The 69,595-nt window shown below is 44.0% G+C and overlaps 1 gene segment (V, D, J or C); it reads left to right on the forward strand.

Annotated features, from left to right (window-relative positions):
• The first annotated feature begins 3,752 nt into the window (after positions 1-3,752).
• On the forward strand, positions 3,753-60,737 carry LOC144249801 (Ig kappa chain C region, A allele-like). The segment is given in 2 exon segments: positions 3,753-3,814; positions 60,265-60,737. Coding segments are annotated over 2 exon segments (372 nt in total).
• Positions 60,738-69,595: the final 8,858 nt, after the last annotated feature.

Here is a 69,595-nt window from a genome sequence, read left to right on the forward strand (position 1 = left end):
AATAATCATAAAGAAATGATTAATGCAAAGAAAATCAAGAAATCAGGGAAATACTCCACTCTACTTTCAAGACATTATATTTTACTTTAATTGTCTGAGGTTCAGTCTTGCAAGTGGTCTCTGTGTTAGTGGTGCCTTCTTTTGAATCTAACATTTGATTTATTGATTCCTTCATTTTCAGTTTTATTTTATTTTATTTATTTATTTTTTATTTTTTGTAAAATATACCATATCTATAAAGCTCAATAAAGCTAAGTGCAATAAAATGGAGCATGCATACATATTATAACTTTTGATCAGATTCATTATGTTTACAGAAAGTTCAGTGAATAGAAGAATCTGTAAATCAGTAATGACACCAGAGAGATGTTTTCTTCTTTTTTTAATTAAATTTTTTTATTGATTTCATTTTTTAAATACATGACAGCATAATGTATTACAATTCTTATTACACATATAGAGCACAATTTTTCATGTGTCTGTTTGTATATAAAGTAGGTTGACAACCAATTCTGGTCTTCATACATGGACTTTGGATAATGATGTCCATCACATTCCACCATCATTGCTGGTTCCCTGCCTCATCCTTTCCCCTCCCTTCCCTCTTCCCTATCTAGAATTCATTTATTCATCCATTTGTTTTTAACATGAATCTGTCTGATATTTAACGTGGGTCTTCTTACAGACACCATATAGTTGGCTTTCACTCTTTATCCACTCTGAGTGCTCTATCTCTCTCTCCCTTAGCTGACAATTTCACCATTCACAATATTAATATGATATTGCTGTATTTAATATAATAGTAATTAAGGTAGCTGTGTTTAATCACCTATGAGAATCAACAATAAACAGTAGTAATTTTGGAGACCCTTTTCTAACAAAGAAAGAAAGGTCTTGCATCAGAGTGCTGTATTACACAGGTAATGGAAGAAAACAGAAGCCCTTAATCTCTTCTGAATCTGGCAAATCTTCTCATACTAAGTCAAGACACAGGGCACCTGGGCAGAGAGGGGAAGTGGGCAGCTGCTATTCACCCACTGACAGGTGGACCTGGTGAGGAGTTTTGGGCTGGACGCTGAATTCCTGTGGGTGGAGCACTGATTCAATGCTGAGAGTAATAATCAGCCACGTCCTCAGCCTGCAGGCTGCTGATGGCGAGAGATAAATCTGTCCCTGACCCACTGCCACTGGATCTCCATGGGACCCCAGCTGCCCTTGTGGATGCCCAGTAGATGAGCAGCTTAGGAGCCTGTCCTGGCTTCTGCTGGTACCAGGCCAAGTAGTCCTTATTATCAGAATCCCATAAAAGACTGTGGCTGGACTAACCTTTCCCCTAACCCCCATGACCAGGACAGACCTGAGCTGTGGCCACCTTGGCCCTGAGGCTGTGACAGCACTGTCCACACCATGGCTCAGGACCTAGCTCTGCAGCCACAGCCAAAAGGCAGCCCAGAACCCACTCCTGGAAGCCCTTCAGGGCCCCATTCAAGCCAGGGGTTGGGGCTCTCACCTAGGGTCAGTGTGACCAGGACCCTGGACACCATCCTCCCAGGACTGCAGGGATTGCAGCAGACTCTGAGTAAGCAGGGAGGGGAGGGAGAAGCAGGATCCCCTGGGAAGTGGGGCTGCCCCCACCCTGCCAAGGCTGCTATTCCAAGGTGCATGTTGGAGAGGGGAAGCGCCAACAGCCTGACTCAGTTACAGCCTCACTGCTGAGCAGCCACGTGGAGCCTCTGAGGAGGCACGGCAACCCAAGTCCTCTTGAATCCTCACACATGATCCTGTAAGGCCCAAGACCAGAAAGTAGGAGATTTCTGCATCCAAATTCAGAAGGACAACTTGAGTAGGAGTGAAAATAATAGAAATAATTTAGTAAAAGAGTTTTCTGCCCAGATGTCAGATTTGGAGCTGTGAAAGCATATTGAAAAAACAAATCATAAAAATGACATGATGGGCCAGGACATGGACTAAAAAACTTAAAACACATGAATAAACTTAATATTATTGACACCTGAGGGTATTTCATATTCAAGCAAATTATACAATTTACCATGAAATTTTAGCTTTACAGCAGAAAGATTATTAACATCCAAATAATTATTAATGTTTTCACTTAGTCAATGTGATCTTCCATTTTTTATCTCATAGAAATAATATGGTAACATCAATTCATCAGTTATAAAACATTAATAAACATTCCTGTATTCAGATTCACACTTCACCTGGGGCTGCTGGTACTGCAAGGTGAGAACAAAAAACCCAGGCTTGGGGAGGTCCTCAATTCCTCAGGGAAAGACCTTGAAAGATCAGCAAGTCACCCCCACCCACCTCCTACCAAGTTGTCCTGCCCTGGGACCCTTTCAAACTCAACATTTGCTTCATTTTCCCTCCAATCACCTCCAACTCATTTTCTTTCATTTCACATACTTGTGCTCATTCAGAAAAGGCACATGGAGACCCAGGTCTCAAGAATCCAGGAATGCCAGCCTGCAATCACACCTGGTCCCCACAGTGTTCACAGGGAAGCTGCACATTCAGGACAAGAGGACAACCACAGAGGTTTATTGGTACCAAGAGAAGCCATGACTGTGTCCTTCAATCCTTGGGGCCCAACACCAAGCCTTCACACTATGGAGAGGATGTGTCTGATGACCTGGGCTCTCTGAAAGCAGCTCAGCCTTCTTGCCCAAAAGAACACAGGCTCTCTCTCTCCCAGCTAAGCAGGAGGAAGTCTGATACTAATGTACCTGAGCAATGGACCCAGACTACCTTCAAAGTGACACCCTTGGCCCAACACATGGAATGACCCTGAGGGACATGGAGAGCCTGGACTCAGACCTGTTCTAACACAGAAAATCTCCTTTAGAAGTTTAGGCTGGGGTGCTGCTTCTCAGGGTCCCTGAAAAGGAGGAGCAGATGGAGAAGGATTTCTTTATCATTCAAAAAGAACAAACATGGAATCCTTCCTTGTCCACTCTGTCCAGTGGCCTCAAGGGGTTCTTCTCATTGGGAGTGCAATGTTCCTGAGGGTCCCCCACATAGAGATCATTAGGACAGGATGTCCACCAGTTTCCAGACCTAGCTCTGAGGAATTTCACACCCACTGCCTCAGGTGGACATGTCCCTTCTCCTCTTGCTTTGTGCAGGGCTATTGGCTCTGCAACTGCAAAAGGATTTTCCTTTCTCACCAACTTCTCTTCACTGCTGTGTTCTTATGCACTAGGCCAGGAAAACATGACATCTAACACTGTCCCTGACACTTTTGTAATTCTCTAGGTAACAGAAGACACTAGAAAATCCTGAACTATCTCCACTGCATGCTGTCACTGAAAAAAAATTCAAAGATCAATACCTGTGAGATGGGAATTCTAATATTTCTCCTAAGCTGGGAGGGAGGCAGCAGGGTAGCCATACCCACTCAGAGTCTGAGGTGAAGGTCACCTCCATGTCCTTGGGTCTGTGCTGTCTTAGGAGGGCAGGCCCTGGGCACCATGACCCCTCACAGAGCCAGGGTTCCATGATGAGGCCTTCTGCCCAGGCCACAGGCACCCAGGGCTATTTCTCTACTGTATTTCCACCAACTACAGAAGCATCTAATGTCACTGGGCTCCAAGGAGGCCCCTCCCACCCTCACTCTCCCCACCCAACACCCACCAGGGCATTTGCATGCTGATCCCTGGGGAGGACCTTCCTGCAAGGCTGACATAAAAACTCAGCTCTAACCTGCCCTTGACTCACCAGGACTCCTCAGCTCAGCTTCTCAAAATGAGGCTCCCTGCTCAGCTCCTGGGGCTGCTGCTGCTCTGGATCCCTGGTGAGGACAGAGGGGATGAGGAGGGAGAAGGGGGAGGGAGGTGATCCCTGGGCCCCCATTCTGCCCACCTATGATACATCCACATGAAAGATGTGTAGGTCTGTCCTCCTGGATGACACATGTGAGGTTGATCAATGGGACACAGAAGACCCAAAAGAGGCAAGGATTGGGCCCTGTTATATTGCCATAAAGAAACAGGAGGAGGATGTAGGTGAATTCCAGAGAGGCTGCTGTAGCTTAGAAAGTTTGTGTCCTTTTTAAAAATTGAATACTTTTGTTGAATAAATTAAAAAATAATTTATTTGAAATAAAGAAAGAAAAATATACATATATCTCTTATTACTTCGACTTAACCCTGCATTTTTGTCATTATTTCAGGATCAACTGGGGATATTGTGCTGACTCAGACTCCTCTCTCCGAGTCCATCACCCCTGGACAGTCAGCCTCCATCTCCTGCAGGTCCAGTCAGAGCCTCCTACACAGTGATGGAAAGACATATTTGCACTGGGTTGTGCACAAGCCAGGCCAGGCTCCACAGGGCCTAATATATCGGGTTTCCAACCGGTTCACTGGAGTCCCAGACAGGTTCAGTGGCAGTGGGTCAGCGACAGATTTCACACTGACAATCAGCAGGGTGGAGCCTGAGGATGTTGGGGTGTATTACTGCTGGCAAGGTACACAAGCTCCTCCCACAGTGGTGCAGCCCTGAACAAAAACCTCCCTGCCTGGGTGGCAAAGCTGCCACATGAGCTGCTGGTCTGGGCAGCAGCTCAGCAGATTCTCTGCCTGTGAGAGGAAGGTGCTGGGAACTCAGGGAACAGGTGCAGCTGAGGGCTGTGGACCATGACTGCCTGGGCCACAGCTCACCACACCCATGAGTGGCCCTGTCAGCTGCAGCAGCCTGGCCTGGCATGTAGAGGACAAGCACAGAGGTGTCCAGGGACCTTCTGAATGAGCAGACAGGATGAGAGTGGACCCTGCAGGAGGAGGAGGACCTGGGCCCTGGGCAAGACCACAGGTAGTGGGAACATGTAGAAAAATGATAGAAGTCCTTTGTGTTTCCAAAAGCTGTTCCTTATGAAATTGGGATTCAATCCTAATCACATAACCCATAAATGACTTAGCCTACAATAATTAATAAAAGGAAAACCACAGATATGGCTTATTAAATTGACACTCCATCTTGCCTTTCCCTTGTTATTCCAGAATCCAGCAGAGACACAGGGATGATACAGACTCAGTCACTCTGCCTGTCCCCTCTAGATTGACTTTGTCCATCTTGGGAAGGATCAGAATTGGAAAAGTCACTCATTAGTCTCCCAGAGGGTGGAAGGTTGTCCCTGAGGCCCTGCAGACTCTGGGTCTCTACTGCCTCCATGACTCCTAAAGGTCCTGGCTAGATGCCCCTCAGGTCATCTCACATGATCACAGTCAGAGCAGCAGGACAGAGATGACCTTCAAAAGCAGGTCCTGCTCTCCTCAGATGCCTGTGGATGAAGTAACAAAGATGGTCACTCAGAAGGGCCTTTTGGTCAATGGAAAAAATGATATTGACCTAAAAGCAGAGCTGGGGGGAAGGTCAGCAGGAGATGCAGTGGGAGCCCATTTGCAAACCACTGGGCACAGAAACCACAAGCAGATAGCATCTTGGGCAGAGTCCCAGGGGAATGGTGGAGGTCCCCTCTGCTTTGTGACCTACCGTCTTTCTCCTCCCTGACCACAGCACATGTCCAGGGAAAATCCCAGGCTGGTTTGAGGGCACAGCTCCTGTTCCATTTGTTAAGCAGGCTCCACACTACTACCCAGGTCACACTTTTCCATATGCTTCACCATTAGTCTACTCCTGCAACACACACTTGCCATATTTTTTAAAGAAATGTGAGGTAACAGTCCCTGCAAGAGTTCAAATGCCTGTATAAATAACAAGGTATCATGAGGAAAAACAATAATTAGGAAACTGATTAAGTCAACAAAATCAAGAAGGTAGGGAAATGGACCATAAGACAGATGGGCAAATAGAATCAATAAATGAAAAGATGGCACATTTAGACCCAGCATTTCCCATAATTTCCTCACATTTTAAGTATAATTTTAGAAATATGAACATCACTGGAATCAGAGCTGCATGGTAGATATACAATATGCACTTCAGGTAAGAGTGCGAGGTGACTGTCAATAAAGACCAAAGCTCACACCATACTTAGACCCGCTAAGGACATGGGCTTGGACCTCAAGCAGGATGCAACAGGAACACCTCATGACAGCAGAAGGTCAGGGCAAAAGGAATCTCTTCCAGTGCTGAGCCTAGATGGACCCAGATGGACCCCTATGCTGGCCAGATAGAGCAGAGCATTCCAGCCAGCAGGTAGGAGCCACCTCCAGCAAAGCCTGAGCCAATGAAAACTCAACACCTCCTCTGGAGCCCACCAGGGAAGCGAGGTCCCAAGGCCAGCAACTGCCCAAGACTGGGGAGAAAGAAGACAGATGCAGAGAATCACACTCAATAGGACAGGAGCCTCTAAGAAACAGGGACAGAGGCAGGAAACCTGAACTGTAATTGACAAGTGGCTGGAGGCTCAACCTGGACACTGGGAGAGTTACAAACCCCAGGTCACCCCATCAGGGGACAGCCCCAAACTCCCGTACGCTATAACTCAAAGAGCCCAGAAGCAAATCACAGAAACAGTTCCATGATTCACCAGGGGAGAGGGAAAGCGCCAATTCTGAAATGTGCCAGAGCATGTTGCTCTTCTTCAAAAGGATCAGGAAAAGACTAGCCCAGGGATGGAGCTCAGAGGAGCAGCACTGCCCAGTATGTGGGAGACCTGAGCTCAATCCAAGAACCACAGAAAAGGACAGAGACCAAGTCACAGGACCAGGGAGCATTTCCTCTCTTTAAGACCACAGGATCAGAGGCCTGTTCCCAGGAGCCCCTCTGACCCAGTGGGTCATGTTCTGCTGTCAGGAAAACAGTGTGAGGTCCTGAAAGTCCAAGGAGCCCTGTAAAGAGACTGAGCAGCATCAGAACCACAACCAGACCCAGCAGGAATGATGGACCCTCACACAGAGGAGTCAAGACTCTTTGCTAAGAGCCGCTATGAGTGAGAAAAACTCTTCACCCGACATCGTCCTCAGCATGCCTAATTCTGAGCTTCACCATAAAGCTGTCCTTGGTCACCATGCTCAAAACTTCTACTCAGTTGTTTCAGGCTTCCCCATTCAAGGTGCTACTCCATGGTGCCACTGAAACTCCTGCTCATTATCACCTGAGACATCCACACTGCCCAGTCCAGTGTCCACACCAATCCTCATCCTAGTAGACCCACCAATGTCACTTAGCACCTAACAACACCCTCCTCCTCCAGGCACTTTCTTCCTGAGCCTCAGGACATCACTCTCTCCTGCTGCTCCCCCTCTCTCTGCCCCTTCTCAATCACCTTCCTGGTCCTCCCTCTTCACCTGTCCCAGAACTCAGATCCTGGGCCTCTGCTCTGTGCAGCCCTCACTGCAGTGGTCATCAGAGCTCGGTCCCCAGGGCAGACCTCACCCCTGAACCCCAGCCTCAATCACTCTGTGGGCTACTTGGCAACACACTGCCAGTCTAATGCACATGGCCAGCCCCAACATCCAGAGCCACATGCCACATCTCATCCCCAAGGTCACTCTCCCCACAGTCCTCTCTCTCCAGACAAATGGCATCTCCACCCTTCAGGCTTCTCAAAGCAAGATCTCAGGATCATCTTGAGACTCCTTCTCTCACATCCCTTGACCTAACCACAGCAGGTTGTTCACCTCCATCTCCAAAATGCACCCCTCACTACTCCCTCCACTTTAATCACCCTGCACCAAGGAACCCTCCAGGCCCACCTGGGTGCTGGCAATGGCCTCCTAACTGTGCCCTCTCCTGTCTTTGACCTGCAGAAATGGCCTATTCCTTTTTCCAATTACCATTAATGGAGACTTGGCTGTTTCCCCATAGGCACTGTGAACGCTTTTACAGGAATCATGGGAGTGCACCATCTTTTCAGTTGGTGACACCATTACCTTTGAGCATAGATCCAGCAGAGGGCCTGCTGGGTCATACAGTAGTTCTATTTTTAGTTGCCTTGAGGTTCTCCACATTGGTTTCCAAGGTGGCTGCACCAATTCCATTCCCACAAAAGTCTACACACACTCCTTCCCCCACGGCCCTGCCAGCATGTGTCATCATATGTCTTTCTCATGTCACCTTCCTAACAGATGGAAGCTGGGATTTCACCGTGTGTTTAACGTACATTCTCTGATGATTAGAATTATTGTAGACATTTTCACATACCCATTGGCCACTCGTAAACTTTCTTTGGAGAATTGAATATCCAGGTTCTTTCTGCATTTTTAATCAGATATTTGTCTTTGTGCTGTTGAATTATATGAGTTTTTTACTTATTTTGAACAGTAACCACTTATCAGATATATGCTTTTCAAATACCTTCTCCTAATCTGTAGGCCACCTTTCAATCTTGTTTCCTTTGCTATGTAGAAAGTATTTTAGTTTGGTGTAATCGCATTTATTTATATTTGATTTTACAGTCTGAGATTTTACTGTAATATCTAAAACACCATTGCAAAGACCAATGTCAAGAAGATTTTTTCCAGTGTTTTATTCTAGAACTTTTATGATTTGGGGGTCTCACATTTAAGTCTTTTTTCTGTTTTGTGCATGATAAGGATTCAATTTCACTCTTTTACATCTGAATATTGACTTTTCCCAACTTTTCCCATTTATTGAAAAGACTAACCTTTCCCCAATATGTCTTCTTCATGCCCTCATCAAAAATTAGTTGACCATAAATGTGAGTGTTTTCTTCTGGACTCTTCTCTGATCCATTGGTCTATGTGTCTGTTTGTATGACAGTACCAATCCTCTTAGATTACTAAATATTTGCAAATTTAGTTAAAACTAAGAAACGTGATGTATCCAACTATCTCTTTATCACTATTTGTTGGACTTCTGAAAGCCATTTGTAGTTCCATATGTATTCTAGAAGTATTTTTCTATTTCGGTGAAGAATACCACTGGTGCTTTGATTTGCACTACATTGAATATGTATATTCTGATCGGAAGCATAGAAATTTAGCAGTGTTAAGTCTTCTGATCTCTGATCAAGCATTGTTTTTCTATTTATTTCTGACTTCTTCGATTTCTTTCATTAGAGTTTTATAGTTTCCATTGTACAGGACTTCCACCTAATTCTTTAAATTGAATCCTAACATTTCATTCCTTCTAATGCTATTGTAAGTATAAATATTTCTTATATTTTGGATAGGTATTATTCTTGTACAAAAATACAACTATTTGGGCTGGGGATGTGGCTCAAGCGGTAGTGCGCTCGCCTGGCATGCATACGGCCCGGGTTCGATCCTCAGCACCACATACAAACAAAGATGTTGTGTCCACCAAAAACTAAAAAAGAAATATTAAAATATTCTCTCTCTCTCTCTCTCTCTCTCTCTCTCTCTCTCTCTCTCTGTCTCAAAAAAAAATACAACTAGTTTTTGTGTGTGGTTTTGTAGGTAATATCATTTAAATCCAGACTTTTCAAAAAATGTGACCTCTCAGGCAGAAGGAGGCAGGGAAGTTCAGGGCTCCTCGAGGACAAAGCAGCTGGGGCAGCAAAGACTCCCTGACCCCTGGCCAGGGCAGGGGGTTTGTGCTCAAGCCTGAAGCTATAGTGCTGCTCACAGTAAGAGCTGGCTGTATCCTCAGTCTGGATCCAGCTCATGATGACAGTGAAATCTGTCCCTGACCCACTGCTTCTGAACCTCCATGGGACCCGGCTGCCCACGTGGAAGCTCAGGAGGGGAGCAGAATGGAAGCCTGTCCTGGCTTCTGCTGGGGCCAGGCCCAGTCCTCCTCTGGTTGGATAAGAGACTCTGGCTGGACTTGCAGTGATGGTGACCATGTCTCCTGCAGACTGAGCCAGGGAGCCTGGTGAATGGGTCATTACCTTGTCCCCACAGGCGACAATCAGGAATGGACCATGACCCCACCCCCCACTCCACACACACACAGATGTATACACACAAAGGCAAAGCCATTAGCAAATAGTGAAGAAATCACCTGGACTGGGTTCTGAACATTGCCTTTAAAACTAAGAAGGCCTGAGTGATAGTGAAAGACATGTGTGCCTTGTACATTTCCTGTAATGCTGCTGTCTCACCATAAAATTTAACATAAAATTAAATTTGTGCTTATCAAATAGATCAGCCTTTCCTGGGATGAGACTATAATGAGTTTATTTGCAGGTTCCTGTTGCCCTCTTGTGGGCAAGCAGTGGAACATCCTAGCACGGAATTAAGCGGGAGGAACCTGGGGATGAGCCACCTCTGTGTCCATAGGGTCCTGTGCCCTCTGCTCTCCACACTGATGATCTAAAGCTTCAAGAAGACAGCTCAGCCACCTGTCCACCTCATGACACAGACACTCACACCCAGAGAGAAGCCCAGAAACCAGCTGCCACTCCTGGGAAGAAAGGAAGACTCCAGAACAGAAATGTGTGCCCAGGCCACTCACTGAGTTCAGGCAGAGCTGAAACCAAAACCAGGAGTCAAGGGCTAATCTTGGGTCCATCCTCCTGCTCTAGTCCAGAGTCCAGCAAACAGCTGGATAAAGGAGTTCCAACATGAATGAACTATTACAAATACTCAATTTATTTCACTAGATGTTTTAACTTGGGGCTTCTTCTTCCTCATCTGCACTCCCTGGGAAGTGAATAAATAAATACTTTCCTCTTCCCACTGCTATTGGTGCAGACTGAAGCTTAGCAAATAACACATTCTGCCTGTTACCCTGTGTGTGGGTGTGTGTGTGTGTGTGGGTGTGTGTGTGTGTGTGTGTGTGTGTGTGAACTTAAACACAACACTTCTTCCATGAGACTTCCAAGTACGAGGTCACTCCAGAGAGACGCTCCCTGAGGTCGGGTGGCTTCACGGTGCCCAGCTCACACAACCTAGTGAGCTACAGCTTTGCCCACCCTTACATGAGAAGAGACATAATGAAACCTCACCCTAATGGCAGCATCATCACCAAGACCAGAATCTACAGTAGCACCCGAGTCCACCTATTCCCAGTGTCCTCTGCACGCTCCAGCTCACCAGCATGGTTCAGGCATGGGGCAGACACCTTTTCACAGGGGTCATAGAGCCTCCTGTGCAGCTGTTGGATCTGAAGGTGCTGCTGAAACAGCTGTTGAAACAGAGGCGCTCAATGCTGCCCTCTTCCTGTCAGGCTCGCACACTGCACACGCCCAGGAAGTCCCTGAGAGACTGTCTTCTTTTTGAGGACTTCCTATGACCCTGCACTTTGCTTGGTGACAGAAATGGGGAAAATTCCCAGACCAAAGGAACTTTCAAATACAGGATTGCATACCACAAACTAATCCCTATTGACATATCTTTATTCACAAGCTAGATCCTGTATTTTTCTAATTTTGAATTTTTTCACATTGCAATGCCTTTGCATAAATTTTAATTTTTTAAATATTGTGTTAATATATATTTCATGGAAATACCCACATCAAGGACCTCCTTAAGCATGGCCCTCAAGGCAAATGCCTCCCTGTCTCTGCCTTATCTGTGGCATGTATCAGGATGCCAGGTGCATAGGTCTCCACTGAGGAGGAGACTGGCCTGGGAACAGCACCCTCCACATGGAAGGGCCAGGGCTTCGGGCTCCCCCAGGGGAGAGACTCTAGTGGTTGAAGCCCCACAACCTAGACTCCTCAGGAAAGAGCTCCAGGGCTCTGAGCTGGGACAGACCACAGGGAATACAGAATGAAGGAGAAGTAGCACCTGGCTCTGCAGGATGAGGCTGAGGTCTTGAGAGGGGAAAGGACTCAGCACACTAGAAGGTAAGAGGGGAGGAGCAGGAAGAGGCTCTTGAGACAGGGAGCCTGCTAAGGAACACCATCAGGCAGCAGCAGGGGTCAGGGCTGATCACTGCAGCCACCTGCAGAGCTCACCAACATCCCAATTCTCAGGCTGAGGTTATGGTGAGACCTGCTTAGCATGTGGGAGACTCTGAGTTTTATTCCCAGATCTGCAAAAAAAAGGAAAAGAAAAAAATCCTCCGGCCATCTTCGCCCAGCAGTCTTGTCTCACCTGCTGGCACAGATCCAGGCAGCAGGAGTTTTCAGAACTCTCCACCAGATTCTGAACCCAGAGGCCAAGGGCAGGAACCCCAGTTGTGAACCTAGGAACAGGACAACGGAAACCGTCAAAGAGTTTACACAGGGGAATGATAAAATTTGCTTTGGGGGTTTTGCTGTATGGTTGGTTGGTTGTTTGTAGTACTGGGGATTGAATCCTGGGGCACTCTACCACTGAGCTACATTCCCAGCCCTTTCTTACTAACTTATTGATTGATTGATATTTTGAGACAGGATCTCACTTGGTTACCTGGCTGGTCTTGAACCTGTGATCCTTCCATCTCAGCCTCCTGAGCAGCTGGGATTATAGGCATGCACAACAGACCCTGGCTAATTTTGTGGTTGTTGTTGTTGTTTCTGTGTTTTTAAAGTGACTCAGGTTACTTTGTGAAGACTAACATGGAAAATCCATTGCTCATCAACCACTGTCAGTTTGTTTCCCATGAAACTGGATATAACCAACAAAAATTAGTGCCTCCTAAGAACGTGTTACATGCCCAGCTACATAATTCACATATGCCACTTTAGTTATTCCTCAGGCATCCCATAATTCAGATGAGAAACTGAGGCATGGGGAAAGTTACCTAATGTCACAAACAATTATTTTTTTGTTTTGTTTTTTTAAAAAAAATTAATTTGGGGGGGGTGGCGGTCACACACAGTTCTTAAGATGCAGAGTCAAGATTCTAATTCTCTCTGGGAGGATTATACCATCGACCACGGGATACCTCCTCAAGCTGGGAAGAAACCTGGGGGCTAGAGGAGGTCACCAGCCTGCCTCCAGGAAGACTAGGTGACAGTGTCCATGAAGACATCAGCATGTGGCATCAGAATGAAACCACTGGGATCTGAAATAGCACCAAGGAGCTATGAGCCTGCAGGTCTCAGGTGGGAATCCATAGGTGATTTTCCAAGGCTGATGCCTGGGAGCCCAGCCTGAGAGGCCATGGTACAGCTTGTCCATCACATTCCCAGGCTGCACACCCACCTCTCTACCTGATGCTCTATGGGCACACTCTGCATTTATCCCGGAAGGGTCACATAAACTGTGTTCTTATATCTGCTCTGAAGTTGCCATTTATAATGTTACCCAACTCACACCTACCAGCTGCTCTACAATGCCCAGGAGAGAGGTTATTCAACTTTTGTACCCTGAAAAACCTTCACTGGGGAACTGGAATTTTCCCCCTAGGGATAGGTATATAAGTAACACAATATTTTGTTGTTGTTGTTCTTGTTGTTGTTGTTGTTTTTCTTCTGAGAAGCTCAGATGAACATTCTATATTGCATTCCAAAGCTTTTTAAAAATTTAAATAAGGTTTACTGAAGTACAAGTTATATTCTGAAAGGATCATGATTTTTAGTAAATATTTCTATGAGTTTTGCCAAATGCACAGCCAAGTATCCACAGCCAGAGTCCAGATACAGGAGAGAGCCAGCTCCCTAGGAAGCTTCTTGGGGCCCTTTGAAGTCAACAGTGCCTCACCCCACCCCCTAGCAACCACTCCTTTGTTTCCTGACCCTGTAGCTTGCCCCCTCCAGGATGCCCTACAATGGAGGGCATCTGCGTGTGGCTTTGAGAACCTCTGTTCCCTTAGCTGGATGCACTGAGAGCCCTCTGTGTTGTTGTATCAGGAGTTCACTTTCTATTGCTGATTAGGCTCCATGCTTACATCAGTTTTCTTTGCTAGTTACTGGCACCAAAATTTTCATCCTTGTTCCTGAAGTCCAATAATGAGGACAAAGTTTTAAGAGAAAGAAAAGAGAAGTTTTATTGCTTTGCTAGCAAAAGAGAAACACAGGGACTCCTGTCCCAGAGGCTGGATTCTCATCCTCAGGGGAACAGAGAGCTTTTAAAGAGGGCCTTCAAAGGCCACACTCCAGCTGTGACCTGTCAGAGATTAAAATTCACTTGTAGCCTTGATAATACCCATATGTTAGGTCTCCGGCACATGCCAAAGTCTAAGTTACTTCATGGCTCAGGTGTGTGTGCTCAAGGTCAGATAACCCAGCCTGGAATGGGAAGGAGGCCATCCTGCTACCCTAGGATTAGTGAGGAGGAGAGGGAAAAATAGACCATGACAACTTCAAAATAAACCTCAGTAGCAGAGCAGCAAGTGCCATGTTCAAAGCATAAAGCGGACTCCTGTGGGTTACCAGTGCCTAGTCTTTCACTGTCTCCAATTAGGATTTTATATTTCTTTTTTTCCCCATTTTTTCCATATATCTTTCATGGTGCATTATATTTGCACACAATGCTGGAATATGTTGTTAAATATTTGTCCATGCACACAGTATGACAATTTAATTTAGCCAACATTATTCCTCCTCAGTATTTCCCCTTTCTCTTTCCTCCTCCTTCCCCCGGTATCTTTCCTCTATTCTACTGATCTCTCTCAATTTTCATGAGACCCCCCCTCCACCTTTCTTTTCCTTTTCTCTCTCTAGCTTCCACATGTGAGAGAAAACATAGAATCCTTGCATTTCATCAAGTAGGTGCTGGCTCCAACTTTTTATATAAAACCCTGATGCTCCAGCAATAAAACCAAGAATCAATAAGTGGGATGCCCTCAAATTAAAAAGCTTCAGCACAGCAAAGGAAACAAGTGTGAAGAAAGAGCCTACAAAATGGCAGGAGATCTTTGCCAGCTGCTCCTCTGACAGGGGATCAACTTCCAGAACATATTAAGAACTCAAAAAACTTTGACATCAGAAAAAAAATCAATAAATGGGCAAAAGAACTAAACAGACATTTCTCAAAAGATGCAACAACCAAAGAACACATGAAATAATGTTCAACATTCCTAACAATAAGGGAAATGCAAACCAAAAGTACACTAAGATTTCATCTCACTTCAGAGGATGGAATTATCAAGAATATAAATAATAATAAATGCTGGTGAGATGTGGGGGGAAAGATACGCTCACACATTGTTGGTGGGACTGCAAATTGGTGTAACTACTCTAGAAAGCAGGATAGATTCCTCAAGAAACTAGGAATGGAACCACCATATGACCCAGCTGTCCCACATGCTGGTATTGATCCAAAAGAACTAACATCAGCATACGATTGTAATGTACCACATCAATGTTCATAGCAGCACAATTCACAATAGCCAAGTTATGAAACGAGCCCTGGTATCTGTCAATACATAAATGGATCAAGAAAATGTATATATACACAACAGAATTTTACCTAGCCATAAATAAGAATGAAATTATGGCATTTGCTAGTAAATGGATGAAATTAGAGAACATGATAATAAGTGTTTTATTTTCTTTTTTATGGGGTATGAATTCTTTTTTTCTCTTTTTTTAAATTGGTTGTTCAAAACATTAAAAAGCTCATGATATATCATCTTTCATACATTTGACTCAATTGGGTTATGTACTCCCATTTTTACCCGAAATACAAATTGCAGAATCACATCGGTTACACACTCACATTTTTACATAATGGCATATTAGTGACTGTTGTATTCTGCTACCTTTCCTATCCCCTACTATCCCCCCTCCCCTCCCTTCCCATCTTCCCTCTCTACCTCATCTGCTGTTGTTCAATTCTCTCCCTTGTTTTCCCGCCCCTTTCCCCTCACAACTTCTTATATGTAATTTTGTGTAACATTGAGGGTCTCCTACCATTTCCATATGCTTTCCCTTCTCTCTCCCTTTCTCTCCCCCTACTCATCTCTGTTTAATGTTAATCTTTTCCTCATGCTCTTCCTCCCTGTTCTGTTCTTAGTTGCTCTCTTTATATCAAAGAAGACATTTGGCATTTGTTTTTTAAGGATTGGCTAGCTTCACTTAGTATAATCTGCTCTAATGCCATCCATTTCCCTGCAAATTCTATGATTTTGTCATTTTTAGTGCTGCATAATACTCCATTGTGTATAGATGCCATATTTTTTAATCCATTCATCTATTGAAGGGCATCTAGGTTGGTTCCACAGTCTAGCTATTGTGAATTGTGCCGCTATGATCATTGATGTGTCAGTATCCCTATAGTATGCTCTTTTAAGATCCTCAGGGATTAGTCCGAAAAGAGCGATAGCTGGGTCAAATGGTGGCTCCATTCCCAGATTTCCCAGGAATCTCCATACTGCTTTCCAAATTGGCCTCATCAATTTGCAGTCCCACCAGCAGTGTACAAGTGTACCCTTTTCCCCACATCCTCGCCAACACTTATTGTTGTTTGACTTCATAATGGCTGCCAATCTTACTGGAGTGAGATGGTATCTTAGGGTGGTTTTGATTTGCATTTCTCTGACTGCTAGAGATGGTGAGCATTTTTTCATGTACTTGTTGATTGATTGTATGTCCTCCTCTGAGAAGTGTCTGTTCAAGTCTTTGGCCCCTTTGTTGACTGGGTTATTTTGTTATCTTATTATTTAATTTTTTGAGTTCTTTGTATATTCTGGATATTAGGGCTCTATCTGAAGTGTGAGGGGTAAAAATTTGTTCCCAGGATGTCGGCTCCCTATTTACCTCTCTTATTGTTTCTCTTGCTGAGAAAAAACTTTTTAGTTTAAGTAAGTCCCATTTGTTTATTCTTGTTATTAACTCTTGGGCTATGGGTGTCCTATTAAGGAATTTGGAGCCCAACCCCACAGTATGTAGATAAGAGACAACTTTTTCTTCTATCAGACGCAGTGTCTCTGATTTGATATCTAGCTCCTTGATCCATTTTGAGTTAACTTTTGTGCATGGCGAGAGAAAGGGATTCAGTTTCATTTTGTTGCATATGGATTTCCAGTTTTCCCAGCACCATTTGTTAAAGATGCTATCCTTCCTCCATTGCATGCTTTTAGCCCCTTTATCAAATATAAGAAAGTTGTAATTTTGTGGATTGGTTACTGTGTCCTCTATTCTGTACCATTGGTCCACCTGCCTGTTTGGTACCAGTACCACCCTGTTTTTGTTACTATTGCTTTGTAGTATAGTTTGAACTCTGGTATTGCTATACCTCCAGAGGGTATGAATTCTTATTATTCCCCCGTGTACAGATTGCAGAATCATGTTGATTATACAGCCACATTTATACATACTGCCAAACAAGTGTCTATTGTATTCTGCTGCCCTTCCTATCCCCTTCCTATCTACCCTCCCCTCCCCTCCCCTCCTTCTACCCCAACTACCACAACTCAATTCTCTCACTCTCTCTTATTTTTTTATTTATTTTTTTCCTCCCCTTCGCCTCACATCCTCTTATATGTATTTTTTTTTATAATTGCGGGTCTCCTTCCCTCTTCCATGCAATTCACCCTCTCTCCCATTCCCTCCCACCTCTCGTCCCTATTGATGGTAATCTTCTTCTCATGCTCTTCCTCCCTGCTCTGTTTTGAGTTGCCTCCCTTATATCAAAGTAGACATTCAGCATTTGTTTTTAAGGGATTGTCTGACTTCACTTAGCATAATCTGCTCTAATGCCATCCATTTGCCTGCAAATGTCATGATTTTGTTGTTTTTATTGCTGAGTAATATTCCATTGTGTATATATGCCACATTTTTTTAATCCATTCATCTGTTGAAGGGCATATAGGTTGGTTCCATAGTCTAGCTATTGTGAATTGTGCTGCTATGAACATTGATGATGCTGTGTCCCTGTAGTATACTCTTTTTAGGTCTTTTGGGAATAGTCCGAGAAGGGGAATAGCTGGGTCAAATGGTGGTTCCATTCCCAACTTTCTGAGGAATCTCCATACTGCTTTCCAAATTGGTCTCACCAGTTTGCAGTCCCACCAGATATGCACCAGTGTACCTTTTCCCCACATCCTCGCCAGAACTTGATGTTGTTTGACTTCATAATTGCTGCCTTTCTTACTGGGGTGAGATGGTACCTTAGGGTGGTTTTAATTTGCATTTCTCTGATTGCTAGAGATGGTGAGCATCTTTTCATGTATTTGTTGATTGATTGTATATCCTCCTCTGAGAAGTGTCTGTTCAAATCTTTGGCCCAAATGGGTTGATTGGGTTGCTTATTTTCTTATTGTTCAATTTTTTGAATTCTTTGTATACTCTGGAGATTAGGGCTCTATCTGAGGTGTGAGGGGTAAAAATTTTTTCCCAGGATATAGGCTCCCTATTTACCTCTCTTATTGTTTCTCTTGCTGAGAAAAAACTCTTTAGTTTGAGTAAGTCCCATTTGTTGATTCTTGATTTTAATTCTTGAGCTACAGGTGTCCTATTAAGGAATTTGGAGCCCGACCCCACAGTATGTAGATCAGAGACAACTTTTTCTTCTATCAGACGCAATGTCTCTGATTTGATATCTAGCTCCTTGATCCATTTTGATTTAAGTTTTGTGCATGGTGAGAGACAGGGATTCAATTTCATTTAGTTGCATATGGCTTTCCAGTTCTCCCAGAACCATTTGTTGAAGATGCTATCCTTTCTCCATTGCATGCTTTTATCACCTTTGTCTAATATAAGATAGTTGTAATTTTGTGGATTGGTTTCTGTGTCCTCTATTCTGTACCATTGGTCTACCCGCCTATTTTGGTACCAGTACCACCCTGTTTTTGTTACTATTGCTCTGTAGTATAGTTTAAAATCTGGTATCGCTATACCGCCTGATTCACTCTTCCTGCTTAGGATTGCTTTTGCTGTTCTGGGTCTCCTATTTTTGCAGATGAATTTCATGATTGCTTTATCTATTTCTGCGAGAAATACTGTTGGGATTTTGATTGGCATTGCATTAAACCTCTAGAGAACTTTGGGTAATATCGCCATTTTGATGTTGTTAGTTCTGCCTATCCAGGGTATATTTTTCCATCTTCTAAGGTCTTCTTCTATTTCTCTCTTTAGGGTTCTGTTGTTTTCATTGTATAGGTCCTTCACCTCTTTTGTTAGGTTGATTCCCAAGTATTTCATTTTTTTTTTGAGGATATTGTGAATGGGGTGGTTGTCCTCATTTCCATTTCAGTGGATATGTCACTCATATACAGGAATGCCTTTGATTTATGCATGTTGATTTTATATCCTGCCACTTTGCTGAATTAATTTACTAGCTCTAGAAGTTTCTGGGTAGAACTTTTTGGGTCTGCTAGGTATAGGATCATGTCATCTGCAAACAGTGCTAATTTAAGTTCCTCTTTTCCTATCTTTATGCCTTTAATTTCTTTCATCTGTCTAATTGCTCCAGCCAGTGTTTCAAGAACTATGTTGAATAGAAGTGGTGAGAGAGGGCATCCCTGTCTTGTTCCAGATTTTAGAAGAAATGCCTTCAATTTTTATCCATTTAGAATGATGTTTGGATCCAACATGGCAGCGGGCAGGGAGGCAGCACTTTCAGTACCTCCTCAATAATGGGGTCAGAGAGATGCATTGATACTCTTAGATTCTACCTGCTGAGAAACGTCCAGCAAAATTCCACTGAAGAGAGACCAGCCGGGAATTGGTAGGATTTTTGGAGGTGACAGTTTGCCCCAGACGAGTGAATCTCTGCCACGCTGCGCGGAGATCCAGACCCGTCAGCCGCCACTCGCGCGACTCAGCAACCAGCCTCCAAGGAGCAGCTCAGCAGAAGCGGCGCAAGGACTCTAGGAAGAGGTCTCTAGCCAAGCCTTCATGAAATAGCAAACCGGGAACTAAAACCAACCGAGATTGGGTCAGACCAGAGACAGACCAGTCCCACCCCTCCTTTCAGACACTCCAGCAAGGAGCCTGGGGCCCCCCATAGCAGACAGGTGACATCACTGGAGTTCGGCAGACGGAATTCCTTCCTAGCGGAATTCACTTTAGCAGGTGTATGACTCCCACCCCCACCAGATACAAGCAGCCAGGAAACCTCGGGAATCTTTCCAGGGGCATGACATACATGTCATGCTAACATCATTCTGAATGGAGAAAAATTGAAGGAATTCCCTCTAAAATCTGGAACAAGACAGGGATGCCCTCTCTCACCACTTCTATTCAATTTAGTTCTCGAAATACTAGCCAGAGCAATTAGACAGACAAAACAAATTAAAGGAATAAAAATAGGAAAAGAAGAACTTAAATTATCACTATTTGTGTATGATATGATACTATATCTAACAGACCCAAAAGGGTCTACAAAGAAACTACTAGAGCTAATAAATGAATTCAGCAAAGTGGCAGGATATAAAATCAACATGCATAAATCAAAGGCATTCCTGTATATCAGTGACAAATCTTCTGAAATGGAAATGAGGACAACCACCCCATTCACAATATCCTCAAAAAACATAAAATACTTGGGAATCAACCTAACAAAAGAGGTGAAAGATTTATATAATGAAAACTACAGAACCCTAAAGAGAGAAATAGAAGAAGACCCTAGAAGATGGAAAAATATACCCTGTTCATGGATAGGAAGAACTAACAACATCAAAATGGCGAAATTACCCAAAGTTCTCTATAGGTTTAATCCAATGCCAATCAAAATCCCAATGGCATTTCTTGTAGAAATAGATAAAGCAATCATGAAATTCATATGGAAAAACAAAAGACCCAGAATAGCAAAAGAAATTCTAAGCAGGAAGTGTGAATCAGGCGGTATACCAGATTTCAAACTACATTACAGAGCAATAGTAACAAAAACAGCGTGGTACTGGTACCAAAACAGGTGGGTGGACCAAGGGTACAGAATAGAGGACACAGAGACCAATCCACAAAATTACAACTTTCTTATATTTGATAAAGGGGCTAAAAGCATGCAATGGAGGAAGGATAGCATCTTCAACAAATGGTGCTAGGAAAACTGGAAATCCATATGCAACAAAATGAAACTGAATCCCTTTCTCTCACCATGCACAAAAGTTAACTCAAAATGGGTCAAAGAGCTTAATATCAAATCAGAGACTCTGTGCCTAATAAAAGAAAAAGTTGGCTCCGATCTACATATTGTGGGGTCAAGCTCCAGATTCCTTAATAGGACACTCATAGCACAAGAGTTAATAACTAGAATCAACAAATGGGACTTACTCAAACTAAAGAGTTTTTTTTTTTTTTCTCAGCAAGAGAAACAATAAGAGAGGTAAATAGGGAGCCTACATCCTGGGAAAAAATTTTTACTCCTCACACTTCAGATAGAGCCCTAATATCCAGAGTATACAAAGAACTCAAAAATTTAAACAATAAGATAACAAATAACCCAATCAACAAATGGGCCAAAGACCTGAACAGACACTTCTCAGAGGAGGACATACAATCAATCAACAAGTACATGAAAAAATGCTCACCATCTCTAGCAGTCAGAGAAATGCAAATCAAAACCACCCTAAAATACCATCTCACTCCAGTAAGATTAGCAGCCATTAGGAAGTCAAACAACAAGGAGTGCTGGCCAGAATGTGGGGAAAGGGGTACTCTTGTACATTGCTGGTGGGACTGCCAATTGGTACGGCCAATATGGAAAGCAGTATGGAGATTCCTGGGAAAGCTGGGAATGGAACCACCATTTGACCCAGCTAGCGCCCTTCTCAAACTATTCCCTGAAGACCTTAAAAGAGCGTACTACAGGGATACTGCCACATCGATGTTCATAGCAGCACAATTCATAATAGCTAGACTGTGGAACCAACCCAGATGCCCTTCAACAGATGAATGGATAAAAAAATGTGGCATTTATACACAATGGAGTATTACACAGCACTAAAAATGACAAAATCATGGAATTTGCAGGGAAATGGATGCCATAGAGCAGATTATGCTAAGTGAAGCTAGCCAATCCCTAAAAAACAAATGCCAAATATCTTCTTTGATATAATGAGAGCAACTAAGAACAGAGCAGGTAGGAAGAGCAAGAGGAAAAGATTAACATTAAACAGAGACATGAGGTCGGAGGGAAAGGAAGAGAAAAGGGAAATTGCATGGAAATGGAAGGAGACACTCAATGTTATACAAAATTACATATAAGAGGATGTGAGGGGAAAGGGAAAAAAAGGGAGAGAATTAAATTACAGTAGATGGGATAGAGAGAGAAGATGGGAGGGGAGGGGAGGGGAGGGAGAATAGTACAGGATAGGAAAGGTAGCAGAATACAACAGTCACTAATATGCCATTATGTAAAAATGTGGATGTGTAACCGATGTGATTCTGCAATCTTTGTAATGTTTTGAATAACCAATAAAAAAAAAGAAATCCTGGAAATGCAGGAAACAATAAACCAAATTAAAAACTCAAATGAAAGTATTACCAGCAGAGTAAACACTTAGAAGATAGAACTTCAGACAACGAAGACAAAGTTTTTCAACTTGAAAAGAACATACACAGCTCAGTGAGAATGTTAAGAAATCATGAGCAGAACATACAAGAATTATGGGATAACATCAAGAAACCAAACCTAAGAGTTATTGGGATACAAGAGGGTACAGAGGTCCAAACCAAGGGAATGAGCAATCTATTCAATGAAATAATACTAGAAAACTTCCCAGACTTAAATAATGAAAAAGAAATCCAAATACTAGAAGCCTACAGGACACCGAATGTACAAAATCATAAGAGATCCACACCAAGACACATAATAATGAAGATGCCCAACATACAGAATAAGGAGAGAATCTTAAAAGCCACAAGAGAGAGGAAGCAGATTACATTTAGGGGTAAACCAATCAGGATATCTGCTGATCTTTCAACAAAGACTCTGAAAGCTAGAGGATCCTGGAACAACATATTTCAAATGCTGAAAGAAAAAGGGTTCCAACCAAGAATCATGTATCCAGTGAAATTAAGCTTCAGGATTGAAGATGAAATAAAAATCTTCCACAATAAACAAAAGTTAAAAGAATTTGCAGCTAGAAAACCAGCTCTTCAAAACATCCTTGGCAAAACATTACAGGAAGAGGAAATGAAAAATAACAATGAAAACCAACAGCGGGAGGTTGTACAGTAAAGGAAAAACTAAGCATAGAGGAAAAACAAATCATGTTAAGTATCATACATAAACAAATAAGGATGGAAATACAAACCATATCTCAATAGTAACCCTAAATGTTAATGGCTTAAATGCACCAATCAAAAGACATAGGCTAGTAGAATGGATTAAAAAAGATCCAACAATATGCTGCCTACAGGAGACTCATCTGATAGGAAAAGACATACACAGATTGAAGGTGAAAGGTTGGGAAAAATCATATCACTCATACAGACCCCGGAAGCAAGCAAGGGTGTCCATACTTGTATCAAATAAAATAGACTTCAAGCCAAAGTTAATCAAAAGGGATAAACAAGGACACTACATACTGCTCAAGGGAACCATACACCAACAAGACTTGACGATCATTAATATATATGCCCCAAACAGTGGTGCAGCTACGTTCATCAAACAAACTCTTCTCAAGTTCAAGAGTCTAATAAACCACAACACAATAATCATGGGAGATTTTAACACACCTCTCTCACCAATGGACAAATCTTCCTAACAAAAGTTGAATAAAGAAACCATAGAGCACAATAATACAATTAATAATTTAGACTTAATTGATATATACAGAATATACCACCCAACATCAACACTTTCTTCTCAGCAGCACATGGATCCTTCTCAAAAATAGACCATATATTATGTCACAGGGCAAATCTTAGCAATTACAAAGGAGTTGAGATAGTACCATGCATTTTATCTGATCATAATGGAATGAAATTGGAAATCAATAATAAAATGAGAAAGGAAAAATCCTACATCACATGGAGATTAAACAATATGCTACTGAATGAACAAAGGGTTACAGAAGACATCAAAGGGGAAATTAAAAATTTCTTAGAGGAAAACGAAAACTCAGACACAACATATCGAAATCTCTGGGACACTATGAAAGCAGTACTAAGAGGAAAATTCATTTCATGGAGTTCATTCCTTAAAAGAAAGAAAAGCCAACAAATAAATGACCTCACACTAAACCTCGAAGCCTTAGAAAAAGAACAAATCAGCAGCAAATATAGTAGAAGGCAAGAAATAATTAAAATTAGAGCTGAAATCAATGAAATAGAAACAAAAGAAGCAATCGAAAAAATTGACAAAACTAAAAGTTGGTTCTTTGAAAAAATAAATAAGATTGATAGACCACTAGCCACGCTAACAAAGAGAAGAAGAGAGAGAACCCAAATTACTAGCTTACGGGATGAAAAAGGCAACATCACAACAGACAATTCAGAAATACAGAAGATAATTAGAAATTATTTTGAAACCCTATACTCTAATAAAATAGAAGATAGTGAAGGCATCGATAAATTCCTTAAGACATATGAACTACCCAGATTAAGTCAGGAAGATATAAACAACCTAAACAGACCAATATCAAGTGAGGAAATAGAAGAAGCCATCAAAAGACTACCAACCAAGAAAAGCCCAGGACCAGAAGGATATACAGCAGAGTTTTACAAGACCTTTAAAGAAGAACTAATACCAATACTCCACAATCTATTTCAGGAGATAGAAAAAGAGGGAGAACTTCCAAATTCATTCTATGAGGCCAATATCACCCTGATTCCCAAACCAGATAAAGACACCTCAAAGAAAGAAAACTACAGACCAATATCCCTAATGAATTTAGATGCAAAAATCCTCAATAAAATTCTGGCAAATCGTATACAAAAACATATCAAAAAGATAGTGCACCATGATCAAGTAGGATTCATCCCTGGGATGCAAGGCTGGTTCAATATACGGAAGTCAATAAATGTTATTCACCACATCAATAGACTTAAAGATAAAAACCATATGATCATCTCGATAGACGCAGAAAAAGCATTCGACAAAGTACAGCATCCCTTTATGTTCAAAACATTAGAAAAACTAGGGATAACAGGAACTTACCTCAACATTGTAAAAGCTATATATGCTAAGCCTCAGGCTAGCATCATTCTAAATGGAAAAAAACTAAAGGCATTCCCTCTAAAATCTGGAACAAGACAGGGATGCCCTCTCTCACCACTTCTATTCAATATAGTTCTCAAAATACTTGCCAGAGCAATTAGACAGACAAAACAAATTAAAGGCATTAAGATAGGAAAAGAAGAACTTAAATTATTACTATTTGCGGATGATATGATTTTATACCTAGAAGACCCAAAAGGGTCTACAAAGAAACTACTAGAGCTAATAAATGAATTCAGCAAAGTGGCAGGATATAAAATCAACACGCATAAATCAAAGGCATTCCTGTATATCAGCGACAAATCTTCTGAAATGGAAATGAGGAAAACAACCCCATTCACAATATCCTCAAAAAAATAAAATAAAATACTTGGGAATCAACCTAACAAAAGAGGTGAAAGATTTATATAATGAAAACTACAGAACCCTAAAGAGAGAAATAGAAGAAGACCTTAGAAGATGGAAAAATATACCTTGTTCATGGATAGGCAGAACTAACATCATCAAAATGGCGATATTTCCCAAAGTTCTCTATAGGTTCAATGCAATGCCAATCAAAATCCCAATGGCATTTCTTGTAGAAATAGATAAAGCAATCATGAAATTCATATGGAAAAAAAAAAGACACAGAATAGCAAAAGCAATTCTAAGCAGGAAGCGTGAATCAGGAGGTGTAGCGATACCAGATTTCAAACTGTACTACAGAGCAATAGTAACAAAAAACAGCATGGTACTGGTACCAAAACAGGCAGGTGGACCAATGTAACAAAATAGAGGACACAGAGACTAATCCACAAAGTTACAACTATCTTATATTCGATAAAGGGGCTAAAAGCATGCAATGGAGGAAGGATAGCATCTTCAACAAATGGTGCTAGGAAAACTGGAAATCCATATGCAACAAAATGAAACTGAATCCCCTTCTCTTGCCATGCACAAAAGTTAACTCAAAATGGATCAAGGACCTTGATATCAAATCAGAGACTATGGGTCTGATAGAAGAAAAGGTTGACTCCGATCTACATATTGTGGGGTCGGGCTCCAAATTCCTTAGTAGGACACCCAAAGCATAAGAGTTAATAACTAGAATCAACAAATGGAACTTACTTAAACTAAAAAGTTTTTTCTCAGCAAGAGAAACAATAAGAGAGGTAAATAGAGAGCCTACATCCTGGGAACAAATGTTTACTCCTCACACTTCAGATAGAGCCCTAATATCCAGAGTATACAAAGAACTCAAAAAATTAAACAATAAGTAAACAAATAACCCAATCAACAAATGGGCCAAAGACCTGAACAGACACTTCTCAGAGGAGGACATACAATCAATCAACAAGTACATGAAAAAATGCTCACCATCTCTAGCAGTCAGAGAAATGCAAATCAAAACCACCCTAAGATACCATCTCACTCCAGTAAGATTGGCAGCCATTATGAAGTCAAACAACAACAAGTGCTGGCCAGGATTGCTGGTGGGACTGACAATTGGTGCGGCCAATATGGAAAGCAGTATGGAGATTCCTGGGAAAGCTGGGAATGGAACCACCATTTGACCCAGCTATTGCCCTTCTAGGACTATCCCCTGAAGACCTTAAAAGAACGTACTACAGGGATACTGCCACATTGATGTTCATAGCAGCACAATTCACAATAGCTAGACTGTGGAACCAACCCCGATGCCCCTCAATAGATGAATGGATTAAAAAATGTGGCATTTATTATATACAATGGAGTACTACGCAGCACTAAAAAATGACAAAATCATGGAATTTGCAGGGAAATGGATGGCATTAGAGCAGATTATGCTAAGTGAAGCTAGCCAATCCCTAAAAAACAAATGCCAAATGTCTTCTTTGATATAATGAGACCAACCAAGAACAGAGCAGGGAGGAAGAGCAGGAGGAAAGATTAACATTAAATAGAGTCATGAGGTGGGAGGGAAAGGGAGAGAAAAGGGAAATTTCATGGAAATGGAAGGAGACCCTCATTGTTATACAAAATTACATATAAGAGGTTGTGAGGGGAATGGGAAAAAAATAAGGAGAGAAATGAATTACAGTAGATGGGGTAGAGAGAGAAAATGGGAGGGGAGGGGAGGGGGGATAGTAGAGGATAGGAAAGGTAGCAGAATACAATAGTTACTATTATGGCATTATGTAAAAATGTGGATGTGTAACCGATGTGATTCTGCAATCTATGTAATGTTTTGAATAACCAATAAAAATGTATTAATTTAAAAAAAAAGAAATACCTTGTTCCAGGATCTTCTCGCTTTCAGCATTTGTGATGAAAAATCAGCCGTTAACCTAATTGGTTTACCCCTGAATGTAATGTGCCTCCTTTCTCTTGTAGCTTTTAATATTCTCTCCTCTTTTGTATGTTGGATAACTTCATAATAATGTGTCTTGGAGTTGGTCTCTTACAGTTTTGTATGTTTGGGGTCCTGTGGGCTTCCATGATTTGGCAATCTGTTCCATTTTTCATATCTGGAAAGTTTTCTAAAATTATTTCATTCAATAAATTGCTCATTCCTTTGGTTTGGACCTCTATGCCTTCCTCTATCCCAATGACTCTTAAGTTTGGTTTTTTTTATGATGTCCTATATCTCTTGGATATTTTGCTCGTGGTTTCTTACCATCCTTTCTGTGTTGACTAGATTCTTTTCAAATTGATATATTTTGTCTTCATTATCTGATGTTCTGACTTCTATTTGATGTAGTCTACTTGTCATACTCTCATTAGAGTTTTTTATTTGGTTTATGGTTTCCTGCATTTCTAGGATTACTGTTTGATTTTTCTTTTAAATCTCTATCTCCTGTTAGAGTTCATTGATTTTTTGCTTCTTGAATCTGTTTATATAATTCATTTTAAAAGTATTCTTTCATTTTTTGGATTTGCTGTCTGAATACTTCTTTAAGATTCCATTCCATCTGTGTCAGGTATGCCTTGAGTTCTTTATCTGACCATTTTTCTGATGCCTCTAGGTTCTCCTGTAAATTTAAGCTATCCTGCATTGTTTGTAATCCTGTTTTTCCCTTGTTTTTTCATGGTGTTCATTTTACTTTCCAATTCTATTTGACTTCTGTGTTTCTGTTTTCTCCTATAAATTTGTTTTGGTTTTGTATATCTTCAGGATCTCTCTTTTGTGATTGGAGTCTATGTCTAGAGATGTTGGGCTTTATTGTAATTTAAAGCCAATTCATTCATTTCATAAAAGGCATATGGATTCTGAAGGCATATAGCGATCCGTGGTTTGGTATTAAGACTTTATGTTTAGGTCGGGTGCTGAGATGGTATGGAGGTTGGTATGTCTTGGCTACCTTGGAAGATTGCTCTACTGAAGGGGGCTATTAACAGGTGAATGGACCAGGGTATTTGGTGGTGGCTAGGGACTTAGGATCCGTATATACAGCCTCAAAACATTCACCTATTTGCACTTAGAAAATTACATGTAATGAAAGTCATAATGGTTGGGATGAAAGGTAGGGGAAGGGGAAGGAAGAAGTCCTTAAGGAGAAAGAGGGAGAACAAAATAGGTAGAATACAAGAAAATGGTAAGAAAAATAAAAATTGAAAAGAGACAATAAAAAAATAGATAAATGCATTCTTAGAGTTCTATTTTCTTTTCTTCCAGTAGGTGGAGCTGTGCCCTCCCAGCTGAGCTTCTGCCCTCCGTATGCTGGGAACAATCCCTGTGTGGTGGCTCCTCTTCCCCTACTGGGCGGCTCTCCATTCTTGCTGGCCCAGGGCCATTTCTGGTCTCCAGCCCCTCTCCCCCTTCTCCTGCCAGCCAGGCCCCACTCACTGGTGAGGTTCTCCACAGATCTAGTTACCCTTGCAGCCCCCTGGGAACGACTAAGCACTCTTTCTGTTAGCCATTCACCCAGCCCCCAAGGTTGTGGAGCCGGTGATCTAGGGGCCATCAGCTTATTTTGCCTGGTCCCTTTCGTAGCCACACCCCCGGGAGCTGGGGGAATAAATCCTCAGCTGTCAGGGCTGGTGGTAGGGGAAGTTGGAGTCAGGTGTCCCCTCCGTTTCCCTGGGCTCCTACAATCACACCCTCAGATATCTGGGGATAGATCATTGAGGTTTCCCAGCTGTATGGGGCTGGTGAGGTGGGAGTCACACACCTGTTGAAGCTGATTTCGCTGGGAAGGGATCCCGACCTCCATACTCTGGTGACATCAGCTTTCTCTAATGGTGGACTTCCTTGCTGGGATGTCCAATGGGAGGGGTGAGTCTGGTCTGTCTCTGGTCTGTCTCGGCTTCAGTTCTCGGTCCGCTGTCTCCTGGAGGCTTAGTTGGCAGCCTCTTCCAAGGGTCCAACTCTTCATTTCTCCGCCGAGATGCCTCCATGTGTCTTTACGCAGCTCGCGGTCTCCATCTCCAGCCCTGATGAAATGCCCCGTCTGCGACCCGCTGCCAGACAGTCAGCAAGCACCTCCGGGCATCGCGGGGTGGCCGAGATTTGCCCGCATCTAAGCAAGCAGCTGCCTCCGGGGAGCCCAAACTCCCCGCCTAGGTCTCACTTCAGCCGAATTTTGCTGAGAGTTTCTCAGCAGGCAGAGTCCAATTGTTCTGAGTTCTCTCTCTGTCCGTGTGGCTAAGGAGATGAAGGGATCGCTGCCTCCCCGCCCACCACCATGTTTTTCTATCAATAAGTGTTTTCTTTTACGTGTGGATGCCAGAGCAAACAGTGGAAAAAAGGCAGTGGGAAAGGGGGTCAGATATCCTAAAGCTACAGGGAAGATGAGTGGAATAGAAGGAAACTGAGAGGAAGGGAAGAAGACAGGAAAAGGAATGAACTTGACCAATCACATTATTTGCACATATCAATGTAACACAGGGAATTTCACTTCTATGTATAAGCAGAAAGTACCAATCAAAAATAAATAAGTGTGCCAAAGGAAAATCAGTAGAGGAAGGAAAATAGGGAAAGGGAGGAGGGAAAAGAAAGGAGGAGAACAGGGATTGAAATAAAATATTATACATGTATGTGATTTTGTCAAAATAAACCCAATTACTATGTATAAATATAATATTCTAATAAAAAATATAACCCTTGACCTTCTGAGTTTAGCTTATTTCCCTTAACATGATATTCTCAAGTTCCAACCATTTTCTGCAAATGATAAAATTTCATTCTTCTTCATCATGGCTGGATAAAACTCCATTGTGTGTATATACCATACTTTCATTTTCCATTTAACCACTGATGGACACCTGCCTGATTTCATAGTTGCTATGAATTGTGCTCGTATAAACATGGGCACAGAGGTGTCACTATAGTATGATGAACTTTACTTCTTCAGGATGAATACTGAAGAATGGTCAGCTGGGTCATATGGTGGTTCCATGCCTAGGCTCTTGAGGAACCTCCATACTGATCTCTATAGTGGAAATCACCAAGAACATAAAAGTGTTCCTTTTTTCCCCACATCCTCTCCTGCATTTATATTGTTTGTATTCTTGATGGCAGCTATTCTGACTGGAGTGAGATGAAATCTCAGTGTAGTTTGATTTGTATTTCTGTAATTGTTAATGATTCTCAGCATTTTTTTCACGTATTTGTTGGCTATTTGCAGTTCTTCATTTGAGAAGTGCCTGTTTAATTCATTTGCCCATTTATTAATTGGGTTATTTTTTGTCATTTAGTTTATTTCTTTATATATTCTGGTTATTAATCCTTTGTCAGAGAGTAGCTAGCTAAGATTTTCTCCTATTCTGTAAGTTCTCCTCACATTCTTTTTAAAAAATGTCGTTAGTTGTAGATGGACACAATATCTTTATTTTTCTTTGTGGTGCTGAGAATCAAACCCAGTTCCTTATGTGACTAGGCAAGCATTCTGCAACTGAGCCCCAACCACAGCCCTCCCTTCACATTCTTTTTTTGGGGGTGTGGGGGGTACCAGGGGTTGAACCAGGGGCACTCAAAACCACTGAGCCACATTCCCAGCCTTATTTTGTATTTAAAGACACGGTCTCACTGAGTTGCTCAGTGCCTCACTATTCCTGAGGCTGGCTTTGAACGGTGATCCCTTGCTGATCCGCAGAGATTACAGGTGTGCACCACACACCTGCTCTCAAATTCTTAATTGTTTTCTTTAATGTGCAAAAGCTAAAAAGTGGTACGGGCATAAAAATAGACATATGGACCAATGGAACAGAACCGAACACACACAGACACAGAAGAAAGAGTAGAAGAGACAGATACAGTCATCAGATCCTTGACAAAGCTTTCAAAGACATGCACTGAAGACAGCCTTTCTAACAAACGGTGCTTGGAAGACCAGTTACCTATATGTAGCAGAATGAGGCTAGATGCTTATCTCTCACCCTGCACAAAAATCAACTTAAAATGGACCAAAGGAACTGCTGCCTGTATTCAAAGCAATGTGCCCTTGTGTTTTCCCACCAGTGACACTTGGAGTCCCTGTGTTCAAGCCCAGAGCTGTCACTTCACTCTGTAGCTTCCATGAAGTCCCCATTCACATTTTCAGCCAGGTTGTGCTGGGGTGTTTTTTTGCTTATCATTGTCTGTGAGAATTCTATATACAATTCCTTTCTTGAATTTGTGTTTTATGGGTATTTTCTCCCAGAGTGTGATGTGTTGATTTGTGTGATTTGTCTCTTCATTTTCTTTCTTTCTTTCTTTCTTTCTTTCTTTCTTTTTTTTTTGTACCAGGGATTGAACTGAGGGTGCTTAACCATTGAGCCACATCCCCAGCCCTTTTTATTTTTTATTTAGAGACAGTGTCTTGCTTAGTTGCTGAAGCTGGCCTTGAACTGCCATCCTTCTGCCTCAGCCTCCTGAGCTGCTGGGATTAGAGTCATGACTCTTCATGTTTTCAACTGTCTTTCAAAATGCAGAAGTTTAATGGAGTCCAAGTTGTCTTTATTCCTTTTCTTTTTGGACCATTCCTCTCTTGTATGGATCTTTAGGATTAGCATTGTTGTTTAATCTCAATTTGTCTCTTTTCACTTGTATTTTTTCAATTTCATTATAAATTTTTAATTAAACTCAAATACTTCAGGGGAAAGAGGAACAGGTCAGTAGGCCCTCTGCCTCTGATTGTTCCTCATATGCAGATGCAATCATCTTCAGATAAAAAATAGTCAAAACATTTGCCTCTGTCCTGAACATGTACACAATTCCTCCTTGTCACCGTTCCCAAGACCTTCCAGCCTCACCCCTCTTCTGGGGACTGACATTCCATGAGGTGTTATGAGGAGAGGAGGGGTGGCTTGGGGTGTACAGGAGGTCATGCATAGGGTTCATGTGAATTCCACACCATTTTGCATAAGAAATGAGCATCTGAAAGTGTGGAACCACAGAGCCATGGATACTGAGTGAAGACTGTGAAAACAGTAATATAAGCAAAAATTTCCAAGTCATCTGCTGAGAAAGTAAACCACCTCTGCACACTGATTGCCTAATTTTAGACTTCATTAGTTTACGAGGCTGCTCATATTACAGGTTTTCCAAAGAATACCCAAACTGGGAATCACAAAGAATTAAGTGTTTTGTCCACTATCACACAAGAAAAGAATTCTATGATGGCAAGCCCAGTGGCAGAGTCTGTCCCATTATCTGTATGTCAAATTCCAGAGCCACTCCATAAAACTATTTTAGACAATATAAGTTCAAACATGACATTATTATTAGGTGAAATATTTTGTCATCTATGAATTGTTGCCTATTTTTATTTTCAGAAAATCTCTTATATAGAAGAAAATCACTTCCTTCTATAGACTGAACCATGCCAATTAAAAAGGGGAAGAGAACTGCAGAAATATAGGGGAAAGTTTATGGTACAAATTTTAAGGCAAACCCCCAAATCATTTCCATTTATGAATCAATAATATTCTACAGAAAATATATACATGCCTAAAAATAACTGGTTAAAAATACAATTCGGTAGATACATGTATATATATTTTTATTAACAAGAATAAATGCAAATTATAACAAGATACCAAATGCTTTTACTGTTGTAATAAGTTTGTAGGTTTGAGCAGTGTTTGTTTTATTTTTCTGCCTAAATTGTCTAGGTGACTTTTTAAAAATCACTTAAAAATTTAAACTTTTAAGATAACTGCATACCTCTCCCTTTTTTCCCTATGGTTCTAGGGATTGAACCTAGGGCCTCAGGCATGCAAGGAAAGCACCTATCAATTGAACCATCTCCCCAGCCCATAGACCTTTTCTTGGCTCCACCTAGCTTAGCAGGTAAGCCTGTGTAGGCTCGTGGCTTGTGTAACACCGCCATCTGCCAACAAAGCTTGTCACATCACCCTGTCTTCCCAGAGTGTAGATGAGGCATTTGGAAGCAATATAAGATGGTTTCTTTGTTGTTGTTCTGTTGTTGTTGTTTTTAGTTATACATGACAGTAGAATGTATTTTTACCCATCATACATTCATGGAGTATAACTTCCCCTTCTTGTGGTTGTATGTGATGTGGAGTTTCACTGGTTGTGTATTCATATATGAACTTAAGAAAGTGATGTCTGATTTACCCTACTGTCTTTCCCATTCCTGTCTCCCCATTCCCCTCTAAGATGCTTTCTTTTTAATTTTTCTAATTATTAGTTTTTACAGGACTACGTTCAACATAGAAACATTCAAAAATAGTATAATTACATCCAAGTTTCACAAATCAACACTTCTCAATTTGTTTCACCTGCCTCTCCAGCTACTCTCTGAAACATCTCCCTTCAACACACACAAGGTATTTTAAGCCAGTTATTAATAAATTACTAAGTTAGAGGACCATTTAAAATAACCACCATGCCATTATGAGACAAAACAGATTTAAGAGTAATCCCCTAATAGCTAATAAAATCCAATTTTTTATTACAACTTCCTTGATGTCTCCAAAGGATATTTTCTTTTTTTTAAAGAGTGGGAGAAAGAGAGAGAAAGAGAGAGAGAGAGAGAGAGAGAGAGAGAGAGAGAGAGAGAGAGAGAGAGAGAGAGAATTTTTTAATATTTATTTTTTAGTTCTCGGCGGACACAACATCTTTGTTTGTATGTGGTGCTGAGGATCGAACCTGGGCCGCACGCATGCCAGGCGAGCGCGCTACCACTTGAGCCACATCCCCAGCCCTCCAAAGTATATTTTCATAGTAAGTTTGCTTAAATCAAGGGCTGGGTTCAAATAAACATGTGGTTAAGTTTTACCAAAACAAGTATATATTTTTTAAAAAATTATCAGGAAATAGTGAAAGAGAGTACACTACCATTATTCAGAAACAAATCATGTCATAGGATTAGGATCACTGAAGCCAAATCAAACAACAAAAATGGCCAGGGGCAGTGGTGCACACCTGTAATGCGAACGGCTTGGGAAGCTGAGGCAGGACAATCTCGAGTTCAAAGCCAGCCTCAGCAACTTAGGAAGACCTAAAGCAACTCCGTGAGACCTTGTCTCTAAAATACTAAAAGGCTGGGGATATGGCTCAGTGGTTAAGTGCCCCTGGGTTCAATCCCTGGTACCTAAAAAGTAAAGTAAAAAAGACCAAAAATGGAAAAAGGAGTCATAACCAACCCTGTTTAAAAACCTCAATATGAAACTCTGAGCAAAAATGTTAGGTCGTTGTATTTCTAGTCATTCATCCAGCTGCATAAAGCTCAGATCTAATGAATGAAGCTTCATTGGACAAGGGGGAGCTTTCTTTTCACATAACGTGGAGTAAGGTGGGTGGTCCAGAGCTGGAGCACCTGCCCTGGACCCAGCTCCTTCTCCCTCCTGCTCTTCCACCCCACTTCCAGATGGGAAAAGTGGAAAGAAGACAAAGGAGAATTGAGCAGAGGTTCCCTCTAGGACAGCAGGGTTTCTCCAGGAACGCACAGGAGACTGCAGAAGAGGCCATTTGCCCTACCTGCTGGGAAGCCGGAATTCTGTTGCCTGGGTTTGGGATTTTTCCAGATATTCTCTGCAACCTCCGACCTCTGTGGGCAGCTGAATGTAAGATCAATCGTGTGAATCTGCAGGGGCATCAAATAAAACACAGACACAATTTGCCTTTACACAAGCTTCAGGACAGCTCCTCCACTCTCAGCCTCAGGCTCCCCAAGAGAGAGAGCAAGAGAAAGTCATGAGAGGCTGGAGAGAGAGTGGGAGCATGTTCAGAAGTGAGCTTTTATTGGGGGGTCTCTTGTTTTAGAAAGTTCTATCGAAAAAAGGCCAGAAGGGGCAGGGTTACCAGGGACACATGAGTGTAACTTGACCCTCGTGGGTAACACCTACACCTGAAGACCTGCCTCTCTATCTGAGCTGGGACAACGCCCAAGTCACCATGAAATGTAATGATTGGTCAGAGCTTGTGCTTCAGGACTGGAAGGCATGCAGCCATTCAGAGGAACTTCCCACATATTCCCCCATTTTTCTTTGAAAAAGCAGGTGATGGTTCATTATTTCAAGTCCCCAAATTCTTGTTCTGAAGGCATGACATCCTACATACAATACAATAGAGAATTAGTAGCAAAGAGAAAAATATAAGGATATACCATGCAGAGAGTTTAAGAATGTTTCCAAGGTTAAAGCCATTCAATTATTTAAGTATTTAATCAGATAAGAAGTAGAATCTGAAAAATCAATCTTACTTTTTTGTATATCTTGACTATGATGATGTAGTTCCAAAAGATTCAAGCTGTTATTATTATTTTGCCAAATACCCACCAAATGGTTTTTAACCTTCTCCCAATCCCATTGGGATGCACTGTATTCGGCAGCAGTAACACACACATATTTATAGCTAGCATGACATTTAAGTCTTTCCTTGAATTTCAAAGCTGAAAGTTCATTACCAATATTTATGACAGTAGCCTCTGAGGCATTTAGCTTAGCCTCAATCCTTTCATCAGTATTTATTTGATTATGAAGAGCCTTGGAAGTATTCTGAGCCAAATTATTAAGAAAATCTGCATGTTGAATATTTTCAGATAGGGCCACCAAAGCTGTGACCCTTGAAGTCATAAAGGAAACTAAAGCAACAACTCCCACTATTACAGAGCCCAAGAGCACATTTAGGTCTCACTAGCTGGGCATGTATTTGTTATAAGACTTGAAAACCAGCATCAGCAAACCACAGCTCTAAAATATTTGCTGGCAATAAGACAAAAGAGGGCTAATGAGTGTCAGTGTTCCTTTCCCTCTATCATATCTGGTGATACAGTTTGTTAAATTACATTTATTATATGTTACAAGATATCTATCATCCTTTCTTTTAACTTTCACATTTCCGGTAATTAAAAGATCAGGAGATTCAACACAGGCCCATAGGCCATAACAGGAACCCTCTTTACAGTTTTTGCCTACAAAGTCCGGTAAAGGTTTGTCAGTAAAATGTAGGAATTCTGAGGCAGCAATTAAGCGCCAAACATTTTTCTGAATGCCACCTTCACTGAAGGTCAGGATGAAACAAACAAATCCTCCAGGAGTCATGGCAGTACCCTTGAGCAATTGTTAGAAGACCAGTCCAAAATGTACCCACTATTTCTAAATACCTTATGCTGTACTCAAAAAGTATTTATACAATCCATCTGCTTAGGAAAGGTACCAATTTCTATCACAGACCGGTTAGGACAATGACATATTTGAGATTACTGATTTGTTATGAGAAAGTCCCGTCTTAATAACTGATCTAATATAAGGCTTTGAGTCTCCAAGAGCAGTATGATTAGTTGATCCCCCAACTGCTGCCTTTTCCCCAAAGGACATTTTTAGACAGCCAGCATGTTTATCGTGGGACCAATACAGAGGTGGTTGGGCACTAAAGCCAGAATAATTAAATCCAGTCACATGTATGGGAGTAATAGGGGTGTCTGTAAATCCTCCCATCATAAATGAGTCATTAGTAAATACTGGGATTAGTAAATACATAATCATTTTTTGATTAGTAAATACTGAGATGGATTCTCCAGTCCACACTGCTGGGTGTACTAGAGGGGGATCTGGTAAATATGTCCAATAGGTTTCTCCCTGATTCCCATTTACCTTACAGCTCAATAGAGTTAATATTGCAGCAAACATCATCCTTGGAGATTTAACTTTCCCTTATTGTTGAATCATTTGTTCAGCCTGCAGCATCAGATTCTTCAGCTCCTCCCATGAGGGTAGCTTCACCATTGTGTCTCTCTGGGCCATCTTTCTTCCTCTTTTCCTTTGAAAGTTCCTCCTGTTGGGGGCAGCCAGGTCTGGCATCTCTGGGTCAATCCTCAGTCATTTGAATCTTGGTTCTAAGTCCTCCATGCCTTATGGTGCCTTCAGATAACCAAATAGAACGGAAAGCACCTTCTGGGAAAATATAAGCATGACCTCTACCCCACATAATCACTGGATCTGGTCCTTTCCATTGGCCAGTCTGCAGATCTTTCCACCAAACTTGGCCTAAAGGGCCTGTTGCTGTGGAAGACATGTGTGGCTCAGCTGCAGTGCAACCTTCTGAGTCACAATTTAGAAAATTTAAAACAAACAGAGCATGACTAAGGTTATTTTGGGGGGCCCTAGTCCTATCTCCCCCTTTCAGTTTTTGTAATTGTAGCTTAATAGATAAATGAGTTCCTTCTGCAATAGGTTGACCTTGAGGGTTGTAAGGAATACCTGTTTTATGGTCAAGACGAAACTCTTGGCAAAATTGTTGAAAAGAAGAGATAACATAAGCCAGTGTATTATCAGTTTTAATCTGTAAAGGACATCCTAATACTGCAAAAGCAATTAAATGGTGAGAAATAACATGTTGAGTATTTTCTTTTGCATGGGCTATGGCAAAGATAAATCTAGAATACATTTCTACAATTACATGTATATAACATTGTCTACCAAATTGAGGAAAGTGAGTTACATCCATTTGCCATAATTGATTTGGTTTTAATCCATAGGGATTTACCCCAGATGGTAAAGATGGTTGTGTGTATAACACTGGGGGCATTGGCATATAATTTGACAAGCTTGTTCTATGGTAATATTAATTTTTTTAAGTTAAGCTAGAAGCATTTTAATGATGTGAAGAATGTGAAGCTTGTGCACAGTCATGCAAAGACATTTGCTGACAGCAATCAATTTATCAATCTTATCATTATCTGATGTTAAAGGCCCTAGAAGTTTAGTGTGGGCCCATATGTGGCCTATAAAACATGGGTGCTTTTGCATTTGCATGGTCCTTTGAAGGGTATGAAACAAATGAACAACTCTTGTGATAATGTATACCCAATAATTAAAGTTTCAATATTCTTTTGTAACTCCAACTGCATATCAGCTATCAGAATAAATATTGATGGAATCATTTGCAAAATGACTTAAAGCACAAATGAGAGCTTGTAGTTCTGCTCATTAGGCAGAAGCATATGAGGTTTGATCACCTCTGTATGATCATGACTATAAAAACCTGCTTTATCTGAGCTTGAGCCATCAGTGAATATTGTTAGTGCGCCATCTATTGGTTGTGCACATACAGTCCTTGGAAAAATTAATGGAGTTACTAATGCAAATTGAATAATTTTATCATGAGGATAATGACTTTCTATCTGACCAGGAAAATTAGCAAAAGCTATTTGCCAAGTATTAAAAGTTTGAAAAAAGCCAATCATTCTGTTGAGCAGAAAATGAAACTATCATAATATTAGGTTCTGATTCAATTCTTGTTCTACCTTTGATAACTAATTGATCAATAAAATCATGAAAAGGAGTTAATAACTTTTGAGGAGAGTGGGCTAAATAAATTCACTCTATAACTCCCAATGCTTGCCATATCGCTCCTGTAGGAGCATAAGCAGTTGGAAATATCAATATATAGGCTCTTGTGGATTAATTCTAGTAAGTCGAGTATTTTTAATATCAATTCAACTTTCCTCAAAGCGGTTCTTGCTTCTGCTGTGAGCTGACAAGAAGAAATTGGAGAGGGATCTCCCTGTAATATCTGGAATAAAGGACTTAAATCTGAAGTAGCTAGCTTTAAAGATGGCCTCAGCTAATTATTATCTCCTAATAGTTTTTAAAAATCATTAAGGATGTGCAGCTCCTTGACTTTTATTTGTAAGTTTTGAGGACAGATTATATGTCCTTCAATTACATGACCTAGATATTGAAAAGGAGGTGTCTTTTGCACCTTTTGAGATGCAATGTACAAACTCATTGTTGTGAGTGAAGTCTCTAATTGGGCAAAAAAAAATTTTAAAGTATATATGGGTTAGCATGAGCTAAAAGTGTGTCATCCACAAAATGAATAATATGTGCAACAGGGAATTTCTCCCTCACAGGCATGATGGCCTGTGTCACAAAATTTTGACAAAGGGTAGGACTGTTAGGCATTCCCTGAGGCGACACTTTCCAGCAATATCATTTAACTGGTTCTTTAAAATTTATTGCTAGGACACTAAAGGTAAACCTTTTACAGTCATCTGGGTGCAAAGGTATAGAAAAGAAAGAATCTTTTAAATCTCTTACTATCAAATGATAATCTAAAGGAATAATTGTAGAAGAAGTCAGTATTGATTGTCAGACTTCCATGGGCTCTATAACACAATTAATAGCCCAAATATCTTGTAGTAATCTCCAGTTGCCAGATTTTTCTTAATTACGAAGATGGGTGTGTTCCACATGTTCCAAGGTTCTAAGTGGCCAGCCTGAAGTTGTTCCTCAGCTAACATGTGGGCTATTTTAAGTTTTTCCCCTGTTAGGGGCCATTGACTAACCCAGATTGGCTCTTCAGTGAGCCAATTAATTTTTACTGCTGTTCTCTGGGTCGGGGATAAGGTCAGGGCCCCCTACCAAAAATTTCTGCTGGGTGCATTAATTAATCTCTATTGGGGAGGTAGGGTTATAGGTAGGTATCCTTCTTGTAAATTTTTCTCAATTTCTCTAGGAATAAATCTTTGATTAAGTCCCTCAAATGACATGATAGAATTTGGAGTTACTAATAATAAACCTAAGTTGCTTAGAATATCATGGCCCCACAAATTTACTGGTAAAGTGTCTAAAACATAAGGCTTGAAAATTCCAGAATTACCATCTTTATCTTCCCAGTGAAGATACTGAACCCTTTGTGCAGCTTGAGGGATCTGACCTATGCCTTCCAAGTTGGCAGGCACAATATGTAAAGGCCCGCTTTTGGACCAAAATCTACCTGATAGAACAGACATAAGCTCCAGTACCTATGATACCCCCAAATTTTTTGTGATTGATTTTAAGATCCAGGATAGGGTGCTCCTGCTGAACTAATTGAATTGAGCTGGGTACACTCAGTCCGGAACCCGGAAGTTGAGGTCTTATCTGTGCTGTCTGCAGAGTGGCAAGGCAGGAGTATTAGCTGCTCTGGCACATCTCTTGTGGAGAGCTGAGTGGCATGGCCTGATTTCACAGTGATCTCAGTCTCATCTCTAAAATTTGAATCAATCACTCCTGGCAGTACCTGAATTCCCTTTTAAAAATATTTTCATCCCCAAATTAGACCTATGGTATTTGGGGTAGGAACTCATTTGCGGGCCCCACTTCAGGGCTGATTGTAAGAGCACGGTCTCTGTGGAGCTAGCTGGTAATAGTGACGAGCAGACATGGCCGGCCCTGATGACATCAGAGTATGTTACTCCTCTTCCCCTGCACATACTACAGAACCCCTATTGTTTGGGGCCCTAGACCAGGCCCTGCCTCTGGTTTCCTGACCCCAAATAAGATGGAAGTGAGGTCAGAATTGGTATTGGGCCATTGCCGCCACCACCATATGTGTCCAAATCTTCCCACGCCTGCGGTCATCTCTCCAGTAGCTCCTCTGCGTGAACCAGGAGAGGCCTCTGCCTTATTGTGTGATGACCCGGAGTCCCAAGCCATGTGCCCAGTTCCACCACAGTTGAAACACCACCCATGAGAATGGCGTCTCCAAGACTGAGGCTGATGTACCTGCTTTAGAGCTGCAGCGAGTGTAAAACTCTGTAATTGTGTAGGACCAACACCTTCACAAAGGCAGATGAACTCAGAGACCGTCCCCTTCTTCCAATGAGGTCAGAGGATTTCCTGACAAACTTTATTATCATTCTCAAATGCTAGCTGCTTGACTAGGAATTCAGAGGCATTCGAGTCTCAGATTGATCTGTTTGCTCCCTGATATAGATGTGCCATGTAATCAGAAAATGACCCTTCTGATTCCTGTTTAACCTGACTAAAATCCAAAGTTGATGGACCCAGGTGCCTTTTTGGCACCTGCAGTTATTTGATCATATATGGCCAGATTGTGACTCGATTGTCTCTCCAGGTCCCTAAAATCCCCAGTTTCTGTTAACATCTCCAAAGGGGCATCACAGCCTTGCCTCTGGTTTCTCTCAGCCTGTTGGGTGCAATAATCAGTCCAGTGAGATCACCAAAGGAGAAAATCACCCCCTGATAGACAAGCCTTGGCCATAGAGGTCCAGTCACATGATGGTAAAGGCTCCTTGCATGACGAATCAAGCAGACTGAACAAAGGCTAAATTTGGACTGAAAGTACAGCAAGCATTTTTGAGCTCCTTTAGAGTCTTAAAAGGAACTGCAGTGTGCACACAGACACACTGATTTTGCTCCTTAATCTGCTCAAAGACTGGAAAAGGCTGAAAGCCTGTAATGTCTGCCCCCTGCCCCCCCTTCCTGTGCTGTTCTAAGGCCACACTGGAGGGCATACACATGGCTACCACCAGCTCAGAGTAGGCACTGAACCTCATTCTCCTGGAGGAGAGGGGCTGGATATGAATGGCGGGCACAGGGTCAGCCAGATGTAACCTACCAAAGCCCTCCTCCAGGTCTTCCTCACCCTCTGACTGAGTCTGAGAAACTAATGTGACTTCATTTTTGAGAAACCAGCCTCTACCTCAGAGCAAAGCCTATCCGAGGAAGGGGGCATGATCCTTGTCCTTGGAAAAACCCCAGAGCACTCCTAAGCACATACCCACCCTGCTGAGTTGTTTGTCTGTAAATAACAGGAGAGGTCTGCAGCGCCAGGTGTCCCTGACTCAGTTAGGCTAGGTGAGGACCCATAGCAATCCCCCTAGCAACCTCCAATCAGCATGAGACAGGGAAAATACCTGGGATGCCAGATATGGTGGTTGATAACATGTTGGGAAACCATGTAGTTTAGCATGGACACCTTCGTGGCCTAAATCAATCAGTTCAAATGAATCCCCCTATTGTACTAACCAATCACTCCTACCATACTTGTTCCCACCATTGAATGTGCTAATCAATGTTAAGAGTTGTTTGATCTTCCTGCAGTATGGAATGATTTGCTGTGTGCTATTGTGACGCATAGAGTATCCCCCCAAAACCTATAAAATCTCACTGAACAAGGACAAGGACTCACTCCCTGGGACCGCTTCGTTCGAATGGTTGTGAGTCCAGGCTCGAGCTTGCAATAAAGATTCTTGTGTGATTGCATCGGATTCGGCTCCTGGAGGTCTACTGAGGTCCCATGAATCTGGCATAACAAGTCTCCTCAGACTGAGGCCCAGCTTCATCAGTATCTTCCTGTCCATTTTCTTCTCCTCCATCCTGAATCTGCCTCCCAGAAACCGGATGGGGCTGGTTTCCTCTCTGGAACACGCCCCTTGGTGCTACCCTAAATCACTGGTTCTGTCTGGTTCAGCTGTGACTAAACTTGTGGTCTTAGGTCTTGCCCTGAGGCTGTCTGCAGTTTGTGAGCTAAAATTGACTCTGCCTCAGTCCCACTACAGATGGAGAAAACAGCCTGGGAGCAGCCTCAGGCCACTTGTCCTGCTCCAAGCTCCTAATGGCTCTCTGACGCCACCCCTTTAACAGGTCTTCTGGAGACCACCGGTCCTCCTCTCGATCTTTCAAAAAGACACATTTCTAAAGCAGTCCAGAGCTTCTGAACACTCTCTATTGTACTCTTCGACAGCTTGGAAGAGAGGCAGCCTTTATACAATTTTCTACCTAGCCTCTCCCAAGTACGCAAATCTGGTGACTGTTCCTCTCAAAACCACCAGCATGTCATTAACTGTTTTCATGAATTGAGCCAGCTGGGGCCTCCTGACTTGTTTTCCTCTCTGGTTGAATAGAGTCTCCAGGATTATTAAGTATATTTCTTTATCTGAAGACATGGAACTGCCCATGATAGTTCTTTAACATCCCTGGCTCTCAAACTGCCTGCTTCCTCTGTAACCCAAAAAGACATGGCTCACAAAATTTCTAAAGTGCGCTCACTCAGTCTACCTGGAAATTCACCCTGAGTGGTCCCTGATTCTGGGAGCCACCTCTAAGGATTCCTCTGTCCTGTCCCTGTGCCCTGCAGGCCTGGGGACTGTGTCAGTGGCCTGGACCTCCACCACCTGACTCAGGGTGCCTCCTTCTGCAGGGAGGCACCTGCACAGGCAGCTGAACTTAAAATCACTTGTGTGAATCTGCAGGGACAGCAAATAAAACACAGACACAATTTGCCTTTACACAAACTTCAGGAGGGCTTCTCTGCTCTCAGCCTCAGGCTCCCCATGAGGGAGAGCAATAGAAAGTCACGAGAGGCTAGGAAGAGAGCGAGAGCGCATTCGGAAGTGGGTTTTTATTGGGAGGACTCTTGTTCTTAGAACGTTCTATCCAAAAAAGGCCAGAAGGGGCAGGGTTACGAAGGACACATGACTCTAACTCGACCTTGATGGGTAACACCTCCACCAGAAGACCCGCCTCTCTATCCAAGCTGGGTCAACACCCAAGTCACCAGGAAATGTAGAGATTGGTCAGAGCCTCTTGCTTCAGGACTATGAGGTGTTCGGTCACTCAGAGTGGCTCCCACTGTATTTGACTTCTAGTTTGACTCCAGGGGGTCAGAGAACACATTCTGTGTGGTCTGGATCCATTGAATATAACTTGGAGTATGTCCCTATTTAGTCAGCTTTCTTGCTGCTGTGATAAAAAGATTGGACCAGAGCAACTGTAGGGAAGAAAAGTTTATTTGAGGGCTCACGGTTTCAGACATCTCAGTCCATAGAAGGCCAGTTCCATTCCTTGGGGCTTGAGGTGAGGCTCAACATCACAGCAGGAGAGTGTGGCAGAGGGAAGCAGCTTACATCATGATCAGAAAGCAGAGAGAGACTGGCTCTCCAGATATAAAATACAGACCCCGAAGCCACACCCCTGATTCCCAGCTCCTCCAGCCACACCCACCACTTCAATGACACTCAGTTAACCCTATCAAGGTTAAGACTCTCAGAACCCAATCATTTCTCCTCTGAACCTTCCTCAGTTGTCTCATGTGAGATTTTGGGGACACCTCACATCCAAACCTTAACAGTCCCATAGGTATATTCTGCTGTTGGTGGCTGAAATGCTCCAGGAATGTTGGTTCACAGTCTTAGTGGCTGATGGTTCTGGTGAATTCTAGATGTTCTTCCAACATGACTTGTAGAGCCTCATCAGGGAATTCTGACATCTGTCACATCAGTACCTCATCTGTTAATTGCCTCATTAAAGTTGATGTTTTCCTAGTTCTTGGTGTGATGAGAGATTCTCAGTTGAAATCTGGACACTTGGAGTCTCTTGAGACCCTGGGCTTATTAAAACCTATGTCAGTGTGCTTCCTCTTACCAGGCTCTGGAAGAAGTCAGGATGCCATCCTGTCACCACCAGGTAGGGACAGGAGTCCAGGTGCAGAACATGGCCTCCTGGAGATGGGAGGCTCCTCTTTGGGGTGGGGCAGAGGTAACCATCAGGTCCCTATGAGGCCTCTGCTGGCCATTCCTCATGGAAAAGTCAGGAGTACATTACTACTTCCTGTGGGGCTTCCACTGGCACCAAGGTAGAATGGCCCCCTGGCCAGTGGGCAGGGCCCTGAACCTTCCTCCAGGCCTCCTGTATCATCAGCCCTGCAAAAGGGGGCACCCTGTGTCAGGTGGTGGAGGTCCAGGCCACTGACATTGTCCTCGAGTCTGCAGGGCACAGGGACAGGACAGAGGCCTTCTTACAGCCCAGAGAGGACAAAGCCCTGGCTACCACTCACCATCCCTCTGCCAGCCCACAGAGGGGTCAGCTCTTGATCACAGCCTGGGCTCCCCAGCATGGGCATCCATGGGGTTGACTGACACAGTCCCCATATAAAAGCTTTCCAGCTTCCCAGGCTGCCTGTCTGTGTCCTCTAGGCAGAGCGAGCCACTGACATTGGGCTTTTTGCCTGTGCCCGAGGTGTTTCTGGGACACCAGCTTCTCCAGCATCAAGTCTGGGATACACAGAGCATAAAGAAACCTTCACCCCTGCGTGGTTCCCTGTGTCCCCACTTCTCAGAGCCTCTTGCTTTCTGCATAATGTTCACTGTGGGAGGAGTGGGCAGCTACTGAAGACCAGGAACTAGCCTGGCCTTTAGGGGGAAGGTCACGGCCCATGGTCACACTTTTAAGTGAGGTTAACCAGTGAGGTCATCAGAGCAGTCAGGGGTTTTCACAAGCTGGTATTTCTCTCTAATCACAGCAAAAGCTGACAGCACCTTATATGTATTAAGCACCCATTTTGTGCCTGACCAGAAAGCAGAACTCCCTTCCCAGGAACCCAGCCCCTGGCCACTAGGGGGCAGAGTCTGGAAACAGCAGCCCTGCCTGGGCCACCAGGTGGACAGGATCCTCCTGGGGAGCAACAGGTGGCATTGGGTGACCCCGAGCTGCTATTTCTTCATGCAGGGTCATTTTTCTTTTTTCTTTTTTTAACCTTTATTTATTTATGTATTTATGGTGCTGAGGATTGAACCCAGGGCCTTTCACATGCTAGGTGTGTGCTCTACCACCAAGCCACAACCCCAGTCCCAGCATCAGTTTCTTAATAATTAAATATTCTGCTGCAAGCATTGCTGTGATCCCCAAAGCTTAGCCTTGTGCCCATTGCCACTCCCATAGCTAGGACAGGTTTGGAGAAGAAGCAAGAGGTCTTAATAATTTGCTAGCAAAGGAGAAACGCAGGTTGAGCAGATGGCAGGTTTGAGGACGGGCACACTCTGCACCAGTTCCTCAGCTCATGATTTAAAAAGCCGGCAAACTGCTCCTAGGCAAGGTGGTAACTATGAGAAATCACTGGAGTCAACACTGGGCAGCAAAATAATCATGGAGACACAAAGTCAGAAACTCTGATCATAATATTAGAAATAATGGCATCAGTGCCACCAGCCCACTGCTGAGGGGAGGGGAGACAGGCAGAGAGAGGGGAAAGCAGGTGAATAAAACTCTCTTGGAGCACACACCTGTAATCCCAGAGGCTCGGGATGCTGAGGCACGAGGCTCACAAGTTCAAGGCCAGCCTCAGCAACTTAGTGAGGTCCTAAGCAACTTAGAGAGAACTTGTCTCAAAAATATTAAAAAAGGGCTGGGGATATCGTTCAGTGGTTGAGGGCCCCTGGTTCAATTCCTGCTACAAAATAAATAAATAATAAAGCCTGGCTTGGAGGAACCGGTGGAACAGAGAGGGACCCAGAGATGGCGCTAGAAGCTGTTGCATGAAAAGCAATGAATACCGTCTGGCCGAGGGACAGAGAGATTGGCTGGATTCAGAGCCCTGGTGGTGGGAACCACTTTTGAGGGGCTGGACAACAGAGCAAGCAGAGGTTGGAGGCTGGGAACTCATGCTGGAAGTAGCCAGCCTGATCAGCAGCAGTCACCTGTCGTGGGGCCCAAAGAGTGCCTGGTCCAGTGTGCCTGAAAAAAGAGCAGGTGGAGGGCACCTAGGTGATACAGGCTGGGGACCTGAGGACAGAGCGCCTTTTGGTGCTGGTATCCCACTTGAGCATCTCGGAAAGCACCAGTGACCAGTCAGACAACCAACTGTGTCTGCACTCCAGGTCTGGCCCCGGGGAACAGGATGGAGAGGACCATGTGAAGCCTGTTGAGGTCTAGACTCCTCACCCTGGAAGTGACAGCTGTAGGAGGCTCCTGACACCTAATCTTCCAGCACAGATTGGCCCCTTCCCTAGCAACAAAGGGTGTGGGTCAAATCTCACCCACCAAACCGTCCCAGCATCAGTCAAGTCAACCCCAGCACTGGAACTTCAGTAGACTTCTGCAGCAGCGCCCCAGGGAGCACCCATCAGATCAGGTGAATAAAACGTGTGCCAAGGTGTGTGCCATGGCACCCAGCCGCCAGTCTCCCTATCCTGCCTTGGGAGATGGAAAATTACTACCAGCAGTACTGGCTCCTGGCCACAACAGTGAGGCACCAAAGGTGCTGGACTTGGCAACCCCAGCCCTCGACCAAGGGTTACAGGGCCCCAAACTCAATATAGAGAATGAAACTCCACCCTCACCAACTGTTCTGATCACCTCCATGGAAACAAGCCCTGTGTTCCTCATTGAGGACTTTCCCAATTCTCCTTTTGCATTTCTTTCTTATTATGATTTTTTATTTTGTTTTTTTATTTCTTATATTTTTAATTATAATTTTTTTTACAATTTTCCATTCTCCATGATTGTATATATCGTATAATTGTGCACACAGACGTGTGTGCGTTCTCACTGTGTGGATAGGTTAGAATATATGTGTGTGTATACACACACACACACATATATATATATATATATAACTTTTCTTTCATTTTAATTTTTCTCTTCTTCACTCATTTATTATTCAGACTTAGTTTGACTTTGATGGGGTGAAAATTCAGCAAAGTAGTAGGGTACAAGATAAACACCAGTAAGACCATAGCTTTCCTATACTCCAACTCTGATGCCACTGAGGAAGAAATCAGGAAAACCATCCCATTCACAAAAACTTGAAAAAATAAATACATGTGAACAGTCTAACCAAGGAGGTGAAAGATCTATACAATGAAAACTATAGAACACGGAATGAAAAACAAAATTGAAGAGAGCCTTAGAAGATGGAAAGACCTCCCATGTTCTGGGATAGTCATAATTAACATTGTAAAAATGGCCACACTACCAAAAGCAATATACAGATTCAATGCAATCCCCATCAAAATGCCCATGACATTCTTCACAGAACTTAACATTCATTTGGAAGAATAAGAGACCTAGAATAGCCAAAGCAATACTGAGCAAGAAGAGCAACGTGGGAGGCACCACAATACCTCATGTCAAAGACCAGAGACAAACCCACATACTTACAGCTATCTGATAACTGACAAAGAGTCAAAAATACATTGGAGGAAATACTGGATGCCAGAAATACTGGATATCTATATGTCTCTCACTCTGCATAAGGTAAAATCGAAATGGACCAAATACCTAGAAATGAGGCCATAAACCCGCAAGATGGAGAAGAAAACAGAGTCATCACTCCATAGTATTGGCGCAAGCACCAACTTCCTCAACCAGATCCCTAAAGTTCAAGAAATGAAACCAAGAATCAATAAATGGGATACCATCAAAATGAAAAGCTCCTGCTCAGCAAAGGCAGTGATTAAGAGCATGGAGAGAGAACAGACAGAATGGGAGAAAATCCTTCCAGCTTCTGCTCTGCCAAGGGATCAACGTGTAGAATACGTAAAGCACTCAAAAAGCTTGAGACACACAAAAAAACTTAAAAATTAAAAAAAAAACCTAATCAATAAATGAGCAAAAGAACTGAACAGCCTTTTCTCAAAAGAAGAAACACAAATGGTCAACAAATATATGAAAATGTTCAACATTCGTAGCAATCAGGGAAATAAAATCAAAACTAGGCTAAGATTTTATCTCACTCCTATTAGAATGACAGTTATCAAGAATGCAAATAAGGGCTGGGGATGTGGCTCAAGCGGTAGCGCGCTCGCCTGGCATGCGTGCGGCCCGGGTTCGATCCTCAGCACCACATACCAACAAAGATGTTATGTCCGCCGAGAACTAGAAAATAAACATTAAAAAAAAATTCTCACTCTCTCTCTCTCTCTCTCTCCTCTCTCACTCTCTCTTTAAAAAAAAAGAATGCAAATAATAATGAATTAATAAATGCTGGCAAGGATGAGTGGGGAAAGGTACACTCGAGCATTGTTGGAGGGACTGTAACTTAGTGCAACCACTCTGGAAAACAGCATGAAAATTTCTCAAAAAATCTAGGGATGGATCCACCATATGACCCAGCTCTCCTGCTCCTTGATATTTATCCAAAAGAATTAAATTCAGCAGACTATGGTGATGGAGGCAATTCTATGTATAGAGCAGTGCAATTGACAAGAGTCAAGTTATGGAACCAAGCTAGGTGCTCTTCAATAGATGAATGGATTAAGCAAATGTGGTGTACATACACAATGGAGTTTTACTCATCCATAAAGAAGAGTGAAATTATACCATTTTCTGGTAACTGGATGGAAGGGGAGAAGATCATGCCAAGTGAAACGAGCCAGACTCAAAGAGACAAGGGTCACATATTTTCTCTCATATGTAGAAGTCAGAGCAAAATAAGGAGAATCAGATATCATAAAGACATAGGAAAAATCACTCCACCTTTGAGACAAACAGCACTGTATAATCAAATAAAAATATAATTGCGTATATGATGGATAGAATAAGACATGTTTGGGTTGATTTGAAAAATATATATATATAAGGAATACCAGTGAAATAGAAAAAGGAGATCAAGAGGGAGGGAGGAGGGACAGAGGAGGGGAGGAAAAGCAGAGTCAATGTAACAAAATCACAGTATGTGCACATATAAATGTGCCACAGTGAATCCCACCTGTATGTTTATGTGGAAAAGCACCAGTAAAAAATAAGTAAATAAATGAGTGAAAGAAAGATCGGTGGAGCAGAGGAAGGGAAATAAGGAGGGAAAGGAAGGAAAAGGGGGAAACAGGGACTGAAATGAGTAAGTCAAATTCCATGCATGTATGATTTTGTCAAAATGAGCCCAATTATTATGTACAATTTTAATGCACTAATAAAAGTAAAATAAGCAGGGGCGGGGGGACACAGGTGACTGTGATTCTGCCATGGGGAACACAGGGCTTTTAAAAGAGGAAAGCCAGGATTGGGGTCCAGATCGTATCAGGAGATAGAAACAATTAGTGTCCCTCAGGTGTTCTTTAGAGAACAAGCGATGCTCAAGCTCCCAGGTCTGGAGTTTTCTTATTCTCAGGGGCGGTGACACTTCCAGACAGAGAAGAACAGGACAGCTTGGCCTGGGACAGGAACAATTTTAGTCTCATTCCTGGCTGTTAGGGAGGGAAACAAAGGAGAAGAAGAAAAAGAAACAGTGTGAGTTTTATAAGGCACCGTGGTCCAGCAGCTAGGTGTGTGCTCACAGCTTTCCCTTACTGGCCATTTGTACCGTTTCTACAGGAAAATGGGTGGCACCGTCTCCCAACTGTTTCCTGAAGAAACTGGGCAATGAAGGAGCTGGAGTGGAAGGTTTTCCCTGTTTTCCTTGGATTTACCAGAAGGAATGGCAGGTGATTCGAGCTTGGCTGGGAACTGGAGAAGCACACTTGGGGACAGAGTTAAGATCTGACCAGTTTAAACCAGGGTCTTCTGCTCGCCCCTCACTTCTCAGGAAGGGATTCCCATGCGCTGCTTTCTCGGAGCTCAACGGAGGCCTGCTTCTAACGGCCACCTGTGTGCAGGATACAGCAGTTGGCAACGCCCTCTCCCTAGGCACCACTTAGCCACCCTTTCCTTGAAAGTCTGATTCATCTCTTCATTTTCCCTATAGATTAGGGTCTCGGGGTGTGTGTAGCTCCCACTGACATCCAGTGCTTTGCTCACTTCTGGGGCCCCTTTTGCCATAAAGATGGTTGGTCCTCACTCTGCATCATCTTGGAATTGCTCCCTTAATAGGGCTTTGGTTATCACTGAAGCTTATTGTTCTCAATTTATCCTAAAAAGGCGTTATTAGTAAAACAAATATCTAAGGGATTTTTTTTTTTTTTTTTTTTTTTTTTTTTTTTGCGGTGGGGAGGAGGGCATTCCGTAAAAATCCTTCACCAATTGTGAAAAGGCTATGATTCCTACAGGTTGGGTCCCGTGGGCTCCTTTCAGTCCTCAGATTGTTTTGGGTACATAGACACAGACCTGAGCACCCCCTGAATAGTCCTCTGGGGGCATGGCCCTTGTGAGTGGGGCTTGAAGAACTTCACGGGGCATCTCCAATGCCCGTAATAAAGTGTTCGAATGTGTGTTTTATCAAGGATCAACCTGGGCTGCAGGCTGCAGGATGAACCATAAGAACTCTGTCTCCACCTGGTGGCGCTGCTACCCCATTACCAGGCCATTTTTCATCCTCAATATAGACAGGTTTGTATTGGTCTACCCTAAGCTGAGGTATTAGGGTACCATAGGTATTGGGGTACCACCTATTGGTGGCCTGATTTCCTTTGGCCATGTTAGTATCGGTCTTCCAATGGCTGAGATAGTATGACTAGCCCCTGCTCCAGTTGCCCACGATGTTGATGTCCATATCTCTAGGGCATGTTTAATGACCTTGTTTTCAGTGGTGAGGAGACATCATTTTTCCCCAGGTATCTCCATGGGTGTGCACTATCATGAAAGCATATTTTACCTTCAGCATGTTTACCTTCTTTCCTTTGGACACTCTGAGAGCTCTTGTCTAAGTGATTAGCTTGGCTTTCGCAGCTGGGGTAGGCTGCTGTTCCATTTCCACAGCGTAGCTGCTGCTGATGTCCATGAAGTCTCTCCCGTCACTGAAGAGGTCCCCACCGGGCTCTGCAATTGGCCCATCAGACAAGTCCAGCCCACTGGTGTAAACAGTCTCTAAGACCTCCAGGGTATCATGTTGTATCAGCCCCTTATCAGCTGGCAGCAGGTTTTCTGGGCTTAGAGTGGACAGAGTTTAAGGCTGACATTGGGGCTGTCTGAAACCCGGCCTCCTATCTGCCAAGCACTCAGTACCACCCTCTGTTAATGGCCCCAAGGTCTGGTGGGGGAACCACAGCAAGGGGTTGTTCTAGAGGAAACTTCTCAGCCTCTGTGGTAAATCACAGGTGGCAGCCGTCACCCCACAGGAAGGAGGGCTCTGCTTTTGTGCTGTGGTCAAGTCACTTTAACAAATGGCTACTCGTTCAACCATCCCATAATGAGAACAGAAGGGGAAAGTCTTGTTGATTTGCTAGCAAAAGAGAAACACAGGGATGCCTGTCTCAGAGGCTGTCCCAGGGGCAACACAGGGCTTTTCAGAGGGGCGCCCAGGGCTGGCTTTCAAATCCTATCCGCAGACAGGTAATTAGTGTCCATCAGGTGCCTTAGAGAGCTCTTGCTCCAGTCCCCAGGTCTGGAGAGTGGGCAGTGAAGGACATGACTGACTAGCCTGGGCAGGAAATGTGTTGGTCTTGTTTCCCCAAATGCCAGGGAGATGGAGAAGGAGAAGAAGATGGGGTGGGGGGGTCCATTTTAAAATAAGCCACCTGCCAACAAGCAGCAAGGTTTGCACCCAGAACATGAAGCGGACCCCATTACACTTAAAATAACAGAGCAGCCTGTACCTTGAATTCCCCAAGTCTCAGGCTGAGCTTGACCTGGTGAAAAATGGAGAGCTGTAAACACCCCTCATTCCACGGGTGACAGACCCTACGTACACCTACCCTGGGGTTCTCGTTCTAGGCTCTCCAGTGCCTGTGGCTGGAGACCGGCCTCTGCTTGTTCAGGGTGGCTGGCTCAGGCCCAGCACCTCCAAACTGAATGGCCAGCACTCTGCCCTCCCCTCTATCCAGGGGAGTCAGTCCAGATGTGAGATGGGGGTGCCAGGTCACATTGACCTGAGCCAAAACCAGGATGACAAAAGCAACCATACACAATATACCACCAGCAGGCAGGACAGGACAGGAAGCTCCAGGGCAGAGACTGAAGGATACCACGGTCACTCATGTAAAAGGAGCCAGAAACCACAGCAAAAAATATGTAAATCTTCCCCTGCAAGGGCAGTAGAGCCTGGCCCCGTGGCGATTTCATTTTCACTCAAGAAAGTCAAGAACTGCCTGCAGCTCTGATGTCCTCCTGAAAGCAAGAGGAGCGCTTCAGGTCCCAGGGTGGGATCGGCTTCTTGGCACACACGTTTGCACATGGCTGGGAAAGGACTGTGCTTCTGTCAGCATGCCCTTCTTCAGGCACGAGTGGGGACAGACATGGAGAAGCAGATAAGCACCTGTCTTCAGCAGCCTGTCGCCCTCCTTCCAGCCAACGGGGCCAGCCCTGCATCTTGGGGATCCAGGACCCATGTCTACTCATGCCACTCTAGCTGGAAGAAGGACCATCGATCCAGCTCTAAGCAGTACTGTATGTGGACTCCTCCTTTCCGGGTGGACAGCTGAGGTCCAACAAAAATGAGACTCACAAGTCCAGGTGGAGCCAAGCTGAAGGGAAGGAAACTGCCTACTAAACCAGACGTCAAGGTGGACATCAGACAGGAATACTCCAGATCCAGGTAGGGAAGACTCCAACCTGGTAGAGAACAGGACTGTACTCTGGTGATTCTGATACGCTGGTGACTCCCTGAGCACGACCCATGTGTGGGGAAACCCCCCAAATAGGCTGGTTATTTATGGCAAATAAAAACTAAGATGAGACCTGAGAAGTTTTGGAAGGTAACTCACCAGGAGTGTCCAGGGAGATTGACAGATACGTATTTCGTACCTGCCCGTGTCTCTCCCTTACCCCTACCCCCAGCCCCCAGCTCCCAGCAGCTTAGAATTTACTCTGAGAATCTGACCTTGCTGGGGTCAGATGGAAGCAGCTTCATGAATTTTCTGGGATTCTTTCCAAAGAGGTTTGACCCCATCACTCCTGCTTTATGTCCAAGAGTTTCCCAGGCCCTCTTATGGACACTCCACCTGTCCTCACTCAACTGATCTTACCAATGATCATCATAGGCACCTTGCAGAATCATAGATCCTGGCAGAGGCTCACGTGCACTTCTGAGACATCCTTTGTCTCAATGAACCCTACACACATATTTTAACCACTTCTCGGTGATCCATTATGTATCTGTGTGTTTATATACACACAAGAGGTATATGCCCCCGGGTGGCCTTGTTCACATGAGGTCTGCAAGATGTGCCCGTTGGACAGTGGGCCATCTTTTCCACTCCCATGCTCCAGCTTCAGCCTCGACACTTGTAAAAGGTCACCCTCTGTATAGAATCAGGGACGCTCCCACCTTTTCTTCACTCTCAGCCTAAAAAAAAAACTAAAGGAAAAGATTTAATTGACAAAAAAAACAAAAGATCATGTACGTGTGCTCATCGTTTTTGACATTCTGTCTGTGCATTGCATTAGTATTGGGAACGCTCTCTTGCAGCCTCTGAGTTCACTTTTTTAATTTTTTTTTTTTTGTATCAGGAATTGAACCCAGGATGCTTAACTACTAAGCAACATTCCCAGCCCTTTTTTATATTTTTATTAAGGAAAGGGTCTTGCTGAATTGCTTAGGGCCTAAATTGCTGTAGCTGGCTTTGAACTTGCGGCCCTCCTGCCTCAGCCTCCTGAGCTGCTGGGATAGCAGGTGTGGCCAGAGTTCACCTTCTTTTCAGAGTGCAGCTTCTCTGTTTCCAAAGACCCTAAGATGAAGGAATGAATGCCTCCACATGATTTCTAAAAGCAGATCACCTGTGACACACAGAAGAGGAGAAAGAGACAGCATCATTACTTCTCCTTAGCCTCAGGGAACACTGAGTGTGGTCTGTAAGAATTGACATACATACTTCCTGTGAGTGGGACCATGATACCACACCACGGGGACTCCTCAATGGCCTGCATCTTCACAGACTCTCCCTGCGACTGGGTGGAAACTCACCTCCCCTCTCACTGGCTCCCCTGTGCTCCACTGTAAAGCTCCACCAAAATTGGTGATGAAGATTTCAGTTACATTCCACTTTTTATTTATTTATTCATTCATTCATTTTGCCTTTTAGACGGTATTTTGATGCAGAATCTTGTGTTCCTGATGGGCACACTTACCCACTCATTTCCAACCCTAGGATAGTCTAAGTTTTCCTCCTGCAACCTCGGGATTCTCTGTCATGCCTGGAGTGACTTCACTCCCACGGTCTAATGTGCAGGATGTGCAGTGAAGTGCCCGAGCTGCCAGTCCAGATCCCAGCTCTGCCTCAGGCCAGTTGACCTCCCTGCACTCAAGTTTTCCTACCATCAAAATAAGAAGGGATACTGATTTGTAGCTCATGGAGTCTTGGGGATAATTAAATATGGCGATCCATGTTCCATGTCCTGGTCCTTTGCAGATGCTCAATAAACATCAACCTTTATGATTGATAGGGCTTGTAGCTCTGCAGAGAAGATCACTTTCTAGCCTCTTTAGGACCCATGTTGGCTATGTCTCCATTGACAATTTTGCACACTTAATTTCCACTTGCCAGTTTCTCCTCTCTCTACCTCCAACTTGATTTCTCTCTTTCCTCATCTTCTGGTGAGATCCATTACTGATTCTGCTATTCAAAGCAACTAGCAAATCTCCCAATAACAGAATCAAATAGACCTACCTCTAATCTCCAAATTGCACTTACAATTTCTCCTATAAAACTTAACTACTGTAGTGGTCGGTATTAATCCTTGTCTATTATAATTGATCATCTCTGATCTATAATTGAATTTCAATTTTTTTCATTTATTCTGCAAATGTTTGTTGAGCATTTGCCAAGTACAGATACTGGACCAGATCTCCCAAATACAAGGCAAATAAAACAGCCAACAGCTTACAATCTTGTAGGGAAAAGCGAATCTGACAGCAGGTAGAGCAGATAGGCATTCTAGGCCTCGTGACCTGTCTCTGCCACTTCAGATCACCCACTTGGGAATAGTCTGAAGAAGGTCTCTCTTGAGCTGAATCAAAGAAAACTAGCCATCTATAAGCTGACCAGGTGGGCAAAGGCATTTCCAAGCAAAGGGAACGTTTTATAAAAATTGGAGAACTATAAGCAGTTAAGGGTGGTGGGAGCCAAGTGTGGAAGTAGGGAACACAAGTTGAGAGGGAAGCAAAGCCGTCAAAAGTCTTCAGTAGAGTTGTGGCTCAGTGGTAGCACTTGCCTAGCATGTGTGAAGCATTTGGTTCGATTCTCAGCTCCACATAAGAATGAATAAATAAAATAATGATATTGTGTACATCTACAACTAAAAATAAAAAAGTCTTCAGTGTCCTTCAAGGGGAGATTATGGGGACATTATGGGACACCAAGACCCTGGGCAGCCCTAGTAGGTCCAACACCTGGTTAGCTCAGTTACACTTGAGCTCTGCCTGTCCAGTGACAGCAGACCACTCCATCAAGTAAGGTCCACGGCTCTACTCTGCTCATCAGTCCTGCTTCACTTCAGCTCATTTCCAAAACACATGTCAAGATATGGGCCTTGATTTGAGGTATTTAATCTACCTGTTTTGAAACAACATCATAGCAAGACAAAATTCAAATAAGAATGCATTCTTTAATTATCATTAACCTAGACAAGATAATGAGTTCCATAATTACAACACAATAAAGTTTATCATTCCCAAGCCCAGGAGATAATATAAAGAAATAGCTACTTTTTAAAATTTGTTTGTTTTTCTTTACATTTTACTTTAAATTTATTTTTTAAATGCATAAATTTAATAAGCAGCCCAGATATAGTTGGCTGCTAAAGAAGGAATCATTCATCCTTAGAATAAAATGCATTGACTTCTAGGATTTTAGATCTCACATAAGAAAGCAAGCTTCTATCAGAGGAGCCCAGGGCTTCCACACCTGCTGAAACAGGGTCAAGCCTCAGCAGCTGGCTCAGTTCCTCCTGGGTGAGGAGGGTTTTTGTACGCCGAGGCAGTGGAGAGCTATCACTGTGGTGGACGTTCGGCTCCGGGACCAAGTTGGAAATAAAACGTGAGTAGATCGCTGGTTTCCTTCTGTTGTCCATGTCTCATGGTCTCTGTGTGTGTGAACTGAGTCTCTGCAACCTGGCTCTGGCACCCTCCAGGGAAAGGTGACTCTGGGATCTCTAAGCAAACTTGAGAATCAAAAGCACATTTTTGTGTGAAGAGCAAGATTAAGTCACTGAGTGAGAAAAACTAGGTAACAGCCTCAGACACTCATCGGGGGCATGCTAGAAGATTCCAGAGCCTCACTCAGTTGTCAGGGAGGGAGACTCAGTTTTTGTACAGGAGGGAGGTTCAGAGCAGTCACTGTGGTACACGTTCGGCGCAGGCACCAAGCTGGAGATCAAACGTGAGTATCTTTTTCAACCGATTCTTCTCTTCTGTCTAATTGCCTTGCTTTGTTCCTTTTTGTATGGTTTTGTTAGTTGGTTGTTAGGGATGTGAGAGATTTCATCCCCAGATTAGGTTCAGAGGAGGTGGCTGGTCCTAATTTATAGGATTTCTAAGTCAAAATAAAAATGGGGAAGAAGGGTGGCTGCCCCTCTAGGGGGGTTTTTGTAGGGAAACAAGGCAAAGCGAGTCATTGTGATTCACGTTCGGCGAAGGGACCAAACTGGAAATCAAACGTGAGTACCATTTTGCTCATTGGGCTGTGTTGTAACATTTGTGTGACTTTGTGATATTTTGGTGAACTGAACCATTCCTGGTGACAGAGAAGTCAATTGAAGAAAACCAGAAAATAGCCAATTTAAAAGCAAATAGATGAGAGGTTCAGTTAGGAGGAGAGAGAAATGGCTGGGTCTTTCTGGGAACCAGCCTGTCTGGTGGGACTGGCAGCCAGGGCGGGTTTTTGTAGAGGGGGGCAAGCTGGAGCTGGCACTGTGGCTCACGTTCGGTGGTGGGACCAAGCTGGAGATAAAACGTAAGTGCCTTTTCCACTGTTTTTTTCTCATGGAATTGTAAAATTGGGGGGGGGTTCATGTTTGGAGTGTAAGTGGAGGTCAGTTCTGAACAAAACAGGTTTCTTCCAATTGAGTTGGGGGCTGAAAGTCTGTTCACCTCAAAGAGGAGGGTTTTTTGCTGAGGGGAATGTGATCTAGTTAATGTGATGGATCACCTTCAGCCGGGGGACGCGATTGGAGATAAAACGTAAGTGATTTCTCTGTTGCCTTCTGGAACTTGGGTGCAATTCCCCTTGGCCCTGACTTGTAGAAGCTGAAGTAGGGAGGTTGTCATCAGTTGCAACCTCCAAAAGTAGATTTGGAAACAGAAACACTTAAAAGGGCTAAAACGAGTGACTCAAAGTGGGGGTAAAACAGGGTAGACAGAAAAGTCAATTTCTGATTTTTATTAAGTTTTGTCAGATGTTGTGTGGGTTTCGGTCATTGCGCATTGTGATATGGAAAAGTTGGGAAATGGACTTCCTAGTCTGTTTTCTTTTTTGCCTGATAAATTATTTTATAAGGCAACTATTAAATGAATAGCAGGCCCAAAAAATCACTTAAGTTAGAAAATTAAGCCTGTTTGTCATGTTGAAGAGAATCATCAGCATTGTCACTTGTAGAGTGTAATATGAGTGCTAAATGCCAAACCGAGAGATTCTGCAGGAATCAGATTTCAACAGATCTTATTGATAGCTCCTTTGTCAAAATTTAATTTCTATACTAGAGTAAATTTGAGGTGATCTGTTATCATAATGGTGAGAAGACAATTGACCCCTAAAACTGTTTTTTTAAATATGTTTAAATGAAGGAAATTAATAATTACATTTTTTAAATGTCCATGGTTTATAGGAAATATTTTAAAGAACATGTTATTTTACTACTTTAGTTATCACGGGTCCATATTCTCACACCACGTGGCCTTGCTGGCGTGGTCTATAGGTCCCGTGGCGCCCTTTCTGGCACTGAGTACTCCCGTGGCCACTCACGTGGCAGTTCACCTGGCCGTTAAAGGCCACGGAAACCCATGTTAGCTGGGTGACCTCTGCTGTGACCACTTTTCCTGGTACACAATGATGCAGATGATGCCACTAACATAGAGAGGGCAGAAACAGGGTGGGCAGAACACCAGTACAGAGAAAAATGATTTATTAAAGTTTTCAGGAATAAAATTATATTAAAATCCATTATTATGTCCTCTCAATGAGGCTGTAAAAAAGATTTTTTTTCAGTCATATATCATTATTTTATCTAATCTATTTACAAAAGGTCAGTCTAAAAGAAAGAAATAGAGTCTACATAACTCTTTCAGGGTAAAATCCACAGGAGTATAAACCGAGTTTGATGCCAGCAATCTGACCCCTCAGGACTTGGTGAATTCTCTCTGAGTTCACATGAATACAATTGCATTGTATTAACTGGTAGAAAAAAAAAGTCTGGGACATGTTTTTAACTTTCATAAACTTAACTGCTTGGGTAGAATTATGTTTGAGTTGTAGCTAATTTTATATAAATGTGATTGATAAAAAGTTAACAGACATTTTTCAATACTGTAAATATTGTGATAAAAAAATTAATCTGGCTTAACCTCATAATGACTTGTTTTTGTGTAGCCCCACTGCTTTCAAATCTGTGCTTAAGAAGAATTACTTTGTTCTATGCAGGACAGAACTATTTTAGGGCTCCTTTGAAACCTTTTAATGCATTTTAGAACTATTTATTTAACTATTTTAAGTTACTTTGAAACTATTTGGGAGCCTTTTAAAAAACTCTATTAAAGCCTAATGCAAAATCTTGAAATAATTTCCACATCAAATACAGTAATTATTAAATATTTTAAAGCTAGATGGAAAATGTGAATTGGCCCAGGAGGATCTCCACAGAATATATTACTCTGCTTATTTTTCAGAGATCACATTATTTTGACACTGAGACTATTTTAATACAATCATTTTGTGAGAAAATAGTAATGAAGGTTTAAAAAGGAAAAAAAAATAATAACAGTTCATTTATCTTATGTTGAAGTGCTTGGTTAACATTGGGGTTAGCTTTATTAAAAAAAATTAAAGCTGTTCACATATCTGTTGACTTCTCCCAGCCAAGAACTCTTGATTTTCATTTTTCGTTTTTACTATTTTGCTGGGCTTGCATCCCCACTGAGGGGATTTCCAGGAGGACACCTGGCAGCTGCTGGAGGTCAAAATTGAAGCTGGTCAGGTCCCCCAGACAGGTGGCCGGGGTGACTGTTGACACCCCTAGGTCTGGCTAAGAACTGCTTCATGTGGTTGCAGACCATCAGGAAGGGCCCAGTCTCACTTTCAGGACTTCATGAGGGACAGGAGAGCTGCCTGCAGGTCTCCAGAGGGACATGCTACCCAGCTGAGGCCCACCAGACCCAGACGCAGCTGGGGCTGCACAGGGCCTTCCTCTACATGGAGGGGTGGAGTCTTGTCCTGGTGATCCTCAGGGTCAGATGAGGTGCCCTGTTTTCTTGGCCCAAAGCCCTGAGCTTTTGGAGGTTACAGGGGACACAGTTGAAAAGACTCAGAATGGCTTCAAAGAGTTCAAACTCAATTTAGCACTTTTTAAAGGGGCAGCGGGGAGCAAGGGAGTAACACCAAACCCTGGACACCTTAGGGTGCTTCCTGGCTCTGCTGCCTCTCTGCAGCCACCCACCAGCACGCACCCAAGCCGAGACCTTCCTGGGACTTAGCCAGCTCTGTGCTTCCTTCCCCAGGGGACGTGGCTAAACCAAGTGTCTCCATCTTCCCACCGTCTTCGGAGCAGTTGCAGTCCGGAGGGGCCACGGTTGTGTGTTTTGTGAATGACTTCTACCCCAGAGACGTCAACGTGAAGTGGAAGGTGGACAACGCCTATTACAACAGCAATATCCAGAACAGCTTCACGGAGCAGAACTCCAAGGACAGCACGTACAGCCTCAGCAGCACCCTGTCGCTGACCAGCTCCGAGTACAACAATCACAACAGCTATACCTGCGAGGTCAGCCACAGCAGCCTGTCCTCGCCCATCACCAAGACGGTCAAAAGGAACGAGTGCTAGAGTCAGAGGCCGCGCCCTCCAGCCGCAGGCCTGGGCCCTCTCCCCACGAGGGACCCACCCCAGTTGCAGTCCTCCTCCCCCTCCCCACCTCACCCCTCCTCCTCCTTGGCTTGAATCAGCTGGTAATGGGGGAACAACAAATAAAATCAATCTTTGCACCTGAGGCTCTCTCCTTCCTCATTTAATGTTTTAGGCGTTATCCTTCAATTACCCAGTTTTCCCTTTAAGGGACTAAATGTCTAGTTGCCCTAACACGCACCACCATGTATAAAAACCATCCTCCATTTCACCCTATCTGTCTGCCCTGCACAAGACCCTGCTCTCTGAGACCCACACACCACCTGTTCACGCCCCCTCCCCTGGGCCATGGCTGGAGAGCCTCCCCCTTGGTCTCCCCTCCTCAGCAAGCTTCCCTAAGGACGATGGTTCCTGAAGTCCACATCCCTTGATCCAATTCAAGCTTCCCTGAAAACTTAGCAGAGCAAATGTTTCAAAAGACGAAAACAGTATAGGCTGAGGGTGGGCTCAGTGGTGAGCACACGCAGCGTCCTTTTTTCCCACCACTGGAAAAAAAGAATACAGCCCTAAGGAGGGTCAATCATCGCAAGATGATATGGAGTAATAAAGCAACATGACCAGCCTGAATGAACAAGCAATAGGGTAATGTCAAGTCCATTACACACTGGGATACCCGCACCTGGGTTTAACCAAAGATTGTGCCTTTGTTACATCTGTAGATGTGTTTTTGGGACAACTTCTGACTGTCAAGAACAGTCTAGAGCACTTTCCACAACTGACTTGAACCCTCACGACACTGGAGAGTGCACGCTGGGTTCGTGGGAATGATGGGCAGGTTCTGGAAAGTGGAGTTTTCTGTAACTCAGCAATCCCACTCTTTAAAGGACCACGTCCCTATCCACAAAAAAACAACTGTGCAAAAATGCTTACGGCAGCTTCATTCATAAAAGCCCAGAACTGGAAATAACACAAACATCCACCAGCAGTAAAATGGGTCATAAAATCGTGGTACGTTGGCCACTGAGCTGCTGGGTGAGGAGAATGGTCATAACCGAGGGCTGAAACATAAGGATAAGCCCAAGAACCCAAACCCCAGGGAGGCAGTCTGTGCTCCATCCAAATAAAGTCCAAGACCAGGTAATATAAAACTAGAAGTCGGACTGGGGTACTCTTGGCTGAGGTGAGGCAGGTGTGGTGCCTGGTGGGGACTCTGGGGGGTTGGTAGGTTCCATTCCCCCCTGTGGAGTGTGCCCCTTTATGAGTTTATGAGAAGGTCCTGAGCTGTAGGATTAGGAACCATGCACTTTCTGTATGTCTTGGCTTCAAAATCAGTCACTCCCAGTCTACACAGAAGAGGCTGGGAGCGGGGAGGGGAGGGGAGGGCCGCTCAGCCTGTGAGCGGGTCCTGGGGGTCAAATATCTAAGCCACAACTCTGCTCTCTCGAGCCCTGTGTTGCTCTGCCTTTCAGAGTTCATGGTGCTGTGCAGACGAGGGTCAGACAACATGCCATCTCACTGGGGTCTTCTACACCCACGGGACCAGGAGCACAGACAAGAAAAAATTGAATGGAACCGGACTTCAGCAAGGGGATAAAGGATGGAAGTTCCTTATCCAGATGTAGGGAGCCACTTAGGGAAGGCCTGCTTGGGCAGTGGGGAGGGGCATGAAGAACACCAATGTCCTCTCCCTACCCTCCTCAGTGTGGCCTTGGGCTACCACTGCCAACCACGCCCCCACAGGACACAGACCTGAAGCACCTCCACCAGCTGCAGGAATGCAGAGCAGCTCAGACGCTGCCCCCTCTATTAATGCATAACCCAGCTTCCATAATGCTTTCCTTTCCCTTCTTAGAACTGGAGCCGTAAACTCGTACACATGCGTGCGTACACACACACACACACACACACACACACCCTTGATAGGGACATACCTTGCCTTTCTGTCTCTGGACAGTATTCATAATTATCACATCTTTGAAACTTTGGAGATCTAAGTTGAGTTCAGAAAGACTCAACAAAGTCCCTTCAGATGACACGATCTTGTTCACCCATCTCTGGGGACCAAACTGAATAACCAAGGGACTTCTAATCTGGCTACAACTCCAAAGCAACTCTTCTAAGAAGGAAAAGCTCTGAAGCCAGACCCACCCCAACTCAAGCAGGAAGATGCCATGGAGTTTCAAATTGTGTTGCTCAGAAGGACACCCTCAGCTCCCAGCTCTTGGAACCCATGGATATGACCCGACTTGGAAGGTGGGTCTTGCAGACGTCATCAAATCAAAGTGGGATCATACGAAGATGTTGATGAAGATGAAGTGAAACTGGATTATTTTTATTCATTGCTTGTGGGAATGAAAAATGATATAGCTACTCAAGAATGTCCATTTATTGAAAAACTAAATAAAATACATGCACCACATGACTTAGCAATCACATTGGGCATTTACCCCCAAGAAATGAAAACTTATGTCCACACAAAAACCTGTACATAATTGTTCATAGCAGTTTTATTTGTGAATAGCCTCAAATTTGAAATAACCTATGTGTCCTCAATAGGTGTCCCTCAATAAGTGACTAGTCAAACAAGACTAACATGTCCCTCATCAGGTAACTGACAGGTCACGCCTTGGAATTCTATGAGGAACGGGAGTCAGAGCATACAACCCCACCGGTGATTCTGAAGGGGGTCACACAGAGTGAAGAAGTCTAGTCTCAAAGGGTCACAGACCATAACATTCTTTTCATGTAACAGTCTTGAAATGACAGGTATGGACAGGGAGGGCAGGTTGCTGGTCATGGGGGATGTTGGGTGGTGGGGACAGGAGAGCATTGTGACCATACAGGGGACATCACAAGGGAAGTCTCTGTGGTCAGGGGTGATTCTGCATTCCAACTGCAGTGATGGTGACACATGACAAAACCACGTGGACCTACACACCCTGCATCAGTATGCGAGTCTTGGTTTCAAGGTTATGCTCTGCAAGAAGTAACGGTCAGGGCAAACTGCGGGGGTCACCCAGACCTCTCTCCTATGCTCTGTCTCTGCAACTTCCTGCAGATGCAGAGACACACAGGGAGAATGCCCTGTGGCCAGGGAGGCAGGCACTGAGGAGGCAGCCATGAAGTGCTGAGCGCTGCTGGGAGCCACCAGGAGCTGGGAGAGCTGTGGGGAGGTCTGTCCCTCAGGCTCTCCAGAAGAAGCCAACCTTGCCAAATCCTTGATTCCACAACTGTGAGGCAATAAATGACTCTTGTTTGAATCCCTGGTGTGTGGACTTAGTGAGGGCAGTCCCAGAAAATTGACATAGTGTGGCTGCAGAGAGTCAAGTCAGGTCCCCAGGAACATCCTCCTAACTGCCGAGGTGTCCCATAGGTGTGACCTCCCCAGGGACGGCTGGCCAAGGCCATGTGTACACACAGCACTCCCTGGGCCTGGAAGGTCCTCAGGTCCAGAAGGTTCAGGTCGACATGAGTGAAAGGCCAAACCGACAAGAGACTGGGCCTTCTTGTGGGAGGTGGCCTGCTTGGGACTCTAAGCTTGAGCTCTGGAGTTGGAAAGCCCTCACAGTGCTGTGAGCCTCAGCAAGGTTCTTCACCTGTGTGGCCCTCACGTCTCACCTGTAGGATGCAGGAGTGATGGTACCACCTAGTAGGTCAACAACTTCCAAGACTCAATGCCAATGTCAGGGGCTCGGCACACCAACCAGCTCCTCCCCAAAGCTCATGGGCGCTGGCTGTTGGAGAAGCACACTGTGCCCTCCTGGATCTGCAGGGTGGGCTCTTGGGCTTCAAGCCCCATGGGTCCCATGGTAGGTTTAAGGAAAAATGGAGGAAAGAGAGAGAACAGAGAAAGAAAAAGAAAAAGAAGGGGTTAAAGAGAGAGAAAAGAGAAAAGAAAGAAGGGCAGAAAAAAAATAATGGGAAGGAGTCTGCCCAGAAAACAGGGGGACCACACCATGACAGCCGCACTGACATCAGGGGGAGCCCCTCTCTGCAATGGGACAGGCTCTCAGCATACGTGAGCCAGCCGGTGTGAAGCAGCGGTCATTCCAGGGGAGAAGAGGCAGACCCAGCCACGGCCCTGAGCCAGAAACCAACCATTGTACGGTGAAGATGCCTTAATGGCAGACGATGAGCTATGTGTCAGTCAGGACACAGCACAGGAGGGAAGACTGACACTCCCAAGAGTAGGCAGTGGATCAGCCTGACAACTGTGTTTATCAAAGATTAGGGCAGAGCCACCGCCAACCCTGCATCTCACCCGCCACTCCTATCAGCCACCCACACACCCAGCCCCCATCTGCACCCAAGCCCCCATCAGTGGGACAAAGTGCAGCACAGGAGACTGGGAAGCCCTTTCCAGCTCAAATGTCTGCAGACGTCACAGCCCCGGAGTGGGATCCTCTGTGGCTTCAAGGGGCTGTGGTCTCCATTTTAAGCTTTTTTCTATATAAGGAAGAGCCTTCAGAATGAGCAAGGTTTCATAAAGTTGGTACTAATGCCTTTGCTCCAACAAACCCCTGAGCAAGTCAGCAAGTTGCATGTGTTATTTTGGAGAAGAGGAAAAGGGAGATGAGAGAATGGTGGAAGATGGGAGAAGGGAGGCGAGGTGGAAGAGGAGAAAGAGGAAGCAAAGGCCAATGGAGGGGTACAGGGGAGGAACAGAAAGGGGAAAGAGGAAGCCACACAGATGATGCTTCTTTGCCTTTGTACGCAGCGTGGGTCCAGGCCCTGGCGGCCCCAAGTCTCAGCTCCTTGTCCTGCTCAATGTGACAGCCCTCTTTGCTCTTTCTTACAGCTGCACCCGGGAGCCCATGAGTGTGGGTCTGTTCACCTCCATGGCTGGTGCCACATCCAGGGGCTCTGCAGCCCTCTCCCCGGGGTGTGAGCAAGGGGAGCCACACCAGTGGTGGAGTCAGCCAGAGCCTGCACAACAGGAGAGGATTAGCGAGCAGGCTGTCCCCACAGCACTGTCCATACAGGGCAGCCTGGAAAGTATCCACAGCTCACATAGCAAGCTGCATTACCCTGGGCCTCTGCTTCCTCCGTTTCCTAGCCCTGGGATATGAGGCTAGTCCTCACCCAGATGTGCTCTACAGGGAGCAGTGTATCAGGCTTTGAAGATTCAGTATGACAAATGGACAAAAAACATCCCATTAACAAATCTGATACATTGTATCCTTGGATTCCATGTGGAGATGGTAATACTTGGGCTATACTGGGTTAAGTCAAATATATTATCAAGATTAATTTCACAGGTTTAATCATGTTTTTATAATTGGTACTAGAAAAAAAATTGGGGGGGGTACTAGAAAATTTTAATGCTTATACGTGGTTCACATCATATACCTGTCTGACCGGACAACCTAGATTATGCTAAACTGCTGTGTGTCCTGGGAAGCAGATCCACCTTCACTCAAGAGGGGTTTGGGGACTTGAACTGAAGCTGGCCCTTAGAGACATATATCCCCAGGCCTCACCCAGCACCTCCACAGGGACTGAGCAGCTCCTGGGCAGAACTTGTGCATCTCCCCAGTTTGCTGGTGATTCCTTCCTGCCACTCTGTCTCCTCCCAGTCAGCTACTCCCCAGTGAGTGCCTCAACACTGGCTTACAAGTGTGGACACAGCCCTTATGACAACAGAAGCCATACCACACGACTGTCCCCAAACACAAGCACAGCAGAACTCAAACATTTATAAGGTATGACATAGTTTGTAGAGAATTAGAAGGAGGTAGTCCTCATAGGTCATTAACACAGGTGCACGTATTTACATGATATGACATGAGGTCTCACGTGAACAAGAGTTAAGCAAGCCACCACCACCAACCCCTCACCACGTTAGCAACACTGGAGAACATAAAGCATTGTGAGGTAAGGCCCACACTTCCTGCCACAATGCTTTTAAATCTAATCAAATAGCCAAGCAATATACAAGAAAATTGAGCCAGCCCCCAAACACCGGTTTTGGGAAATGGGAAACCAGTGGTCTGGGGACTGGAATTCCAACTTATTCTTTCACTTAGTGTTTATTGAATGGCTAAAATATGTCAGGGTGTCTCAGATACTTTCACAGGTGTGAAACTTGTGACCCACAAGTACAAGGGTTGGTGGTTTTGAATAGAATAATTTCATCTGACTTATAAATAAACAAGATTTCTCTGGGTGTTCTGATGAGAATGAACCTCAAGGTGAACAGGTACAAGGGTCCAAGCAACAGGTGGCACTACACTGCAGGCTGGTCTGATGTGCCCCACTAGATGATTATGGGGAGAGACCTCAAGGTTTCCAGCTGAGGGATTGGAAGGACTGAGTTGCCTTAGTTGAAGTGAGGAAGCCTACAGGAGGCACAGGTTTGGGACAAAAGAGCAGAATCCACCTGGAATTTATTTTTGTGCATAGAATGAGGTGAGGGTCAAGGTTCCTTCTCCTCCACATGGACACTCAGCTGCTCACTTCCCTGTGAGATCGCTGTGGCACCTCTGCTGAAAATCCACGGCCACATAGTCTAGGTCTAAGGCCTCTATTTCACTCTGCAGACCTACTTCACCATCCTCAGCCAGCAGACGCCACCTGGATCCATGAGGCTTTGGGACTCTGTCTTGGGCACACTGGATCTGAGATGCTGCTTAGACAGCCAGGGGGGTGGCTGGCTATAGAGTCAGGAACTCAGAGTCAGTACTGGGGACAAAGGTTCTCCAGAGTCACCTAGATGGTGTGAAAAGCCACCGACTGGGAGAGGAGGCCTTGCAAGGGATGGCAGATGGAGACTGGACCGGGAGGCACTCCCACACCGCAGGCTGGCAAGATGAACCAGAAAAGAAGAGCGGGAAGGACTGGCAGGGGAAGGGGAGGAAGATCAGAGGAGCAGAAGAAATGTACAGGGGGGACAGACTGCTTGGTCGTGCCGGCTGCAGATAGGCCAGCTACAGTTAAAGATGGAACTGGGCCCTGGGGTCAGCCATGTGAGGACTGTGGGTGAACCAGCTGAGGGCAGTTTCTGTACAAAGGCAGGAGCAAAAGTCTGGTCAGAGGGGTTCAAAAGAGAATGGGAGGAAAGAAAGTGGAGATGGAGTGGGAAGGAGAGAGCTGAGGCAGTAACTGAGAGGAGAGTGGGAAGGGAAGTGGGGTCTGCAGAGGGCACGTTTGAAAGAAGAGAGATGAAGGGTTGTTGAAAGCTGAGGAGGAGCAGGACCAGCAGAGATGGCCAATGTGGAGCTGAGGAGGGAGAGGAGCACTCTGCTGGAGAGGAGGGGTGGGGAAGCCAGCTGAGGGACAGAAGGGAGAGTCCAGGGCACAGGTGCACAGCGCTTGGCAGGGAATGTGCTGGGACTTGTTGGTGACTTCTCTAACAAGTGGGGATGCTGAGATCCTTCAGGTTGAGAAGTTCAGGACTTATAGATTGACATAAGCAAGTCAAGGTTCCAGGCAGGATGAAGAGGAGAGACAGACAGCTCACCAGGGATCCCCCTGACCACCTGCCAGTGCTTTCCCCATGGCCTTCCGTGGAGATGCCCTCCATGAACAGATCCCCCAGGCACCCCAGAAGGCAGCTCTTGCCCTCCAGAGACCTATTCCTCTGACCTTTCCCACCCACACCCTCCCTGTCCTTCCCACACCTCCTGCTCCATTCCCAGCTGCAGGTATGGGAATTTCTCTCTGTGGCCTCCCCTCCTCCCCACTCCTCTCATCCGTCCTACCCCTCCATCTACCTACCCACCCTTCCTGGGATTGAACCAACCTTGACACCCCTACCAGGTGCTCAGCTACCCTTTTATGAGAAGGCTCCATCTCCAACTGTGGCCGGTTTTGTGTGTTCCTGAAGCTACAAGTGTCTGCACAGAGTACAAAAGGAAAAGGGCAGAGGGCAGGGGGCAGGGGGATGAGGAGGGGCCTGACCTTCACTAGTGTGGCCCCTTATGGCCCCCTGTGATTCTCACACCCCACACCAAAGTGTTTCTCACTAGATCTGATTCATAAACGAAGAAACTGGGGCCGAGACAGGTTTTATAATGTGCTGAGGGCACAGAGCCAGTGAGAGATGTAATGGTGACTTCCACCAGGGTCATCAAGCCCAGACGACCATGCCTCTCTCCAGGTGTTGCACTTGGTGGGCTCTGGGCAAGTCTCAATGATATTGGTTTGTTATAGGAACAGGCAGCAGGCAGACCTTTAAAACTAAGAGGAAGACCAGGCCATGACCTGAGCAAGGGCCTTTGTTCTCTGAGTTCATTGAAAGAAAATGTACAAGCTTTTATTTCACAATGGCTCCCGGGCAAATAAGAAAGACCCCCAACCTGTGACACAGTAATACAATATTGACGATCAAAGAAAAATAAATAGTGCACAGAGAAGACCTGTGGGGTGCTGGTGGCCCAGCACGTGCCAATGTGTGGTGGGATTTGCTCTAGGATAACAGTGATGACTAGGGAGTCTCCACACTGATGGCATCCTGTCTCCGAGTCTTCCAGCAGTCCCTGGGTAAGTTTGTATCACCCTCTCTTTACAGATAAGGAAGCTAAGACTTAGAAACATGCCATGTCCAAGGTCCGCACAATCAGTATGCCTTAAAACCAGGACCTGACAGGTGGCCTATTCAGAGTTGCCAAATCCCAGGGCAAAGCAGCAGTAAAGGTCAGGTAAGGAAAGCTTAGAAATCAGGATCTTCTGTGACCAATGAGGACACTCAAGAGCAGGGACTCTTGGCATGGCCTGGTCACTCCACCTCCCGGCAGAATGGAGACTCGAGGCCAGGGCACTTTCTACCTGTCCTGTTTTACCAGTTGCAATAGAAGCTAATGGAGACAGCTGGTGGAGCAACCCATAAACCTTGCAGAAATGGAGAGTCAGCCATGCCCCAGACAACCAGGAAGAGTGTTGGCCAAAAGTTCTTCTTCCACATCTCTTCACAGTGCCCAGGCTCTAACCATGCCCCACCCTGCACCCCAGCCCAGGTTGGTTATTACTGAGTTTCATGGTGACTAGCCAGA

The sequence above is a fragment of the Urocitellus parryii genome, chromosome 12 (assembly GCF_045843805.1).
Source record: "Urocitellus parryii isolate mUroPar1 chromosome 12, mUroPar1.hap1, whole genome shotgun sequence".
Lineage (NCBI taxonomy): Eukaryota > Metazoa > Chordata > Mammalia > Rodentia > Sciuridae > Urocitellus > Urocitellus parryii.